At 37.1% G+C, this 72,089-nt stretch overlaps 6 protein-coding genes across 6 annotated transcripts in view; 5 read left to right on the top strand and 1 right to left on the bottom strand.

Moving 5' to 3' along the window:
- Window positions 1-196, bottom strand: part of TRUB2 (TruB pseudouridine synthase family member 2) — a 7,448-nt gene extending 7,252 nt beyond the window's left edge. Inside the window, exon 1 of the mRNA XM_072418498.1 lies at window positions 1-196. This exon is cut by the window's left edge and continues 35 nt beyond it. The gene's annotated coding sequence lies outside the window, so the exon portion shown is untranslated.
- Window positions 197-313: 117 nt separating this feature from the next.
- Window positions 314-4,683, top strand: LOC140335680 (SRSF protein kinase 1-like). The gene has a single exon (XM_072418497.1). The coding sequence runs from the start codon at window positions 365-367 to the stop codon at window positions 2,168-2,170; it is 1,806 nt and encodes a 601-aa protein (XP_072274598.1). The 5' UTR covers window positions 314-364; the 3' UTR covers window positions 2,171-4,683.
- Window positions 4,684-36,176: 31,493 nt separating this feature from the next.
- LOC140336054 (transient receptor potential cation channel subfamily M member 8-like) lies at window positions 36,177-39,820 on the top strand. Its single transcript, XM_072419108.1, has 5 exons — window positions 36,177-36,266; window positions 36,345-36,418; window positions 36,530-36,686; window positions 39,043-39,220; window positions 39,792-39,820. The coding sequence occupies exons 1-5, from the start codon at window positions 36,177-36,179 to the stop codon at window positions 39,818-39,820; spliced, it is 528 nt and encodes a 175-aa protein (XP_072275209.1).
- Window positions 39,821-40,463: 643 nt separating this feature from the next.
- LOC140336053 (transient receptor potential cation channel subfamily M member 8-like) lies at window positions 40,464-47,623 on the top strand. Its single transcript, XM_072419107.1, has 6 exons — window positions 40,464-40,606; window positions 40,853-41,027; window positions 42,483-42,550; window positions 43,210-43,410; window positions 46,978-47,080; window positions 47,619-47,623. Exons 1-6 carry the CDS (start codon window positions 40,472-40,474, stop codon window positions 47,621-47,623), a joined length of 687 nt encoding a protein of 228 aa, XP_072275208.1. The 5' UTR covers window positions 40,464-40,471.
- A 294-nt stretch (window positions 47,624-47,917) lies between these two features.
- On the top strand, window positions 47,918-70,222 carry LOC140335679 (transient receptor potential cation channel subfamily M member 8-like). The gene is made up of 16 exons (XM_072418496.1): window positions 47,918-48,007; window positions 48,453-48,734; window positions 50,019-50,114; window positions 50,825-50,954; window positions 55,901-56,046; window positions 57,144-57,256; window positions 58,049-58,265; window positions 59,845-59,936; window positions 60,923-61,064; window positions 61,435-61,606; window positions 62,544-62,721; window positions 63,533-63,723; window positions 64,824-64,920; window positions 66,907-66,940; window positions 67,033-67,109; window positions 69,394-70,222. The coding sequence occupies exons 2-15, from the start codon at window positions 48,474-48,476 to the stop codon at window positions 67,081-67,083; spliced, it is 1,920 nt and encodes a 639-aa protein (XP_072274597.1). The 5' UTR covers window positions 47,918-48,007; window positions 48,453-48,473; the 3' UTR covers window positions 67,084-67,109; window positions 69,394-70,222.
- A 1,808-nt stretch (window positions 70,223-72,030) lies between these two features.
- SPP2 (secreted phosphoprotein 2) overlaps window positions 72,031-72,089 on the top strand; it is a 5,276-nt gene continuing 5,217 nt past the window's right edge. Inside the window, exon 1 of the mRNA XM_072418495.1 lies at window positions 72,031-72,089. This exon is cut by the window's right edge and continues 86 nt beyond it. Coding sequence (XP_072274596.1) covers window positions 72,079-72,089 — 11 coding nt within the window. The 5' untranslated portion in view covers window positions 72,031-72,078.

Here is a 72,089-nt window from a genome sequence, read left to right as displayed (position 1 = left end):
CAGTTGGGTGACTTTGCTCCCTGTCTGCTTCCTCTGAGCCCACGTGCTTCCGGTTCTCTGGGAGTACAAAGATGGCGGCGGACAGACAGCGCCTCGTGTTATACTATAGATGTTCCGTGTATCGTATTACATAGGGGTAAGTACTGGGTATGACAAGCTGCCATATTGGTTGTGGAATGTGAGCTACATCTGTCATTTTACTCTCCCTCACACCACCTGACATGCTCTTCACCAATCACAGATTTTAGTAGCTACGTATCTTTAGGGGGCGTGGCTGCAGCGTAGGGCGGCCGTGGGGCGGAAGTTGGAAAGTTGTAGCAGCGCGCGGGTCACGGCGCATGTCTGTTTCTGCTACCGGTTAGCTATGGAGAGGAAAGTGCTGGCGCTCCAAGCTCGTAAGAAGCGGGTGAAGGGAAAGAAAGGCGCCAAGAAGCCAGAGCCGGCACCGCGCAGCTCTGTCCCCGAGCCACAGTCAGACGAGCCCCAGGAAGATGAGGAGGAAATGCTGGGCTCTGATGACGAGGAGCAGGAAGACCCCAATGATTACTGTAAGGGGGGATACCACCATGTGAAGATCGGGGATCTCTTCCATAACCGGTACCATGTTATCAGGAAGCTGGGCTGGGGACACTTCTCCACCGTGTGGCTGTGCTGGGACCTCCAGGCCAAACACTTTGTGGCCTTGAAAGTGGTTAAGAGTGCGGAGCATTACACGGAGACCGCCCAGGATGAGATCAAGCTGCTCCGAGCTGTCCGGGACACCGACCCCAATGACCCCGGCAACCAAAGGGTGGTCCAGCTCCTCGATGACTTCAAAATTGCCGGAGCCAATGGCACCCACATCTGCATGGTGTTCGAGGTGCTGGGCCATCACTTGCTGAAATGGATCATCAAATCCAACTACCAGGGACTGCCGCTGCCCTGTGTGAAAAGCATCATCCGACAGGTCCTCCAAGGCCTGGACTACCTGCACACCAAATGTAAGATGATCCACACCGACCTCAAGCCCGAGAATATATTGCTGTGCGTCAATGATGCCTACATACGCCGTCTGGCCTCCGACGCCACTCAGTGGCTGCGCTCAGGTGGACCTCCACCTTCTGGATCCGTGGTGAGTACAGCGCCCCAGCCCAAACCTGCCGTGAAGCTATCAAAAAATAAAAAAAAGAAACTTAAGAAGAAGCAAAAACGTCAGGCAGAACTGTTAGAGAAGCGGGTACAAGAGATTGTAGGAATGGATGTGGAAGAGGAAGAAGACGGCGGTCCGCAGCTCCAGGAGAATGAGGTGAAGTTAGAACCTTATGAAGGACCAGAAGTGACCAGTAACGGGTTACCTTATGAAACATCACCAGATGAGAGTGACTCGCAAAGTAATTCTAACACTTTGTCCTCAAGTTTAATCCTTCCCAGTGGAGATCATTCAGATTCTGCTGCTTCTTCATTAAAATGCAGCCCCGATGAAGGTCCTGAAACCATTTTAAGTGATGAGATAATAAATCAGCAATCTGAGGATCAGCCGCTCGATCAAAGTGATGCGGAGGAGCCAGCCCTACAGCAAAGTAGTGAGGTGACCCAAGAAGAGCGAGCATCTACCAAAACGGAAGACATGGACGAGAAAATGACCGCATCAGACTTTCTCGTAAATCCTCTTGATCCTCAGAATGCGGATAAAATAAAAGTTAAAGTTGCAGACCTGGGAAATGCTTGCTGGGTGCAAAAGCATTTTACAGAGGACATTCAGACAAGACAATATCGATCACTCGAAGTTCTTATCGGTTATGGATACAGTACACCGGCAGATATCTGGAGCACAGCATGCATGGCTTTCGAGTTGGCAACAGGAGATTATCTGTTTGAACCTCAGTCTGGTGAGGATTATTCTCGCGATGAAGATCACATCGCTCTGATCATTGAACTGTTGGGTCAGGTCCCACGCAAGCTTATTGCAGCTGGAAAATATTCTAAGGATTTCTTTACAAAGAAAGGAGACCTCAAGCATATTTCAAAGCTAAAGCCTTGGGGTCTTGCTGATGTACTCAGAGAAAAATATGAGTGGTCTGAAGAAGATGCCACTTCATTTACAGACTTCTTGATTCCCATGTTAGAACTTGTTCCTGAGAAACGGGCTACAGCTGCCCAGTGCCTCCGTCACCCATGGCTTCAGTCCTAAGGGAAGATGTGACCACATGTCAAAGCCATTCTGTATGTTTCATGTTTAGTTAAGACAAGGGCTACTCTTCAAACAATAGCCAGAATGGCTCATTAAAGTTATGGGCAGAAGTAAAGCTATTTTCCTGGGATCTTTGTTGGTCTGTTATAAATATTACCATGGTAAAGGGGACAGTAAAATGTAGGGTTTGATTTTTCCTTATTAGCTGAAAATTGATTACTTTCTCCTATGTATAATACAGATCCTGGGTTTAATTTATCAAAATGACTGAAGGATATGTTAAAACAATAGATTTCTTTCTTGTCCCAGAGATGTATTATTTAAGATTTGCTATTAATAACACTCCTCAGCATTTTGGTAGTTAATTCCAGTTATTAGAGCACCACAGACTTGGCTTTTAAGAGTTCTTCCCATTTTTATAACATGTTTTTCATATATTATTATATCCAGATATACATATTTCCAACAGAAGAAAATGTAAATATGTACCATGTGATCCTATTCCCAATAGAAGTGAATGTTTTAGAACAATATCTGTAGTATGTATGATGATACCACAGGGATTAAAATCAGCAGATGACAATATAATTCAGTTAATGTTTTCAGCTTTCTATGTCTTTTGTTTGGAGGTTTGTTTGTTTTGTTATTTCTATTCCATAACTGTGATTGGATTTCTAAAGCAAATATTTTTGTTCATCTAGGGATTTAGTGTAGCATCATTGTTACTTTTTTATTGTGCCCATCACACAGTATTTTTACTAATTTATGACTGTGGTAAAAATGTAAATGATTGGTAGAGAAGCAAAAGTACTATATATGCCATCACCATAGTGTACATTTATCATTAAAGGACTTTTATAAATTAGATCTAAAAAGAAATACATTTCCCTATGATGACTGTCTTGGAGAACCTGTGGGATGCTGCGGTGACTGGTTTTGTGATTCAGCCTTTAATTATACCTTCGTGCTGAAAGGGAGGATTCAAGTTTAGCTTTTTATATGAAAAGCCATAATTGAATCATGCAACAGTAGTTACTCCAAGGCAAGTATTTCTGTGACAGTAGGCACCAAGAATAAAGGTAAATTTCCCCAGCAGGGACTGCAAAAAAGCTTCAGGTTTTATTTCCCCATCACTCTCTCTGAAACTACAAAAATACAGTTTGGCTTTACTTTTTCTGGCTCGGTGCCTCTAGGTACTATACTCCGAGAGCCAGGAAATTAGAATTTTTAGAAAGTTGGCAATGGTTGCTTCCATTTTCCTTATAGCACTGCTTTCTTTATTTCAGTGGCCATAAAACATTCTTGGTTCATTATTTTATATATAATAATTTTGGAAGTTTAGATTGTCAGATATATCATAATATTTTTTAAGCATTGGTTAACATGATGTATTTCTGCATCATTTAATAATTTTTTGTTTTTCCTAGAATAAAAAGAATTGTAGTTTAAGGTTGCACATAAGGATGACTTGTATATTTTCATTTAAAATTACGATTGTAATCCCCAGTGAGTTATGCATTCCGTGCACTTGTCAAGTGTTGCCATCAGACAAGTGTTGCGTATGTACACCTTCTAATACATGTTTAACATTTTGACAGATGGTGAAGGACAAAATAAAAATCCACAGCATGTGACATCAGGCATAGGATCTATTATGTAAAGGGGGTTGTGCTCCCCACTCAACTCAGTTTAACTGTAACATTATCCGGCACTTGTCCTCAGCACAACATCAACCCTTTAAAAACCCTGGAGAGTTCCAGGTGCTTCTGTGGAGCTCTGTTTTGCTGGGTGAGACACTTCAGGTTGCAAGTATTGCTGACAGTTAAATATGATGAACCTGTCCAGGGTTTTTGTTTAGGGATCTCTAAGCCTAAACATACCGGAAGGGGCTCTCATTGCTCCATCTACACCTGAATGCCAGGGCGTTGTGAATAGGTAAAATGTATTATTGTTGTTGCAGTGAGTTGGGTACCTGTACCCTTGTACACTTTCCTATTGGTTCCTTTATGATGATAGACTGCCTTAGTGGCAAACAGGAATGTGTGAGGGTGCAGGCAAACTTTCAGTATCAGGAAGTGCCAGAGCTTTGCCCAAACTTGAATAGTCTGATATTTGGTGGGGGTTAATGCTGCTGCTGCCATGTTGGGCTATGTTTGCTTGTCCCCTATAACCTGCTTACTATGAAGGAGTAAGGTGCACAACACAGAATCTGAGGCTTTACACCCAGCAGAAGTCAAAGGTTGCAAATTATTTAGAATGTATCCGCCACGGATTATGTAAAACTTTTACCAGTCAATTGCAAAAATCTGAATGTTCATTTTAATGCTGTTAATGTATGGTTGCTTCAATATTGTGATCAAATCAATATCGATCCTTTTTTTCCCATTTTGCATCTTTGAAAATGACAGAAATTGTAAAGGTTACACAACTCCTATTGTATTTAGGAAAGCGATATATGGTGCAATTCTGAAAATTATGTTTACTTACTTTTCAATAAAGGTTTGACATCAGAATTTTGATTAATACAGGTGAATTTATTCTTTATGATGCACTGAAGAAAACTTTAAAGTCTATAAAAACACTAAGTGATTTTATCATCTTTGCTGGGCAGTTTACTTTTTATAGGTCTATATGTTCTGATGCTTATTGTCACAGTGCTGAAAAAATCCCCCCAACAGCCAACAAAAAATCCAAGTCAGTCAAAAAATACCTTATTAAAACTTTAGGGATTTAAAATGAGGAAAAATTAACCCAGAGCGACAACTTGGTGACAAATATTGCATTCCTATGAAAAATTAGTGAATAAAGGAAAACCATAAATATACTTGTGTACTACTAAAATTAATCTACAGTATTACTGCATTTGTTGTATATGTGTTCCCTAAAGTGTTTAGTGATACTGTTCTAATATTATTAATAATAAACAGGATTTATATAGCACCAATATATTACATAGTGCTGTACAATCAATATGGGTTTTAAATGACAGTGATACAATTTACAATCTACAGGCTTCTATATCCTATTCCTCAAGTGATTTGAAAAAAAATATACTACACCATAAACCTTACAACAGCGTGCAAAGAAAAATAATTACCGTATTTTTTGGACCATAAGACGCACTTTTTTTCCCCCTAAAGTGGGGGGAAAATAGTCCGGAGCGTCTAATGGTCCGAAAAATACGGTACTTCATCAAATCAACATGTAATAATGATTAACCAGTGTTGAACCCAGAAATTTTTTTAAGCTGGGTGGGCAGAAATAGTAGGCGGGTGGCAGTCCTTGTATTGTGTTTCAGCTATTCAGTAACCACCCAAAAACAGCCGGCTGGTTATTGAAATGTGCTGGGTGGTCCGCCCAGCTAAAAGGGGATGGGGAGAACACTGATTAACCATCAACTCCATCCTTTATAAATGAACTTGAAGGAGTTTTGGAGTTCAGACATTAGAGGATTGCTGCTGGAAACAATCTTGATGATTTCCAGGGACATAAAATGAATGAGTGCTGTACACATAGGGCTGTTCTGTTCTATGAAAAGGGGAGAGGAGATAACAGAGTGGCATCCACTGTGTTCTGTTTCCTAGAAATGAAGAGTGGTCGTTCTTCAGTCATTTTACTACTTCATCAGTCTACCTTGTGGAATGCTGTACACATTCGTTTTTCGCCCAAGGCAAGCACAACCATTTGTCTTCAGCATCTAATATCCCACGTGTGTTTTTTTTTTTTTTTTTTTTAAGTATACAGTGAGGTGAAGTATCTTGAGAAGCTCCAGGCTTCCCACTGTAGGCTCAAACACCTTCAAAGGTGCGATTTTTGAAACCTTTAAAATGCGCTCCTAAAGCTATCTATTCCAAACAACTGCTAAATCTTGATGGCAGTCTACAGAGAGGTGGGAAAAGCTAAGGCTGGGTACACGTGCAATATATGTTGTTGGAAAGGATCTTTCACAATCCTTTTCAACGACAAAAGACTGCACAATGAATAAACGAGTGCTGTACCATTCTGCTCTATGGAGAAGGGAGAACGATGGAGCTGCATCCCACTGCGCTCTCTCCTCTTCACTTTCATTACGATCATTCCTTGTCCGTGGATCTGCCAGGATGGTGATCGGAACAATGGGCGATGAAAGCTGTACAGACGTCAGATTCTCGTCTGATATCAGCCCAGAGCCGTTTAGAGGACGAGAATCATCTGACATGTGAACGTAGCCTAAGGAGTGGGTCTTTGCAAAGATAAAGTAAAAGTAATTTATGATGTATGATCTTATGTCAAACATGACTAGCTACAGGCCTTTACTTTGTCTCTGTGAAATCTTTTTCCGTAGATATTGCTACTCCTTCCAATAGAATGGCCTGAAGTCCACAAGCAGAAAGTGGCAATATGTCAGGAAAGGTATGTGGTCTTATCATGCTTCAGAGGAGAACAAGCATGGGTGTGGGTGTATTAATCAAAATTTGTAGGAGCAAGTCTCAAAATATATATTACTTTAAATTTTTTTAATTTTAATATTCCATTAAAATGTTAATATTTCAATATTGGCTCAAAATGTGTAAAACTGTGTGAAAACACTAGTTTTCTTAAGTAATGATCATATGTCTGAATAAAAATAGGTAGGGTGTGATTTTGTTTCTTAGGTGGGATTTCGCTAGCTGATCATTTGTTTTCTCTTAGGATAAGGTGGGTATCGGAAAGGGGGGGTGTATGCTTAGTACATACATATGTTCTTGGCTTTCATTTTTACATTCATGCCACGGCGATTTAGAATTGGAAATGACCTTGGTTTAGTCTCCATTTGTTTAATGTGTTTAATTAAATAGTTCCAATTAGTCTTGACTGGAAAGATTATTGAATTAGCCCAAGGGCTTTACATTAGTTAAACCCAGACTATGAGCTCTTTTAATTCACTGAATGGGCGATATACATGCTTATATCAATGATTACACCAGTTCCCATTTCCTAGCTGCATTAAGTGTTTGATGGCATACATTTAAATAGATGTGTGAGCAGCATATTAGTCCAGGACGATATAGTGTGCTATATTAAAAATACTGAACACGACTGCCTAGCATAGACCTATAGCAGTATAGGTATGGAAAAATAATGTTTGTTGCTTTATATGCATTTGGTCTCCATGTGCTCTGTGTATATGCTGTACATATTCTGCCTATTAACTCTGTGCATGGGCAGCCGATTTTAAAGCAAAAGGGGAAAAAAGGCTGCACAAGTGGAGGATATAGCATTTGAAAAGTGAGATAATGTGACCAATATAGAGGTGGTTCATCTTTTCTACAAATAAAGTAAAGCTTATTGTGTGCATGAACTCTAGAGGGCTGCTGAGAGTAAACAGAAAATACTCCTTATACTATACAAGATATCTGTTCCTTCAACAGCCATGTAATGCTTTTTATTTAATAAAAAAAAAAAAAAAATATGCTGAGAAAACACATGTATATGTGTGGAGGAGGTATATTATCATTTTCCATCCAGTGGCTGAAGAGGATCACTGGGAAGATAGACATGCGGAGGACCTCTTAGTGCAGGATGCATACACACAGGTAAATCTGTGTCATAATCTGCAGGTCTGCAAAAATTCTGATTGTGGAGTTTGCAACCCAGCAGTGTGTACAGTTCAGCTTTAAATTATATTGTTATGTGTAGGGAAATATCTGCAGCTCTTAGTATGAACAATCTGAATAATCAGATCATAAAGGTGTCTTTTACAAATGAGCACAAAACAAAAATGGTCTATATAGCCTCACAGGATGTGGTGGGGAGAAAAAGACTTTTTAAGAAACACATTTTATAAGAAATATGTAGGCTGCCACTGTTGACATTGGCAAACTGCTTCCTACTTAGCTCATGGTTTTAGTATTTTAAGCTATTGAAGAAACATGCAAAAAATAGATGACAACAATCTCAATTTGCATTTTGGTAAGTGATGCAAATTGTTGCATGGCTGTTAAAAGCACAAATATCCTGTATAGTATAAAGAGAAAAAAACACTTTGTGTTTACTCTGATAAGTACTGCAGGGTTCTTGCACACAATACAGTTTTAGGTAAGGTAAACCACCTGAGTGTTGCTCACATTCTCCCCTCTACCTACTGGCCTTTGCAATGATAGACGTGGTTCATATTCTCTATATTACACTAGAAACCATTTTTGTTCAGTCTTTCTAATTGATGACCACATGACAATACAGTTATTACAACATACACTTTTATACATAAGGCCTTTGTTTTCTGTGCTTTTAGCAATTTACAGGAAAAGACAACAGATAGGTGCAAGGGGGTGCATGCTCTTTATTTGTGGTCCTCCTGTGCAATGTTTCTGGCAGAAGTTAGGATTAAAGTAATAGGATTCTCTATAGCAGGGGTGCCCACACTTTTTTTGCTCGCGAGCTACTTTTAAAATGACAAAGTCAAAATGATGTACCAACAATAGGAATGCTAAACATATATTTATTTATATATATATACCGAGTACTACACAGAAGTGACTGGTGGTAATGAGACATTGAATGGCAGAACATTGCACTTCAAGACTATAGTGTCAGGAAAGCTACAGTTCCCCTGTCATAGGAGAATGACGTGCTGCACAAGAAAAAGAAGTCCTAATCTGTACAAAGGTATCTTGGTAATTGAACCCTAACTCTGAGCCTTAACTGACTTGGCTGCCCAGCACTGCTTACCCCAGACTGCCCCCTCTGCCTCCCTCCCTACTGTTACATGAGCCTTCTCATTCACTAAAAGACATCCCCAGCATCCCTATAGACACACAGCAAGGAGGGGTAAGGAAGGGCTCCGTGATCGACTAGCCTTTTGGGCACCTCTGCTCTAAAGGTACCCTAAAATTGCATAGTATTTTTTTTTCATTCTCCAAAGTCCCATTAAAGTATTTAGTTTCTCCTGTGGGTACTACTACTCAATGAGCAAGACCTATGGATGGAAGAGAGGAGAGTGCTAGTCCTTTCAGCAGTGGATGAGAGCAAGGTGGTTATCATTGGAAATAAATGACCTTTGATCTATCTCTTACCTTCCTTCTCCCTTCCCTACCAATAAAGGAAATGACAGAGCAATAATGTTTAACCTTTTAAATGATATCTTTCAACTCTCTAACAATATATAAATGGACGTTTGATTCTATTTACTCTGTATATATATACTCTGTATTTATGGTTCTCCATATTAAAGGCCTACCATGTATTTCCCCTTTACCATACTCGAGCCATCCTGTATCTCATATCATAGCTGCTGGTGATGTAATGACACTTATCCTCTGGGGTTTTCATATAAAGCTACCTGGGGTCCCTGAACACATTGTTTTAACAGTCATGTATGTAAGAATCTGTATGCCGTATGTAAGTTAGCCACAAGCAAAGCAGGGAGAATCCAAGGATTGCTGAAGTCCCAATAAACTTTCAAAAGTTCTCAAAATACATTCTAGTTGCTTTAAAACAAAAGGGGTGCTATGTTTTGCAGTAAGTTTTCTTTTTATGGTTTAAAATGTATTTATTTGTTTTAATCTAAAAAAACAGAATGTACAACGTAGTAACAGATATGACCTTTGCATATTTAGTGATGAATAGAAAAACAATGAGAGACAGAAAAGCACATTGCTGCTACCAGGGATTCCTGAATATAAATAAACATGATCTAAAGTAGTAGTCAGTACTGAAGTAGGTGGTAGATTTGAGATTAATACCACACCAGTACAGGGGGCACTGGTAAGCAAAGCAGGTAAATCAGTCTATAGAAAGGAGAAACTAGAAATAGAGCAGTAAACATAAAAAAAAGAGAAGGGGAAAGGGGGAATAGGAGCAGTTACCTATATTTACTTTAGAAAGAGTAGAAAAGCCTTTCCCCAGTATGCTGCAAGGATTCTTTACAAAATAACTGAAGCGCCAACCCTCAACCTACATCAACAGCAGACCCAGTTAGAAATAGAAATACATTTCCAATATAGTCAAAATCACACAGCTAGAGCTCTCAAATCAGGAGACAGGAAGCATGAGAAGAAAAGATTTTGGTAGAGGGGTTACTATAGAGCCATGGCAGAACAGCCATATTCCAATTAAAAAAGGGTATTGATGAAATGAATCATAAAAGATGCTCTGTGTTGGACTGTATTTATGTATTTCCAGTCAAACATTTGCAAAGTATATCACTTTTTGTGAAACCTACCCAGAATCCAAAAAGTGATCCTCCCAAATGCTTATGAAGCTTAGTTTCACCAAGTAGCTAGTTTTTTAAAAATGTGTTTGTTTTCCTAACGAAAAATACAGATATGCATTATTTGTAAAGTCTTTTTTTTTACTATACGAAAATGAAGATCTGAGCAATAATCCATATTTTATTTTTTTTAAATAATAATTTAAAGTGTATAGTGAGCTTTTCTCAATAGGAAAACATTAAAATAGTTATCCTGCTGCTGTAGAATTGGGTGCCCTCTGCTGGTTAATCTGTAAACAGCTGCAGATTCATGTTGACCAGGGGTGTCCAAACTTTTTGCAAAGAGGGCCAGATTTGGTTAGGTGAAAATGTGTAGGGGCCGACTGTTCAGCACCTACCCAGGGTTAGTGTGGGCCTGGTCTGAGCGGGTTCGGCACAGCACATGCCCACCAGAGGGATGTTAGGGATTCCCTGTGCACAGTGCAGAGTGGGCGTGGTCCGTGCAGGTCCCACTATAATGACGTAGGGGATTCCCTGTGCACACATGGGGACTCCTGTCCTGCCGATTATGCCCGCCAAGTTGCAGGCCGATAATTGCAAGGCGGTTGATCAACTCTAATGACAAATAAAATAGTTTTTTTGTACACATGTATTTTACACTGTTTTTTACACTGGCATTCTCGCTCATCCCTAGTCACTAGCTGTCCCTCACGGGGGCTCACAATCTAATGTCCCTACCATAGTCATATATCTTTAATACAGTCCTTTTGGGAGCAAGATAATTAATCTAACTGCATGTTTTTGGAAGGTGGAAGGAAACCCACGCAAACACAGGGAGAACCTGCAAACTCCATGCAGATAACGTCTGCCGAGATTTGAACCTGAAACCTAGCGCTGCAAAGGCCAGAGTGCTAACCACTGAGCAACCATGCTCATCACGGCAAAAATGTGTTTTCTCATTTTGAAATTTGTGTTAAGGGTTTGTTGAGTAGAGTTGTAAAACTGCATGTTTATCTTCTTCCTAGTGCCTATGATGTCAATGGAGGGGTCTTAAGCATTTTGTTTTTGCAGGCATTCAGGTGCAGTTGTGGAGCAGTTTTCTAGCATATCCTATGGTTTGTAGAAGGAATCAGCTGAAGCAGTAGAACGTCCTGTGATTGTGCATGTAACACCTCAAAAAATGGTCCACAACCACATTGCTGACAAACACCTGCAAAAACCGATTTCATCCACTCCCATTCGTTTTAATGACAAAAAGGGCTAAACCGTAGTATTACCATGCAAGTAATATACAAGATAGAAAATATACCTAAAGTATATTGTTTATTCGGACAGATATTTTCAGATGTTGTTCTGATAGGAGAATGTATATATAGAAAATACTTTTTATAGCTTTATATGTTTGTGTCCTTGTTTAGCTTACCAAACACCAGTCTGTCTGTACAATCTTCTTGTAGTTCTGCCAACAACTATGTGGTCTATCATATTGCCTGATGGGATACATATTGATTAGATAGATTGGTTAGGTCCTCTTTGGCTGGCTGGCTGCAGACACCCCGTCCTTACCACTTTGCACCAACGTCCCAAAAAAATTATAATAAATATTGGGAATTCCAGGGATATCTTTCTCTGGCTCCCGCTTCTCTTTAAAGGCTATTCTCTGATTAGGCATTTACTTTAAAATGTAACAATAAGAACTTTGGAACCGAAAAGCCTCACTATACCTCATAATATTCAGAAAGTATTAATTTTTTGCCTAAGTTATCCTTTCAGTGCAACTCCAATCATCTCAAACTTCACCAATGGAACATTAAATCACATATTTAGTTAAATAGGACCTACAATCACTCTAAAGAAACAAGGACGAAATCTAATCAGCTTTGAAAATTTTAAAAGATACCAAGACCAGAATTAAGCAATGTAAGTTTCAATTTCCCCCGAGGAAGCAAATTTGCGAAACACATCGGGTTTGAGACTCAGACTTACTATAACCTAACCAAGATAGAATGGTCTTACTTTATGATTTTATTTAGACATCAGCCTACCACCCTTCATGGACTTCCTACATGAGGCAATCAGAATCTTCTCTGTACTACATAGGGACCCGCTACCACATCTAATGGGTCTCCCAATTAAAGGGCTTACCTAAATTCAAACTAAAATGATAGCTCATTTACTAACCGTGGCTAGCTGCCTCATAACATTGCATTGGAAAACAACGTCCCCTCCTATGGGACTAGATTTATATAAGCACATGGAAGACATTAGGCTTATTGAAATACTGACGGCCAGGATAAAGGACCGCCTGGATAAGCACCAAGTGATTTGGTCCGAATAGAACCAGTATTGTTCTGCAAATACCTAATTGGAAATGTGATTAAAGTGATGCTCTGAAAATGTCAGGCAAGTGAAGAAATCAACCCTACCGTCTATTTGTTGTTGAATCTCTTTTCCCCCTATATATTTATTTTATGTTTTGTCCCCCCTTTCCTTTTTTTACCTTTTTTTCTCACTTTTTTTACTCTTCTGATTCTTACCAGAAATGTTCTCAGACTAGATAGGAAAGTTTCAGCTTGTTACCTAAGAATGTATAAATAGGAGTATGGTGTAACTGAACAAAAACCTACAAAAGCAGCTTTAGAAATGCTGTTACCTCTCCCAAGTAAAAGCCTTTGTACTGTTGTTATGTCTGTTATATAGAATGTTTTTATGCAAACATGTTATCATGTTGGTAATCTTGTACAGAATTGACCTCTGGATCCTTGGCTTTGTTTGTGCAAGTGTTTTCATTCCTTTTCATTATTTTTTTGTCTGTTTCTGTTTTTTGTACTTATGATAAAACCTTTCTATAAAGATGGCACCTAAAAATCATAAATATAGAAACATAACATAGACATAAAATATAAACACTGTGGTCTAAGGTAACATAACAACAGGTTTTAGTACAGACAGGTAAACTAGGCCTCTAGTAATACAGCATAATGGATATCAATATAATAAATTTTCACTTTCAGGACTTTCAGGACTTCTATGTAAAGATGTGCTGTGATCAGTTTTATTGACTTGCAATATCATAAATCACCATGTGGTGGCAGTGTTATCAGCAGATGTAATAGCTGAAAAGAGACTAGTGCTTTCTATACTCAGCACTAACACATTCTATAAGCCTCCCTGAATATATGACAACCTGCACACTTATTTATATACCATCAAAAACAGAAATCAATCGACTGACAGCAAATGTGTGTATTTGCAAGTCAAGAAGAATAATTATGATTATTCAGATTCATTGTGGTGCATGGAAAATTAACCCTGCAATCTTTTCCACTTATGTGGCATATCACAAGGCATCCACAAAGCATGTGTATTCTGGTGCTGATGCATTGCTGCCTAGTGCTGTCTTTAATGCCACCATATTTCACAAACAAAGCGCCATGCATTGCCACTAGCAAATAGTGTGTGAAGACAGGGTAAAATCAGAGACGTTACATTAATTTTATGTATATTCTTTCTATTACAGTGCTCTCTAATACTGTCCTCTGCTACCTATGGAGTGCATTATGGTGCTTGGCTCTATGGCCCCAAGTTACTACTGAAATATAAAAGGTTCAAATGTGCAATGTCATAATGACTGTTATTTCCAGTCCTTAAGCAACGTAGATGATTGTGGCCCAGTACAGAATCATCTTGGGGAAAAATTTTACATGTGTACAGCATTCCCCCGATGTCGTTAATCAATCCGCTGCAATGGCTGTGCATGTATAATATTGTAGATAAAATAAGGCTGATCTGATCTAGAACTAAAAAATAGTGAAGCAGCCTATTTAGCTGCCCCATGCCACTTCATCAAACTTCTGTAATAACATTGTGATTTCTGTTAAATATTATAAGTATTATAATTATAATTTAATACTAGGCCACACATATATAAGTGGCTGAAGTACTCATACACATCCACTTTATGCAAACTCTAAAATTTTGTAACTTTTTATGAGAATTTATTAAATAAATACAGCATTATGTAAGTTACAAGAAGTGATCTCTGTTCTTAAAGTAGGGATAGACAAGTGAGGGGTTTTTGTTAGTGTAAATACTTGGAAGTTGCCACTGAAACAGGAATAGAGGGATGTTTGCCTTTCCACGCTTGCTAGCCTTTCTATATCATTTGTAACCTCCTCCATGGTTGACATTTACGGCCATGTTATGGTCCTAAAGTTTGTTAAAATAACAACAATGGTGGATAATATTTAGAGAAGCAATGAGAATGAAACTTGTCAGTGCTGTCCATAGTAGTAACCTATACCTGTATTCATTTTTTGTGCCTTAGCATTAGTGTGATACCCATTTTTTAGATTGTAAGCTCTTTAGGGCAGGGTCCTCTGGGTCTGTATCTGTCATTTGCAACCCCTATTTAATGTACAGTGCTGCGTAATATGTTGGTGCTTTAAAAAATGGTTTATTAATAATATTAATATTCACTCTACAATATATATAACAGACATCCATAGTTTTACAGAGTTCTTGTTTGCATATTTAGCATCTACATTTTGTCAGATAATAAACCTGTTTATAGCTCATGTGTCTAAAACAGTGATGGAAACCTTGGTAAATACAGGGGGACTTAAGTGTGGCCCTGATATATTCAGAGGGCAGTATAAAAGCAACATATGTACTGAGGCACTATTACTTATAAAACAGCGAATCTGACATTACCTCAAACATTCCCTGGTGGTGATGAATTACTGCCATTGAAACACATGGACCTGGAAGATTAAGGGAATATCAGATTCCCTGTTTTATAAATAGAGTCACTTTCTGCAAATTCTTTGCATGGTTAAGTATTCATTTTCTGTTTTTAAAGATTATTTTTTTTTTACTAACAGTAGGTAAAGGTGGATCAGGTAAAACATATCCTTTTATCTCTTGATATGGTATCACAGGGACAAGAATGAAAGTCTCAACTTGCATAAATCCTCTGTCAAAAAATGTTTTTTTTTTTTTAAAAAAAGAAGATTCAGGAAACGTTATGTTTTACTCTTTTTGTGACACATTATCTCACTTTAGTCCTAGTGCTACACAATGAAAATGCTCTGACCCACAAAGTCCTAAACTAATAAAACAGTTTAGAGTACTGCTAATTTCCAATGAGTCCTGGCTAACTTTCCCTGCCAAAATCTCACTAGTAGCGATTCTTTATTCTATCCACATTGATTTTTTGAGTGGTGACATGCATGTAGTGTCCCCAAGAGGAGCCAGTCTGCATGATTTGTGCCACATGTCCCTTGCCACCCATAGCATGAGACTGCATCTGCATTACTATTGTCGATAATGCATTAGGTTATTAGAGAGATGGCTCTGTTCTCTGGCTTGTGTTCTCCTTGGCTTTTATCTGTACCCAGCGGAAAGCTTTGTGAGGTCTATTCCCCTGGTAGATCTGCCTGGTCTAAGCTCAAACCATGGAGATTCCTGTTTCCTGTGTCTGACTCAGTATTGTTTTATGTCTAGAACAGAAGACACAATGTACCTGCCAATCATACCAGCAAGAATACAAATACAAGGTCATGTAAAAATAGTTTAGTCATTAAACGTCTATCTTGTTCTGAATTATCAGCATGCTAGCTGCAGATTTCTATAGAGAGGATCTCCCACATCTCTTGTATGGTAGTTTATTCTTGTAGTTAATGTTTATATTTTACATCTTCTAAATTCCTAAAATGCAGAATCTTTCTGCTGGGTACAGACGTGTTTTGTTGTCATCCATGTAACCTATTCAGATTTTTTTTTTAAATAGCAGAATAAATAATTCATAGGATTATATAAAATGATAACATTACAGTTTAGCAGTAATTCACACTCCACAAAGTTGTAGGGATAACTTTGGGCCCTTACCTTTCTGGTTGTAGGTGATAAATATGAAATGCTCTTCTGCAATATTTCAAGTATTAAATATAACAAAGAATTTTCAAGATGTGTATCTTTTGGTCTTAAACATAATAAAATAATCAAAATGTCACACCTAACTAATTTTGCACTGTCTATCATTGCAGCCTTTTTTATAAATGATTTCACTGGCTAAATACAACCTAGAGGACAACTTTTAAACTTGTACAGAATGATATAATGCATTGTCACACATTAAATAGCAACACAGTAAAGCAATACTGTGCAATGCAATGCGCTGCCACACAGATGCACTCGATTGCATTGAGATGCTATTTAAAACAAATGGCACCACAACACAACAAACATTTTATGGTTTGGTATGCTTTCCCATATGACATAAGTCTGAATAGGTTCTAAAAAATGGATTTTAGAACTAGGCACCAAACTGTTTTGCTATGCACTCACATGGCAAGTTACTATTCAATCAATGGGACTTTGTTGTTCATTTAAACTTTTAAAAGTCCTAAAACCAGACTTTTGCTGTAAGTGTAACAGAGTGTCAAGGTACAGGTACAAGCAGTTCTAATCCAGTCTCCCACAATTTAGCACAAATGGGCTCCTGTCCTTAAGTACCTCTCTCATCGGTCCCTTCTCCTTGGACTTCTCCCAAGATTCTCAGTCTTACTGGGGATCAGATTCATCCCCCCACAGATCCATTATCCTAGCCGGGCCCCAGGGCTTCAATGCTCATACCTGTTTCCCCTTACTTTTTCCACACATAAATTGTGAGAGTTATCCCTGTAAGTTCCACATTCGTTTATACTGTTTCAGGTGCCCACATTATTATTAAGGGCACCAATTATCACTATGGATCCAACAGCTTATGACACCAATGTAATGATTGGTTCCTACCTTGATAAAGCTTCATTCCCTGCGACAGAAAGTAAACAACCATTGCTCTCCAGAGAAAACATAATCTAGAACAATCTAGCAAATTTAAAATGAACCAAATAAACCCTAAAAGGGACCTTTTGTAGTCCCTTTAGGGTGTATTGGGAGTGTAGAATTAAACCTGAGGTTGTGGATCCAGTGGCCCTGCAACTTTCTGAACTGTACAGATGAGTAATTTTCTTGTGGTACTAATGTTAGGATTACTGCAGACAGACAAAATGGGGCCAATTTATTAAGCTTATGGTGTGAAATAAGTCATAAGCTTTTATTCATGAAGCTAGCATGTGAATCCTAACACAGAATCCAAAAAGAGTGGGGTCTATTTAAAACCCAGGAGAAAGAAATGCCAATTTCAGCTCTGTTCATGAAAATGCACGCTGGCAGCAATAAAGAACATGGCTATGTGTTGCTGTCATAGTGCCAACCCTGGCTGCTGGTGTGTCACATTTGTGTCTTTTGAACAAGGGACATGTATTCTCTCTCTCACACTAATAGCAGCTGGAAATCAGATATTTGTACATCCCAGGACAATGAAAAAATGGACAAGGCAGAAAACAGTGAGAGCATCCATTAATAATGTATCCAAATTAATGAGCAATAAACGAGACATCTCCTCAGCTAGGAGTATTTACGGGAAGTATCATCAATATTTCATGTGCTGCCTTTCTCCGCCCACTATGCCGTTTTTATAGCTTAAATATTGCCAGCAGTTATAGGAACACCGCCAACCTGAATGCAGGCGGGCTCTGGTTGTACTGTCCGTTACTGAATAATCCATTCTTTTCTAAAGTATTCATTTAATTTCAATCATTCATTGCTGATGATAATGATAAGGTATTGTGTTTAGAAGACAAGTATTTGTATTAAACATTGTTGTATCATACTTTTATACAGAAAATATCTTGTCTATGTCTAAGAACAGGGGAGGCAATATTTTTTTTTCAGTGGCACCAAGCAGATGGTCATGTAATGTCCTCACATCTGGATTGACCCACCAATGAATCCTCTAGTGGGCCACCGATTCCAACAAGTACAGCAGCAATGCCTTAGGCTATAATTACAAGGTCACTAGGCTGTCAGTTACAAAGGATAGCCTGCCTTGTATGATCTTAGTCCACATTGATTATCAACTTGCATTTATATAAAACCAAACGATATGTAGCACTGCACATAGTCATGTCACTAACTGTCCCTTCTCACAATCCAAGTTCCTTAACTTAGTCCAAAGCCAATTTTTTCTTTGACAGGTTGGGGCACAAATTACTGTAGCATTCTGAGGAAACCCATGCAATCACAGGGTGAACATACAAACACCAATGTCTGGCCAATGTTCAAACCTGGGACCCTGGTGCTGCAAATTCAGAGTGCTGGCTTTTAAACTAATTGACAATCTGGTACTGGCCCTCCTTCCACTACCAGAGGAGAGCTGCCCTGCAAACATTGTTATGTACAGATGTCTGTCTACCTACCCTCTTTCTGCTTCTAGTACAAACATCAGGTATAAATATAAAATCCATTTGTTTCAGTTGGCGGTGCCATGAGGAGGAGGTGCAGGAATAAGGGCCGATCCAGGGTCCAGTGGTGACAGAATTGGGACTGTGACTAAGGTCTTGAGGTGCAGGAAATGGCACAAAGTATTGCATATCTGTATTCAACAACACAATTTGAAATGTATTTATTTGGTGCTTTCATTTAAACTGGTATCTGTCTCTTGAAATCACTTGTACAGCAGAGCTCTATTTGGAAGAGAGAGAAACAGTACAAGGAGCTAGTCAGTTTTGCTGCAGTGCTCCAGCACTAATAAGGTAAATGAAACAGAGAGATGAACTCATTTGTCAGCTGCTGCACTAATCACTGTCCAGACACTGGCTGAAGGAGGGACAAGATTCACCACAAAAGATACAGGTACCAGGGAGGACAGTGATGTGTGAAAGAGCTGTGTAGACCTTAGAGCTGGATGGACAGAAATAAATTCTGCATGGAGTTTGTATGTTCTCTATGTTGTCTTCATGGGTTTCTTATAGGTACTACTATGGTTTCCTCCCACATCCCAAAAACATGCAGTTGGGTTAATCTACTTTCCCTCAGAAATTGTCCTCGATTGTATTAAAGACATATGACTATGGTAGGGACATTAGATTGTGAGCCACTTTGAGGGAGAGTTGGGGATATGACTATGGACTTTGAAAAGTGTAGGTGCTATATAAATTCCACTGCTAATTAATATTAATATTATTAATATTAACATTATTAATATTATTATTATTAATATTAATATTATTTATTATTATTAATAATAAGAATAATATTATAAATACAAATACTTAGTACGTTTGTTCATACTGTATATATATGAATATCATACTATTGTGTTTAGCTATTTCCTTGGAGTCCATCATAAGGACCAAAAACACAAGTCAGATGGGTCACAGATTTTATATGATGTTATTTAGATCAGGCTGCCACCCTAAATAAAAACATAATTTGTGTTCATCATTATGCTCAGCTACTTTTGTTATGATGTTGTGGCTATTCTAATACAAATCAATGCTCTTTTGGGGACAGCATACTGCTCACTTAACATTCAGTGAAACCAATATTCTAGTATAAATCTGTTTATAGGTTGCGGTTTTCCTGACAAAGGGGAATTGCAGCCAGGACAGTGGATGAAGCACAACCTCAGGATCATCCATGTATCATTTAATTACACAACGAAAACTAATTAGGTCTGTAACCACAGTTTTACTTTCTGGTTAATATCATCATTAGCTTTAAACATCATAAAAGGGTAAAAATAGTTAGCATAGACAATATTTATATGTTTAGTGGCGGATTTGGGAGGTATTTATACCTTCAAGTATGAAACAACATGCGCAGTACATATCTATAATACCTGCACCAATTCACCAATGTTTTATTCCTTTGAAGACCTTAGCTGCAAGTAAAGAAACGTTTTGGTTACCCGAGAGGTTAGAGATTAGAGGGTTGCCAATCCTAAAATATCATATCAGGTTTTTGAGAGAATAGAGAGAAAGAGAAGGTTTTTTTAAGCAACACTTCAGTTCAAATGTGCTTTTACCTAATAAAAATATAGTGTAATTACTTGGTGCTATACAAAGTTCAACTGTGCTCAAAAACAGCGTGATAGTGTGTATTATTGTAATACCAACAGTACAATATGGTCTGATATCATTATATAAAGTGTCTCTTTACCCGACGCGTTTCACTACTTGGCTTCTTCAGGGGATTTGATTGGAGACTTGTATTGGTCCTTGGTACGTTGGTGGTAAGTGTGCAGTAAGGTGGCAGTGTGTACAATAGTGAGATAGTAGTCAAGTAGCGGTAGGTAAATTATATTAACCACATGCAATTAGGGTCAATCATGGACTATCTGTTTGGAGCTTTCTTCCATAATTATGGATTATGGATCTGGTTGTTACTTAGTCCAGAAAAAATATACGTTCAGGCTTAGTGAACATAAATGCTATAGATCAGGGGTCGGTAAACTTTTTGGACTACTAGGCTTTTCATGAGGTCAAGAAGGTACACTAGGCCAGAGGAAACAAGGTGTCCAAGGAAAGGTTTTTTCCCAACCGTGACTGCAAGCGACCAGCCTCAGTCTTCCTCTCATCCACAGTGTAGTCCCTGTACATGTGCACATGCTTGGCATCGAAATACCCCTTGAGATTCGACCACTTGAAAGTGCTGTCGGTGTCGTTGCACACTAAACACAGGGCTTTGTTGCAGCGCTGGACTAGGAATAAATCGTCAGATTGTGATTGTGATTGATTGTGAAGACACAACGCTTGAGGTTAACCTTCTGGAAACTGGTAGCTGAGGGTTGCTTCTGGTCTTTAGGCATAGTAATTGGGGTAACTGTGCGGGAACTCAATGATGTTGCGGGAACTCAATATCTATTGCTGGAATTGCAATAACATGACAATTCAATTAGGCCGGATCCAACAATAAATAACTAGGGGGGCGTTAGGCCAGACTGGAATACTGGCGAGGCTGTATCCGGCCTAAAGGCCAGAGCTTGCCTACCTCTGCTAAAGATGAATAAGGCTTGGTGTTCCATGGCATATAAATGTATAAATCAATGGTAAATGGTATAAATCAATTGTTAGACTCAATTCTTGAATACAAAAAGTGTGCTATTCTGTAACTGTCTTTGGTTACAGAATAGCACACTTTTTGTATTCATATTTTGGCCTGGAAAAGTGATAGAGTGCCTGGCCCACCAATTCCTTCCAGGACACTCTGGGCTTGTATCCCACATAAAAAGCGTCAAAGATACACCACAAGGTTTAGGTACAGTCTTATCCAGGCCCTTTTATCCCTATCCTAGGTGAAACTGAGGTGCATTATACCAAATATCTTCCAAATTTAGCATCACATATTTGATTCTACCACAATATAGATATATCTATATATACTGTAATAAATCGGATGTATGTATGTGTTTGTTCCACCATCACTCTAAAATGCATGGAGACATTTCAACCAAACTTGCCATACATATGACTGAGACTCATGTGAGTGCACCTGTCATCTTTGTACAGCGCTGTGCTATATGTCAGAGCTATATTTGGATGAAACGAATGGAGACATTTTAACCAAACTTGCTATGTTCCACCATCACTAAGAAACGCATCACCAAACTTGCTAGACATATGACTGAGACTCATATTAGTGCACCAGACATCTTTGTACAGCGCTGTGCTATGTCAGAGCTATATTTGGATGTATGTATGTATGTATGTTTGTGTGTATGTCTTCACTAGGAAACGCATGGAGACATTTCAACTAAACTTGCTATACGTATGACTGAGACTCATGTGAGTGCACCAGACATCTTTGTACAGCACTGTGCTATATGTCAGAGCTATATTTGGATGTATGTATGTATGTATGTTTGTGTGTGTGTATGTGATCACTAGGAAACGCATGGAGACATTTCAACCAAACTTGCTATACATATGACTGAGACTCATGTTAGTGCACCAGACATCTTTGTACAGCGCTGTGCTATATGTCAGAGCTATATTTGGATGGATGTATGTATGTATGTTTGTGTGTATGTCTTCACTAGGAAACGCATAGAGACATTTGAACTAAACTTGCTAGACATATGACTGAGACTCATGTGAGTGCACCGCTGATCTTTGTACAGCACTGTGCTATATGTCAGAGCTATATTTGGATGTATGTATGTATTATATATATAGATGTGTGTATGTGATCACTAGGAAACACATAGAGACATTTCAACCAAACTTGCTAGACAAATGACTGATGTGAGTGCACCATTGATCTTTGTACGGCGCTGTGGTATATGTCAGAGGTATATTTCCATCTATGTATGTACAGTATGTATGTGTGTATATATTGCTCAGCTGTGTGTGCCTTTTGCTTATATTTTTACACACTTTTTTTGAACTATAATAAAAGATTGCAATATATAAATACTTGGGCAATGCCGGATAATCAGATTTTATATATATATATATATATATATATATATATATATACAGTATTTTTCGGACGGGGATACATTGACACAGAGTGATTTTTTAGTATTTTGTTCAGAATCTTTTTTTTCTAGGTTTTTCTCCTTCAAAATTGGGTGCGTCTTATAGGCCGGAGCGTCTTATAGTCCGAAAAATACGGTATATATAAATAAGAGAGGAGATAGACTAGGAAAGGTAGTACAGAAGACTATTATACTGTAGACTGCTTAGGGTCTTCTTCTAAAGGCCAAGTCTCTGTTATTTCACTTTTGGGTAGGTGTCATGTTGAATCACACTCAAAAACTTCAGGTCTATGCTCTAGAGTTTCCTATGCCCTCTGTTTTTAGGACACAATCACACACTAAAACTTTAAAAAACAATTAAATGTTATTTCGGTTGAAATTTTAACTCATGTGCATTCACATAAAAGCAGTAGGATTGACAGGAGCCCTTAATATGATGGATAGCTAAACTTCCACATTTGCATGAACTACATCACTGATGGAAAATACATTTACATACAAAACAGTCACAAGTTTAAAAAGTGTATCAAAGTCTGTCAAATCTGTTTGGAAAGTTTTTTCGTTTTGTATTTTAATGAAGGCTAGCTCTGGATGGGCAATTTTCATCAACGAATCTTAGTCAATGTAGTATGAATAATCATGCCTGTAGGCACACAACGTTTGCACCCAAAGCCACCTCTTTGTTATGATTATTTATGTTATGCAGAATATAAATCTGTCTGTGTCAGTACTATATTTGAGATGAATGATGATTGCAAAAATTTTCTGTAGGATAAAACTTTAAAGGTCACAGCCTCCTCTTTGGTTCTCCAACACACAAACTTACTGTGCCTAATAGTAATTTCTGTTAAAATATGTATACATGACGCAGTAGCATCTGTATGTACACAGAATGATAAAGATATTGTTTTATCAAGTTTAGCTAATTTGGCATTCTCATCAATGAACCTTTCACATGATGCCATGGAGCTGGTATGGCAGAAATATGGACCTCAGATCTACTTTGCACGTGGGCCACAGACATTCATAATTGGTACTGAGTTCATAATGTGTTATAAGATAAAACCTGAGAGAAAGAACTGCATGTGTATTTGACAATTTAGTTTTAAGATGTGTTTATGTGATGTTTCATTTACGTTGCTTCCAGACTTTTCATTTTCTGTGCATCACAGGGTACTGTGTCTGAGGCAGTGCCAACACCGTGTATCTGCCAGCAGGAGAGATAGGGCCATAGGGAGTATGAAGAGCCAGGAAGGAAGAAAGGAAGGAAGAAGTGCACTGCAGAGCAATATAGGGAAGCTTTTCGGATCACATCAGAAAAGCTTTATTGAGAGACAGGTTCCCTGAGTTTACATCAAGGCTGAATTGATCAAGACTGAAGGAAAGTTCATTACGAATCGGTTACAGATACTGCTATGGGGTTTCACTGCTGCTGAATAAAGGGTGAGTGTCCTTCTATCTTTAATAGTTTAAAGACCACAGTTACATGATTTCCAACCTGTCTTCTATAGATTTTATGACAGACACCTACAATCTTTGCCTAAAAGCTTTAGTGTAATTTACTTTTTAAATACCAAGTACTTTCCACAGGCTCCACAGTATTTTAGAGGAGGGATGCCTTGAGCGGGTGACTTTTAGCAACATAGTAGTGTCTATTGCTAATATGTGGTTTGGTACCCACAGTACTGAGAAGTGGGGGCCTTTATTTAGGTGCAACCCACCCTCCATAGCGAGGGCAAACTGGATTCTATTCCCTTTCAGGTAAAAGACCCAAATTCCCAATTAGGCTGGCACATTTGGTGATGATTTGCATCAGTTTTAGTTTATTTTAAATATTGTGTTTGCACTTTCAAGATGTGTATTTTGTATGTAAGTGGTGCTAGTTGTCTATTTGGAGATCCAAGATAGGAAGGGTATACCTAAAACAATGTGCAGAGTATTTATGGACCAATAAACACATAACCATTTCGGCATTTTTCTGTATATAATTTATACATTTTACAATATAGAGAATTCCTGTCTTTCTGCTATCCTAAAAATGTATGCAAGCAGAAAATTTGTGTTTTTTGTGTTTAAATGTGCAATAGAGCTCCTAATAAACCATACTTCAGTGTCCAGACTTCAGTGGGGTCAGCCTGTGGTAGTAAAAATATGCATGATGCTCAGTGGTCAGTGAGAGCAAATGCTTTCCCTGGCTTTTTGGAAAGAAGGAGCAAAAAATTCCTCAGGGTTGGTGGTCAGTGGGAATAAAACATGACCTTGAGCCTATGGTCAGTGGCAGAAGATACAATAGCAACATTGGAATGAATAATTTCCTATATTTGGTATCAGTAGGAAGAAGTTTGGCAAATTGTTGGTGTCAATGATGGGGTAATGCCCCATTAATGTTGTTAGTGGAAGGACAAATTCTCTATTGTTGGGGTTGTTGGGTGGGTTAGTGGCCCACCCCCTAGGTCAATAGGAGGAATTTCTTCCCCATCATTGGTGCAGGAGTGGAGGGGATTTTGCTTTGAGATCCAATTAGGAGTAGCCCCTGGGCTGGATTAAACAGGCAGTTTACAAAACCGCTAAATCCAGCACTGCAAAATTTGTGATGCCAAATTTAACCAGCGCAGTCCACTGAAGTGCATCAAATACATTACATTGGGCAGTGTTTGGGCAGCCTATTAAATAGATTGGTCTGCCCAATGCACAACAATGAACAAAAAATCTTGCATGCAGCTTTTTAAGCAGCTCAGTGTGCTACAGTCCCAGTTTGCTAACAAGGAATGTTTGGGTGTCATTCTAAACGAATGGCACTGCACTATAGCGCATAACACAGGTTGTCTTGTGTTGCTGGTGTGAATGGTTTAGATTTATAACATATTTGTGTAATTATGGTTTGGGTTTGGTTTCCATAGGAAAGGAAAAGAAAATCAGCGTGGGTCATTTCTGTATTTGCTGCACCAAACATTTTACAAAGCACATTTAAATGCAACATTGCCCTGTAGATTTGACAGATCAAGCAACTTATACTAATATCTATTCTTCAGCTTCAGTTTGTGGCCCAGCAAATGTCCACATTTCCACATTTGCTGACAGCCTAAACTTCCCAATCGTTTAATTTTTGTGAAAACAGATGTTCTCTTTAGATACCTTTTCCTGTAGTACTGATCCTGCACTTTAAACAATGTTATGTATTTTTCTTTAGTGTAATTTACTTTTTAAATACCAAGTACTTTCCACAGGCTCCACAGTATTTTAGAGGAGGGATGCCTTGAGCGGGTGACTTTTAGCAACACAGTAGTGTCTATTGCTAATATGTGGTTTGGTACCCACAGTGACCCCTAGGTCAATAGGAGGAATTTCTTCCCCATCATTGGTGCGGGAGTGGAGGGGATTTTGCTTTGAGATCCAATTAGGAGTAGCCCCTGGGCTGGATTAAACAGGCAGTTTACAAAACCGCTAAATCCAGCACTGCATAAAACCAGTTTTGCAAGTAGAATTGGCATAGCCATGCTTTTATGTCAACCACATGACAATATCTATGTTAGTTCACTTAAGCATTAGGAAATGTATTGTGGGAAAAAGGAGGAGTGTGTGTGTGAAATATGATGTTGGATGTAAAGGTTCTTCAACAGAAAGATATTTTCAGCCTGTTGTTCAATTTTAGGGCGCTTTTTTTATTAAATTAAAAATAAAAATAAAAGGCCAACCATTCCATCCAGAACACTCCAGGCTGGATCCCAAAATTAGAAATATCTTTCAAATTATTCATGGCCTTTTCCAGGCCCTGCAGTTCATTTTTCAGGAGAAATTGTGCTGCATGATGCCAAGTACCCTCTAAATGTGCCATCCCACTATTCATTCTTCTACAATATATATTTTTTAAAGTGGTTCTGAAAGAAGGTTCGTGAAGGAAGGTTCATGTGGATGGAATTGGCTTGCACCACATCCCTTGGGAAAACATAGCAAAATTGTACAAAACAATGAGACTTAGCATGCAGAATAATTCCTTTCTGAATCTGCATATGCACAGATATCAGCAGATGTTGGCTTCCATGCCAGCAGGTCCATAAGAGCACAGTTTGTCCATATTGGATGTGTGTCCTAATGCCTTTATCCTTGGTGAGATTTTTCTTCATTGAAAAGTAGAAAATCGCAGAAATGTGCACAACTAAGTAACTACATTGGCTTACCATATATGAATAAATCACAATCATGAAGTTTAGTACATATGTATATGGAAGGATATGGAATTTCTGACGGAGCAGGGGAAATAACAAACATTACTTTTTTTGTTAGAATAAAGGAAAGAGAAAAAAAACATCGAAAATAAAAGTTAAAGTAGTTTAAATTGAGACTCGGTTCATCAGCACTTGAGAAATAAGTGTTCACATCCCTACTGCCCCTATGAAGTTGTTAAGGAAGAAATAAGCAACCCTTGCCCAGTCCCGGGGTAAATAAAGACAATGGGCCAGTATGCCCCCATCACCATTTTTAACTGTACCAGTATCATGGCCAGTTTTTAAAGAACATCTAAGTCTCCCAAGGTACCACTAAGCTTCTCCACATCATACAATGTTGTGTGCTGAAACATTTTAATAATCTCTGGTCAACTTCTCCATCAAAAATTTTGACTAGGTTGTGAAAAACTTTTTAGTTTATTACTTAATACTTTTTCTCTGTAAGCATTAAACCTATCAATGTGTATAAGTTTGTGCAGCATGAGCTTGACCTTGGGTAGGGTCAGGAGACAACCAGTGTGACATAAGGACCTTTTTCATAGCCAAGAATCACACAATTTCACTTCTAGTCAGTACATTTGAAGGGGTTGTGTCTCCAGAATTTTCTGTATGTAATAAGCAGATGATTGGCCAAACATCCCTATTTCTGCCTGGCATCACCCACACGTACTACAAAACCCCTCTCCAGTATTAATTCATGGCTGTACATGTCCATATTAAATGGAAGAGATTCGGGGGGGACTGTTGGCACAATGGGCATGATGTTATCTGATTTGGATGGGGTTGAAGATTGCCAGTTGCTTACACATAGTAGACATATCCCCCTGCTGTGCATAGGTTGCAGATTCCAGGGAATCCATTAGTTGTTCTGCTTTAGAAATGTGCTGGGAGTAAGATGTGAGCTCCTCATTGATCTGCCCTAGGTGCTGTGGCAGGGTCCCCCCTATGATCAAGGAGATATCAGCCTTGAGATTAGAGGCCACCTCCTTGGCGAATGTCGCATAGTCTGTACCAGCCAGGGTTTGTGATTTTGGCATATCTGAATCCTCCCTCTCTAGTTGCAGGGTTCTCCTCGCGTCTGCCATTTTGGGTTGCTTTCCCATCTTCTCCTTGAGTGGGGATTCAATGTGCTGGTCTTAGAGTGTTTAGGTATTGATCAGTTCAGATCTGACAGTGAAAGCTGTGAACGATGTAGAAGGGCTGACTGTGGTGGCAGATTTCATGTTCAAGTGACATCGCTCTGTCTCTTGAACAGACAGAGTAACAGCACATCAAATTACCACAAAACACGTTGACGTTTTTGTACAATTTTGATCAGAGATATCATGTAACTCATGATTACATTTTATTTGGCTTTTACCAACATTAAAGCTCATCTGCATCGAAGTCCACATTTTACTATACTGTTAGGGAATTCCTCCCTCTTATTAAAAAAGGGTGTAAAATACAATACATTTCTGACCCAATATTATTTTATTATTTGTTGAGACTAGAAAGAGGAAGAGTTTTGAATACATGGAAAAATTATTTCTATCTCTACTAAAAAATAGATAGCAGCTCTACTTGTTCTTAGTACTGTATTTATCAGTGTTTAGTAGATTTATTACTTTTGTGCAGCCACAAGGCAAAATAGAAAGAAATATGTCACCAGACCTCTGTTGGCTATGCAGAAATCGGGCATTGTGATTACAGTTGCTGCAACTGTCTAACTGCAATTTCTAACTATGAACCAGTTGTCCTCAACTGATTTTTTTTTCCCAGTATAATTTCTGTTTGCACTTTTCTTTGTTGGCTTTGAAAGACAGCCTGTAATGACCTTTTAAAGCTTATTCTTTAGTGGTCAACTTGATTATGCAGATTGATGCCACTTTGTCTAATGTGAGATCAGGATTAGCTTGCAGCTTTTTATTAAAGTGTGGTTGGTAAGGCTAAGAACATTTGCATGTCTACGCATGATATCTTCATTTTTCCACAGTCTTTATCATTAAAGTGGAACTAAACTCCAAACAAAAAAACACACTTACCTTTAATACCGTAGATCAGTCTATCTATCAGGAGGTTTCCTCGTTAGGGTCCTGTGTCGTCCTGGTATCTGTCTTCAGCACGCGCAGAGGAAGCGCCAGGAACCGACATCTTCTTTTCTCTTCTTCCCAGTTCTTTTTCCTGCGTCAGATAGCTACACTAGACCCAATTGATTTGAAAGACATTGGTGTGGCTCACTACTTCGTCTAACAATATTTTAGTTGGACATGTAATATTTGGTAAATTGCACCACTGTACCTAATCTGATCATAGAAGGAGAGGAAAGTAATCATAAAGCATAGAATATGTGTGGAAGAAAAGGAGGGAAGGTGTTAAGTACAGGTGGTCCTCGAGTTATGATGGAGATGCGTTACGCCGACCCCCATCATAACTTGAAAATATCATAAGTCGAGTATGTGTATGAAATATGTGTACAAATGAAGTATGTGAACTCACCAACATTCTGTCTGATGTCTGTATACTTGAACGATGTTACCTTGTACATTAGATGGCTACATTTAATTTTTGGATGATGAGGATGGTAATGATACAGCAAGTGATTTTATATGCAGAAGGATAGTCAATAAACTCCTTTTCAGCTTTAGAGGCTGATTTGAGGAAAGATTCACCTTGAAAAGTTGAGGGTTAAGGCTTCAATGTGCTGGAAGACTGTGGTGCTGCAGTTGATTTCTTAAGGAAGATGTTCATTAAGGATTGCACAGTGCGTTTTTTCCTTTCTTAGTAGACATAAACTGATCATAGCTGACATCCATCTCCTTGAAAAGTGACAATCCTTTTTCAATGAAGGAAAATGCTCTGACATTTTTTTGTGATAAATTTTTTCTCAGGCTGTACTTCCATTTCCTCCTCTTCCTCTTCTGCTAGCTTTATCTCGTCTGCAAGTTCAATCAGATCTTCTGGGGACAGCTCCTCTTTTTCCACATCTTTAAGCTTTTGAATATCTTCCTATTCGAACTCTAGCTCCAAATTTCTCCCGAGTACCACAATCTTCTGATTAATTTCAGCAACTCTATCCTCTTTATCAAAGCCTTTGAATATGTTAACATTTTTAACAATTTTTCCAGATCCCGCTCATGCACTTTTTTGTTACCTCCTTCCATGCGTTTGCCTATGTTTTGTATGGCATACAGAATGGTAAAGTCCTTCCAGAAGATTCAGAGCTCCTTATCTTCAGTCGCCTCAACAGCCAAGGCAAAACATTTTCTGTGGTAATACACCTTGAACATTGCCACTTTACCTTGATCCATGGGTTGTATGAGGGAAATTGTATTGGGGGGCAGGAACACTACCTTAGCATTTTCATCTGCTTCACCGATGTACTGGGGGTGGCCTGGAGCATTGTCCAGAATCAGCAGAATTTTGAATAGAAAATGTTGTTTTCCCTACAATATTCCTTCATGTCAGGAATGAAGTAGTTTATGAACCAATCTTCGAACAAGACTTTAGTCATCCACGCTTTCCTATTATGGCGGTAATGCACAGGAAGCATGTTCTTACTGATTCTTGCTAAGACTGAGTGGTAAATCATGAAAGGCTTGAGTTTGTACCCAGCTATGTTTTCTCTGAGAAGCAGAGTCACTCTATTCCTAAATGTCTTGAATCCTGGCATAGTTTCCGTCTCCTTATGAATCTAAGTGTGTTCAGGCATTCGCCAGGCATTCCAAGAGAGGCCTGTTTGTATCTGCGCAGAAGATTTGTTCAGACAGGTATTTCTCATTGACGACGTTCTGGTGCAGCTTATCCTTGAATTTATTGGCCGTTTCAGCATCAGCACTTGCTGCTTCACAACTAACCTTTATGTTATGGAATTTATGGCAGTTTTTAAACCTCTGAAACCAGCCATGAATTCTGGATTGTAGGTTCAGTCATTGTGACTTCTCTTCAGGTCATTCAATAGTGTACATACATGCCTTACCCTGGATTGTAAGAAGGCTGCGAGGGATACACTTCTTTTTCTGATCCTCCATCCACATTACCAGGAGCTGCTCCACTTCTTCCAAAGTTCCTGTCCTCCTCTTCTTGATAATCGTTGAATGAACAGAAGCAGATGCTTTTATTGCATCCATGATTTTCCTCTTGTCCTTCAGTATTGTAGAAATCATAGCTGGTGATCACGTGCAATCACTGGAACTCCTTTTCCAGCTTCATGCTCATTTATTCTCCTAATTTTCAGGTCCAAAGTAATTGCTTTCCTCTTATTTTTTTCGGTACTGAGAGCAGACATACTAGGGCATTTGGTAGAAAATATTATTCCACATGACTAGGGCTTTCAGGGATAAAAAAAAAACACACGCACAGTACAGTACAGGACTGTAACCTCATTTCATCGCTGGTGAGAGTAAGGCATCTCACAAGAGGAGAGATGGGTACATCTCGCCATCCATCAATCCAAACATATCTTGCCACACATACCGCGTGAGACTGTCATCGTCGTTGTAAGTTCAAAAATATTGTATTGCGAACCATCCTAAATCTGGGAGCATCTGTATAGACAGTTGTGAGTTAAAGCAGAATTTTTTTCTAAAAATTTTGATCTGGCAGGTTCTTTATTGTAGAAGAGACAGAAAATGTCCCTTCTGCAATAAATTAACCTTACCTGACTAATAACAATTGTTTTTTAAATGTAATTACCTGCCCCCGTTCTGTTACAAGCTTCTTTCCTTCATCTTGAGGGGCCATGTGCATGTGGGAGTACTTTCAGTCCCAAAAGCCACAAGGGAATCCTGCTTCCTATGATTTTGAGCAGTAGAGGAGAGTGATCAGGCATATGAGTATGTTTTATTACAGAAGGGACATTGCCTGTACTTTTCTGCAATAAAACCCTGCCTGACTGCAAATTTTGAAAGTGGAACTTTAGTTCCGCTTTACTTGTGAATCACAAAAGCAAAGTAGTGTAAGTTAGTCTATCATCAGGGCTTATCAATGTTTTATTTTAAAAGAAACTGCCATAGATATGCTAGAGTCAAATAAATATTGAGTTACAGCTCATCATGAGTGTATGGACCAAATAATTTCTCCTAGCTTTCTCCAACATACCTCTCACATATAACTGGTATCTTCAGGTTATTAAAAGACCACAGTCAGTTTTCTGTATTTACTTGTCATATCACATAACACTGAACCAAGCTCTTCAGAGGTTAGGTAATATGTGCATTTATTTTTGGTATCAGAGGGTCTTGAGAGCAATTTTTTACTATTCATATAAATATTACCTTGTATTTTTATACTGCCAACATGTTACACAGTGCTTTACAAAGTCCATAGTCATGTCACTAACTGTTCCTCAAAGAGGCTCACAATTTGATGTGCCCACCATAGTCATATGTTAATTATACAGTCTGAGGTCAATTTTGAGGGGAAGCCAATTAACCTAACTGCATGTTTTTTGAATGTGGGGGGGGGAATCAGGGTATCAGTGAAACCCACGCAAACAGGGAGAAAACCTGCAAACTCCCTGCAGATAGAGTCCTGGCCCAGATTTACCCTCCCTAGAGGTAATCCCAAATGTGACTCGGGGTAGAAAAAAAGTTGCTAAAAGTGGTAACCCTGAGTCACATTCGGGGTATGTAAACCTATGGGAAGGTTAGTAAATACAGCCTTACCTGATCCGCCGGCGTCCCGCGCCGTCCATCGCCGCGATTTCTGTCTTCTTTCTTCTTCCTCCGGCCGGCTTCTGCTACCCGATGAGTCACCGGGGAGTTCACGGTGACGTCGGTGCGTGTGTACGTTGCCGGCGGGGAGGGGCGGGAAATTCAAAATCCATTTGTATTGCATTCAATACAAAATAACTGTATTAAATGCAATACATTGGATTTTTATGTGTAAAAGCAGTACATTGTTTTCAAGAACATTTATTTTACAGTATATATATTAGTATGAGTATAATGTGTATTTTTTTTAAAATATATACATTTTTTAATTCATTCAATTTATTGTTTTTACATGATTTTGTGTTTCAAACTTTATTATACTCATACTAATATATTATACTGTAAAATAAATTTTCATGAAAAACAATGTACTGCTTTTAGACATATAAATCCAGAAAGAAATGAACCGCTAGGGAGGTTAAACACGTGAGCTAGTGGTGCAAATGTAAGTGTGCTAGCCACTGAGCCAACCTGTTGCCTACTAAAAACCTTTTTATCCCCCTTCAGTTTTATAAATGGATTTAGTTAAAGATGTCCCGAGGTGACTAGATTTGATGATGTCTCGTCTTTCTCTACTGCCCTAGGCAATGGCCAACAAGTGTCTTTTAATAAACTGTCCTTAAAGGAAATAGGAAATTGCTATTGTTGAACTATTAGATAAATGCTAAACCTTGGGCTGGTATGTTGACCTGTTGGCTTCAATTTTGTTATGTGCTTGTATCAGGTATGCAAATTGGGAAATGCAAAATGAAGTTCTTTTTCTTCAATCTTGTTCTGAGCCATTGATAAAGAAGGTATTTAATGTACAGTAGACAATCAGCATAACAGCCAAGCAGCTTTCATTTTCTGAAGGGAGTCAACAATAGCAGCTGCTGCTTTTCTATTATGACAAGGTTCCTTAAAAACTAATATGCTGTGTGTGGGGTAGGAAGCAAAAAGTAGCAGATTAACATGAAAGCTGGCACAATAAGAATGTACTTACCTTGCTGCTGAGTAAAAAAAACTTGGTACCTCTGAGTATAGGGGTAACACATGACACTTCCCCCATTGTTCTCATTGTGCAAACTTCCAAAAGTTAAATACAAGAGCTGTCTCAGTGAGAGTAAATGTTAGCATAAGGTCAAGTGAGTAGCTAATATCAAACTTGTCCTTTTAGTTTTTTGGCCTGCATCAGCAGATCCAGGAATAATTGATCATGCAAAAAGTAAGTACCAACTTTATGTGGAGCCTGAAATGAAAAGAAATTATCATATTACCTAATAGAGATAAAGTACAGGTCCACTTAAAGTCAAATATGACCCAAACCGAGCTGCAAGAATGTACAACCTTTTTTCCAATGCCTTTTATTCTAAGTGATCCCCTTGCAGTAATTCAAAGTGGTGCGGCAAGAGGATAATTAGAGGTTTCTGAAACTAATATCTTTTCTGTGGGTTTTACATGGTATTGTACAACCTTAGATCACTCTCTATTATACTGCACCAGCTAATAAGTGGAGGCTGGGCTAGAGGTGGAGACTTCATTCAAGTTATAAAATCCTACCTGAGCCCACAGTACAGAACTTGTACACTTACAGAAGAGATATCACTCTCTAATTTTCTCAGGTAATTGCTGCGGTAGTGTTTGTATCTGTTGTTGTTTGTATGCATATTACAATATTAATGTACAAAGTTATGCTTTATCTTACTGATTTTGTTATTTGCTATAACAGATACAGCATATGTAAAGATATGTGTTTTTTCTAATAATACTTATAATATTGACAGGCAAAAAAAAAAAAGCACTATACTATATTATATAAATTCCAATATTTTATTTGTTTGAACTTTTTTCGAAATTATTTATTTTATTAGCTTTAGTAACATTTTATTGGGATTCAGTTAACCAAACTGATTTTATTTTAAAAGCAGTAATATTTATATTACAAATATAGTATAGTGTGCATTTTTAATATTAGTGATATTAGTTGCTAATAAACATTTTGTAAACTGTATTAGCTGCTTGATACATTATTAAACTTGATACTGGCACTGATAATGTATTTTAAAAATGCATTCTTTTAAATATAAACAATTCCAAGTTTTCAAATTTTATAAGCTAAGGGATGTGTAAGGGATCAGTTTGCTTTACTCATTTGATTTATTGATTGTAAGAACTTAGTTGTTACTACATCTCTCTCATGCAATTAGTGATTTATATAATATGGTCTATGTTTATGACAGCAACACTGGACAAACATGATTTAACATTAAAATTCCTATATTTTCATAAATAATAACAGGTTTTTATTTATTAAAAATCAAGCTCCAACCAAAACATCTTTTGCTATTCTGGATTGCGTAGGGAAGACTTGGACCCTCTTTTGCTATTGTCTGTGATCTCCGTCAGATTTCCTCATTCTCACTGTCACTGTGATAGGATGTCAGCAAGTGGTGGGAAATAATTCTTCTACCTGGGCATTTTTTTTTATTACAAAAGTGGGGTTAGAACATCTATCAGATTTTTATTGCTGTGTTTGCCTTCCTGTCCTGATGTCCCCAGCCCCATTTGTTATTGATCCTGATGTCACCCAGTGGGGTACCACACTGTAGTAAAATCTTGATCAAAACCTTTGCTAGTATATTCAATAGATGAAAATGGTGTTAGGCTGTGGCTCTTTTTTTTACATTATTCTGGCTTATATTTTGTTCACATTCTAAGGTGAGAGAATGGGAAAAACCTTTAGTATATTATGGAGCAGGAATTCAGCAATTTATAAAAACACAGCAGTTAGTCAATATAACTTTTCTAACAAGTTCTAAGTCCTTTTTTTAATACTTTTTATATCACCCATAAAGATTTGAACCTATCTTTACCATAACAACATTTTGAACCACAAACATGTCTCTATTTTAATAATATATCCTATACAAAATGTAGACATATGTTAATGTATAGTTAATGTATAAATATATGAACTATATGTAAAGTTAATGTATAATTATATTAGATGAGGTCTGGTAGTCCCTAAAATAAAAAAAAGGTTTTTATTCTGATCTCTGGTTAGTGTCACAATTTATAAATAACTAGTAGAAAACACCAATGATAAAAAATATGAGAGCATTTAGGCAGAAGAACACTTGTCCTGGAACTTATTTTTTTGACTAACTGTAGATTAAAAAAAGCCTAACAGTTACCAGAAAATGAGTTACAGTTACCAGACGAGAGAGACAGCAAACCTATGAAGTCATAAACCTTCTCTCTGTCTGTCAGTATATTCCATTTCAGAACTGTGTAGCATAGTAGAGCCCGACTGGCCGAGAGTACTGGTCCTACCTTCCAGTCTATGTCTTTCTGTACATCGTTTACAGATGATTGATATTTGAATATTTATATATGCTGTATGAAGAAAAATTATGGATCTTTTTTAACATTAACTGATAATAACTCAATGAATGATATTTGAATGTCTGTCTGGGTTTTAACATTAGGAAATAATTGTACTGGTCATAGACTAAATTAAAAAAGATTTCCTCTCTTTAGATTACTGGAGAATTCCACAGATTTGTCCAGGATGAGGAGTCGCAGGAGTGGGATGATGGAGAGCTCCCGCACGTTGTACTCCAGCATGTCCCGCAGTATTGAATTATCACTGGACGATTTAGTAAGTCCAAACCTTGACACCTACCATTTGTCCTAAGAAATGGTTACTTTTCTTGATGCTGTGATTCTCACATTACAGGATGCAGTCAAATTTATTCAGGAGAACTTCAAAAAGAGGGAGTGCATAACATACACCAAAGATTCAAAATCACAGTAAGTATCAGGGAGAATATTATGCTGATATAGACTGCATCTATAAAATGCCTATATCTTGACAATTTCACTGCATGAATAACTATAGCAAACTTTATTTCCTAATTGTAGTGATGGCAATTGTAAATGTGGGTACTCCAAGATACAACACATTGAAGCCATTCAAACCAACCAGAATGATAAGTGGAACTATAAGAAGCACACAAAAGAGCTGCCTACAGATGCATATGGAGATATTCAGTTCGAGGCATATGGAAGAAGAGGAAAGGTATGCTCAATATCTGCCTCACGAATACAGTAAAATATTTAAAAGGCCTCCATTTTCACTGCTTTGCTCTGTGCTGTGGTTTACAGTTTTCTGTAATGCTACTAAAAAAATTCAAAACTTTGGTATTCAAAAAAAAAAACAAAACAAAACTTTGGTTACATAAACATATTAACATAGAACAATGTAATAATACACACATTTATAGTTAAAGTACCATATTATTACCCGATTATGAGTTTCCAAGTTATATAAATATTTAATAGACAAATGCATTCCCATGGCTTCCATTCTATTTACTGGCTTAAAAATGAAACAAAGACACTTCTCTACTGAAAATCTTCTATGAGGCCTCAAAACAGGGGTGCTCAACACGTTTCACAGATTTCACAGATTAAGTATAACACTAGTCTATATTAAATATTTATTCATCATTAAAAAAAGCTAACCGCTGAATAGGCAGTACTCTCAAAAGTCTTCGGTCATTGGGCCTGATTTATTAAAGCTCTCCAAGGCTGGAGAGGATACACTTTCATCAGTAAAGCTGGGTGAAACAGCAAACCTGAAATGAGTTTCTTCAAAGTCATTTGCTATTTGATAGCAAATGTTTTGAATCCTGGACCAGATCCATTCTAGGTTTGATGGATAACCCAGCTTCACTGATGAAAGTCTATTCTCTCCAGCCTTGGAGAGCTTTAATAAATCAGGTCTATTGTTTCAAGGCAAACTTCAATATCCCATAAAATCTTAAATACATTCCTTTGGGGAGAGTCTCCAAACCATTATAGTACGTGGAATAATTGCCAACAGCCCAAAATGCAGCAGAAATCCAGGCATGCAAGATATGAAAAGTTGTGTATAGAGATAAAAATGAGAGACCCATTTTGCTGTATAATCAATTGGAATACCTAGACTATTTGACCCTTGTGAATGAAGTCACACAGAATAGCTATCTTCTAATGGATTTAATGTGTTTTGTTAATAAGTAAGGCAATGGTGGCTCTGGCATTTGGCACTTTGCCAGACGCTGCACTGGTTTTTAAGGTACTGAACCACTCACTACTACCCACATTCATTCCCTATTGACAGCCATGGGTGAGACTCCATATGTAACATCTTTATCATTGGCAAAGTTCACAGATCTAGGAAAACATTAACCATATCATAATCTCATCATCCTCTGAACTAGACCAAAGGCTTCTTTAAAATGCTCACAATGTTTAGGTACACAACAAGCATGGAAACATTGCTGAGATGTATTTAGGAGAGCATGTACAAGTATGTGTTCTTCTTTAATCTAGGAAAATATTGGTGTATTGACTAGACCAGCCATTCCCAACCTTTTTAACACTGGGGAAGCTTTGAAAAAACTTTCAGCTCTTCAGGAAATTATCATATCCTAAACTCACAGTACATTAGTGTGGTTGTCAGTGGGAGGAATTCCTTTTTACACTGCCTGCCAGTGGGAAAAATGTCACCCTTACAGAATATTGATGTCAGGTAAACTAATCAGAGAGGTCTGAAGTTCTCATGGCTCAAGGACCCCATAGCAACCTCTAGAGGAACCGTGGTTGAGAAACACTGAAGTAGGCAGATAAAAGTAATTTTGTTTGCTAGAAAAAAAGATATAATATATCGTGAAATTTAGAAGAAAGACAACTGCAGAATCTTTTATTTGAGATTTCATTAAATGCTATGTATATATAAAATTTTCTTGATTGAATTCTGTGTGTAGTCTAAATTGAATTCAAGTGTAGTCTAAAAAATTGCTAGAATTATGTGCACCCAATAACCATTTTCACAAAAAAAATGAATTTATTGCCTGTGTCTTCCCAGTGTGGTTAAGCAAATAATACTACACATAGAGCTCCATGTATGAAACAATCTGACATTCCCTAAACATTCCCTGGTGGGAATCAATTACTGCCATCAAAACCCAAAGACACGGAAGATTCTGTTTTATATGCCCATATATTCTATATGGCTTCTGTAAGTTTACAGATTTTTACAACAGAAATATATTCATTAAATTGTTCTGTTAATCTCCAAAATGATAGACCAGTTGCTATTTTTCTAGATTTAATTTGTCAATCATGTTTTTCTAACATCTACCATCAAACCATCTATTGGTATTATTTACCCTCCACCATCAAATCATACAATAATTGTACTTTTTAGCATGTAATTTATACTACTTGGCTACTTGTAACTTACAAAATAGCCTTAATATTAGTGTAACAAGAGTTTTTATAAATCCTATTGATGGTTTATAAATATCAAATGTCAAATGTTTTTGCAGGTACTGTTCAGGTAAAGGTATTGAAGACATAGTTGTTCACTTTGAATCTTTTCATTTTAGTATATTCGCTTGTCCAGGGACACAACACCAGAGACATTGTATGAACTTATGACACAATACTGGCAGCTTAAAACACCAAACCTCATCATCTCTGTAACAGGAGGTGCCAAGAACTTCTCTCTGAAGCCAAGAATGCGCAAGATCTTCAGCCGTCTAATCTATATAGCACAGACTAAAGGTACTTTAGGAGACTCCAATAGCATTTATGTAATGCAGGTCTCTGTAAAGCAAAATTTGATTGCAGCATCCTTGTAGAATAAGAAAAAGAGCAATTTTGTTTTAAAAGATTGGGACCACTTCAAAACAACACATATTCGGCCTTTATTAGGGCTCTCCAAGACTGAAGCTAGACTATCCTAGGAGAACCTGGGTGATCCAGCAAACCTGACATTGATCAGGCCCAGGATTGAAAAAAGTTGCAAAGAATTATGATACTTAATATTTTGGATTTACTGGATCACCCAGGTTCTCCAATGATAGTCTAGCTTCTCCTGTCTTGGGGAACTTTAATAAATTAGGCTTGTTGCAACCAAATTGCCTGACCTGGCAGAACGTTGCATGCATTTCATTTAAACTTTCATGGCATTTTTAGAAAGAACTGTATGTGCTGTTCCTAACTATCAGCCGGATTCTACTTTCACCAAGTGGGGTATAAAAAAGTGAAAAGAGAAGTGTGGTTGGTTGGAAGACAAAATGTTGAGGTTGGATGTTCTGTGTTTAATAACTTTGGCTATTTTGTTCATTCTAAGGCTATGTACACACGTCAGCAGACGCCTGATAGAGTCATCTGGCATTGTTCATGGATCTGTCATGAACGACCGCAATAGAAGTAAAGGGAGGATAGCGGGGGTGCCACTCTCTTGTTTCCCCTTCTCCATAGAAAAGAATAGCACTGTTTGTTAATCTTTCAGTCGTTTGTCACTGGAAACAATTGTAAAAGATTGTTTCCAACTACAATAATTGAGCGTGAGTACACAGCCTAACTGAAGTCTGATCTATAGTAATGCTTGTTGCTAAGTTGATTACCCAGATATGGCAGACAACAGGTCAACTGATAAAAAGCGTATTGGAATGGAAGTTCTAACAATATTTCTAGGAGCCAAGACCACTTGTGTTTACCCTGTGCAGTATTTTAATAACAGAGAAAGGGTATCATACAAATGTGATCATGTAAAACTTCCAATCAATTATAATGTGTATATCTTATGAAAACATAAATGTGCTTGGGTTTTTACTGAGTTCTTTTCACTCAGTACATACAAATAAATGTGTATATATATATATAAGATATACAATGTAAAAAAAATTTAAATATGTGGAGATGTTCAAAACATTTTTCATTGAGTTCATAGATGGTTTATAATGAATTTCTATACTTTTTCCACACTCAGGGGCATGGATATTTACAGGGGGAACTCACTATGGCCTTATGAAGTACATAGGAGAAGTGGTTAGAGATAACACCATTAGCCGGAGTTCAGAGGAAAAGGTTGTAGCTATTGGTATTGCAGCCTGGGGCATGATCTCCAATCGCGATACACTGATACGGACTTCCACAACAGAGGTATGTGAATCTAAATGTGTTATATTCTAAAAAAATTTGTAGCTGGGATGGTAACATATCAACTTCTGATTTTCTGTAGAGATTAAGTAGCTTCTGTGCTTGAAATCATCATGAGGTTCCCGTGTTGAATTTATAAATGGGTTCCCCAATGTGGTGATGTGAAGCTTTAACATGAGTTCTGTTGAAAATGCTATATACATTCATATTTTTTATCTAAATAGGGGAACCTTGTATTCTTTTTGACAGGGAAATTATGTGGCTCACTACATTATGGAGGAGCAGAAGCGAGATCCTCTCTACTGTCTAGACAACAATCACACGCATCTGATTCTTGTGGATAATGGCACCAACGGACATGCAACTGTTGAGGCTGATCTTAGAGCTTCATTGGAGAAGTATATCTCGGAGTTAAATGTGCCTGGTACTGGATTCATCTTCTTAATTGTGTCAATGCACTAAAATAAAATGCATGTGGTATTTTATTATGTTTCATTTTCTACTTTTAAAGAATTGCTGAATTGTGCAATTAAGATTAAGGCTGGGTACACCAGTGCAATGGCTCAGGGCTGATATCGGACGAGAATCTTGCATGTGTACAGCACTTGTCGTTCATCGTCCGAACAACCGTCCGGGCAGATCCACAGACAATGGATGACGAATGATCGTAATGGAATTGAAGTGGGAGAGAGCACAGAGGGGTGCTGCTCTGTCGTTCTCCCCCTTCCCTCTCCATAGAGCAGAATGGCGCCGTAGGTACAGCACTCATTCATGCATCGTGCAGTCGTTAGTATTTAGAAAGGATCGTAAAAAATCCTTTCCAACAACAATTATTGCATGTGTGTACATAGCCTAACAGTTTAAAACTCTTCTTTATTGCATAATTCAGCTGACTTTACTGCATACATTGTATTTATCAATGTTTGTTTCAATTCAAGTGTAACAGTCTATTCGCATCACAATTCCATAGATTATAATGCCATAGGTATGATGTAAGTAGCAATTAAAATGTATAACTATCTTGTTTCTAGAAGGTGCATGTGGATTGTATTGTATTGTGGAGTATGGTGGTGTGTGATACCAGCAAAGATAGGAACTTCCAGTAACCATTATTTTCAGCGGCAATCTTCTCATCTAGTTGTTCTGTCAGTATTTAATATTTCTGAGTTAAAACTTTGTTAGATAAAATATCCACTGTTGGAGACAGTGATCCCTACAATATAAATGATTAGCATTATATTATACAATTTATGAAATGTGATTCATATGACAGTGATTCATCCCTGATTTGAAAATCATGGATAAATCACTGGACAAATATGATTATTGCCTCACTAGATTTGTGACAACGTTTTTATATAGATGTGGTTGGTCACCTTGGCCCCTTCAGAACAATTTCCATGTACAAGATGAATGAGATAGAATAAATTAGTTTTACATACATAGATTTGTATGTAAAATGACCACCAGTGCTCATGTAGGCAATAGGATACAGCTTCAGTTCAGTCACATAAAGCACGTAGTTTCTTGGCAAATAGTCAGCTACAAGTGGCCTTCAGACTGGACTCATTCTCTTTCAGACTTGATTATCTTGTACAACTGTTAAAAGTAAATGGAATGCAAGGTAAATGAAAAAAAAGTGGAAGCCCAATTTCGGAAATTGTGTCCATTCAATGTACATCTAGTAGGGGCTACTTCCTGTGTCAGTGTCTGTTGGGTATTACATGATTCAGGCCAATACAAGGGCTTTAATGGACCAAAAGCACCGTACCCAGCGCTTTTTCATTTGCTTTTTAACACATTCATCTATAGTACTGTGTTCTAGATTTGTTGAATGTTTGTTGTACTTTGAACTATTTTTATGCTTGCTTCTCTGCAGATTCCAACTATGGTGGAAAAATCCCTATTGTATGTATTGCTCAGGGGGGTGGAAAGGACACACTGAGGGTGAGCTGAATTTGTATATAAATGTGTTTTTTGCACCAAAACAAGGTTCAGGGGTTTATGACAACTATTAAATGTGTGTGGTTAGTTGCTATTTCATTTGTCGAAAAATATGATTTCATGCATATATTTAAAGAACTTGTGCCCCAGCTCTCTATATTTGTAAGGGACAATTAAAAATTTGGATCCTCAAAAAGGAGAGCTTTGTTGTACACTTGGAGCACTAATTGGATGGCTTAGTTTGGCAAAGTGATGTAAACTTCACTATAACAATATATAGCTATAGCAAATCATTCAACTCCTAAAGGGCTCAGCAGAACCAATACTGTCTGGGGGCATAATAGCTGTCATGTTGGTTTTCTTGAGTCTATTTTGAGGATCTGTCCTGAAAACAAGTTTCAAAGTCTGAGTATCAGCATGGCACCCTGGCAACTAGAATGTTCAGAAAATTAATTGTTAAATGTTCCCATGGCTCTCTTATCACAGATTTATTTTCATTTTCTCTTTTAACTAAAGTCCATGTACTTTGTTATTTTTTTAATGCTGCACCACAAGCACAGGCTATGGGATTCATATATTTTCCATCCTCAAAGGATTTTAACACATTTGGCAAAGAATTGTTTGCTCGTCTGTACACCTAATTCCTTCTTGTTTTCAAACAGGCACTAAATACAGCAATCAAAAGTAAAATCCCATGTGTAGTGGTGGAGGGATCCGGGCAGACTGCTGATGTCATTGCCAGCTTAGTGGAATCTGAGTGCACTTCACTAGCATCATCTGTCATTAAAGAGAGGCTGGTCCGTTTCCTGCCTCGAACTGTATCTCGACTGGCAGAAGATGAGATAGAGACATGGATACGATGGGTACTGTGTTGTACAACTTATAGTTACAATATATAATACATAGATTGAACTTATATCTGGTTGGGCTCCTTGTGAGCCATTTATGCTTTGTGGTCCAGTGAGAATCACTTTATACTGGATCTTGGTCTGGAAAGCAGTTTTTTTTACTACGCTATAAATATTCCTTCACATTGTTTCATGATTTAATATAGTTTTAAAGCTGCAAAGAGGGATTAGGCTTCTTTTTTAATTCCAAAATGTGCCCCATATATTGTTTCTAATACAAGAGAAAATGTAATTTATTATAATGTTATATTACCTGGAACTGCAGACCAGTATCTACAATACAAATTATACATCTGAGAATTGACTGTTTAGTTTTATGAATCATTTTGTTTAGTATAGAACATATATTAGGAATATATCTAATGCATAACCATAGGTCAATGGATACCACCTTGAGTTTGTTTTCGTTTATACAGTTTTAAAATGTGCAGATATTATGTCACTGAATGATACGTGAATAAATATAAGAGTTATATCTATGAACAGCAAGTGCACCTAACATTTATTGCTGGTTAGGTATCTACCCTTCTATATAAAGTAAGAATTGTGGTGATAAGTCCTCTTTAGGATCAGATAACCTCAATGGCCCTGCTTGTAAATAACCTGTGTCCAGCCTGTGATCACAAACTTAACACCCACCAAAGGTGAGGTTTGGAGGGGCAAAAATGGATGACATAATGGCAGAAGAAGAAGTTGTGTCAGTTACATAGAAAAGGTACTTTTCTTAAAGCAAACAGGATATATTACTATAATGACAAGTTCAGACTACTAGTATTTTACTGCAGAATTTACTGCTTTCAGATGCCTACTATCAAACACTAGGCATTCAACAGTGGCTTCAGGCTATCACTGCTAGGCCTTTTTATGCATTTGCATATGGCTGTGCCATTTTTAGTGAATTGAGACCACTTTTTTGTGAAAACCACTCGTACAAGCATTTTAAGCACTTGCAAGCCACACTGATTCAAATCTATGAAGACAGCATGGTTGGCAAACCGCCCGTTGATGCTGCATGTAGCATAAAATATGTGTCTATTCTACTGCCTCCTACCTGCATGCAAGCAGTCCTAAGTGGTAAAAACTTGCAAAAACTGCTAGTCTGATTTTAGCCTAACTAACTTGTCACAGAACAGAAAAACCTGTTTTCAGGGTTGCTATGTCTGAGTAAGAACAAATACAGCTGAAGCTTTAGGAGAAAACTCCACTCTCCGTAGCTTTAACTGATGATCCGGAGATTCACCTCCAGCACTGTCAGAAACAGCAAACACAGAGTTGCGTTGGGGTACCCTTTAAATTAAATTGCACCACGTCACACTAATGTTACACAATGCAACAGTGTGAATCCGGCAAAAAAAATCTCTGTTTTATAATTTTTCTATTTTTATTTATCCTTTAATTTTTCACTTTGTGATATTTGGATTGATGAAATTGCAACCAACATGTAATATTCTATGGTCAGCATTAGCTTATTCCTAAATGTGCAATATTTCTCCAAAAGCACAATTATACCATATTATTTGTTTTAAGCAGAAACCAATTGAAAATCTAAAGTTCTGGACTAGCAATTATAATTTCCATTAATGTCTGAGCAGAGTTTGACCTGTTAAATATATCTGTCCTTTCATGCTGCACTTGGAAAACATTACATGATGGAAAAAGTAATTTTATAGAAATATGTGGTAGGACAGATGTAGATCAGCTTTTATCTCCCCATATCCTCAGATGTCTCTCTTTCTCCTGAACTGGCCAAAAGCTGTACAGCGGCTCCCAATAACAACTGTGTACATGGAGTGCTTCTAATATTCATTTGTATAAATGGATGAATTTGTAATGAAGGTTTTGGCGTCCAGACAAAAGCTGCTCATGTTCTTGGTACAGTACGCATATTTCCTCTATTAAGATGGGGCATGATGCTTCAAAAGGACAGACAAGCCACTCTGTGTGCCTAATAATAGTCCATATTTCCATTTTACTATGTGAAGCACTCCTGAACTATACCACATATTTGTAATGGCCAAATATTTAATCATGCCTGTCCTGTTAGTGCAGACAAAATAGCAGTTACAAGGAAAATATTTATTAGCATGCATTTAGTTGTTAGCACCTTTTATTATCAAGTGTATTATTGGTGCACTTAGAACTGGAACTGAGCACCGCTAATAAATGTACAATTGTTAGAATCTTCTGATCAGTATGCTTCATATTGGATCATTGATCATTAGGTATAGTACAGCCCAACAATCAATATCATTGAATAATTCCTCTTTAAAGTTAAAGTTTACTTTAAAACCATATAAACTTTAAACAGTCTCTCTAGATGGTACTGCACCCCGATAATTTTCATACATTTCCCCCCTAATTCTCCCAAATGTTTTGGAGGGGCTGTGGGGACACAATATTGTTTGCACATATATGGTGGTATTGCTATGTCATCTGAAGGTTTTTGCTTCAGGAGCCTAAATTTAAAACTCAAATAGTATTTTCCTTGCATTTTCTTGTTTCTCTGTCTGATTACCCAGCAGGCCAATATACAAACATCGTCATTGCTCTTTTTGCTGAATGCCACTAAGATGCTTATGCCTCATTGTTGAAAGTCACCTGATTATGATCGGACACTTCAATGAGCATACTGCGTCAAAATGCCACATCCCAAAAAAATACCATAAAAAATCAGACTTAAAAGACCTTCACTGAACCCAAGTCCACCAATCACATGTGGGACTTTGAATTTGGCAAACACTATAATTATAAAAACATACATTTTTTTGATGCACAAATTTATAAAAATTAACATTCACATAAAAATGCAAAACACATTACAAAATATGAGTCAGATTGATATTATTCCCAAAATTGGTTGAGTGATATAGTTTAAGATAGGTAGGTTTAGATATAGGTAGAGAGAACATAAACGATTCTATCGTAATACAAAGCTGGTCCACTGCAAACAAGCAAACAGTCACTAGTTAGGAATTATAATCTTGTATTTAGGAACATGCATTTTTTACACCAAGTATTCAGTAATTTGTTTTCTTTATAGAACAACTGTTTCATTAGGATGTTTTACTGCTGAAATAATGCTTACTTCACTTTTTCCATCCCCTTTTCCCTTATCTTTCCTCAATGTGTTCATGTCTGATTCTTCCTCTACTATATTCTTTTATTACATGTTACCTATAATGAAGGTTTTTTTTTGTTAAGAAATGTTTAGATATGCTAACAAGTAAATAGGATAATGAAAATAAGTATATCTAGTTTGTCCTGGCCCCCAAATAGATAAACACTATCACATTTTAAGAGAAGGTTATGCCTAATAATACCTATTAATTTGCAAATGCAATAAAAACAACAACATCACCCAATATCCCACAACTGCCCTGAACTGTACTGTATTTAGTCTGATTGCTACATTGAACTGGAGAAGATTGCTTATAAATTCATAATGCAATATATTTTTTACATGGAAAAATTGAGATCTAATAGATATAGGAATGTGGTAATAACTAATGCTGTACTTTTCAGACTAAAGAAATAATGGAACACATGCATCTTCTCACTGTAATTAAGATGGAGCAGGCTGGCGATGAAATTGTAAGCAACGCCATCTCTTTCGCTCTGTACAAAGGTAAGTGGTCATTAATGTGACAATAGTATGCTATTGGTATTTCTGGACACTGAGTTCAATTTATTCACTTTGCAAAAAATACCCAACTACAGGCAAGCAAATGATTTTTGGTTGCACATGAATGCATGGTTGAAGTCAACAGAACCTTACCTCATTAATAAACTAAGTGAATTACCCCTTGTTGAGTGATTATTCACTTTGCTAAGTGAACATCCCAAACTTAAGTAAATCAACCCAATTGAGCCAACAATACTATATAGCAATACTGCAAGTCATAAAGATTAACCAATTTCCAATAAATTGGTAATTCACGTCAGCAAAAATCTGTTCTCTCTGCTTTTTGTATCTCTAAACACACAAAAAAGCATGCTTGTTAGACAAGAGCATGCATGTGAAAGATTTGCCAAGGAAGGAAAATACCTTTGCCCCACCAAAACCCAGCTATCCTTGTGAGTGCTTCATTTATATAACAGGCATATAACTGTTTTTCATATTAAATTAAATTTAATCTGCTTTTTACCTTTTTGTTACTATACAGATTAGAACATATTTTAAAATATATACAGTAATTTGCATGCAAGCTTCACATTCACAAGGCTGTATACAGAATTATGGTTAACAGTGGTCAAGAGAGTTTCTTATAATGAACTGCAATGATAATTAGCAATTTTAACACATGTAGCAGTTTAAAAGATGGCTACTAGGTCGCCATTTACATCTAACAGAATCCTGATGAAACTTTTTTTTAGAGTCAGGCTGTTTACCCTTTGTTTAATGTACTTACCAAGGTTAGTTGTTGTGATTACAGCTTTCAGTACAAATGAACAAGATAAGGACAACTGGAATGCACAGCTGAAATTGCTGCTAGAATGGAACCAGTTGGACCTTGCTAGTGAAGAAATCTTTACAAATGATCGACGATGGGAGGTATGGCACATTATGCTGTATTTGTAAGCAACATATTTTAAAGATTCTATTGTTTAAAATTATGTATTTGGCTTAAACCTACCATTTAGATATAATTCGTTGGTCAGTAGTTATGTGAAACAACAGGCCTAGACTGCTTGTAGGCTTGAATGCCATAAAACCAGAAGTGGGATGATTGGAATTGTGTACTCAATAAGCCCTGAAACCTAAGCCTCTTTGAAGATTAATCTTTGCTCTATATAATAAATACAATTGTCACCTGAAGTACTTAATCAAAGAAATTGCTGACATGATGGATCACACAGTGGGCTAAGAGTGGTCAACGATTTGGTTTAAGCCTTATTATTGGAGTACTATTTTTTTGTTTGAGTATACTCTCAAATGTCAACTGATTAGGTATGATGTATAATTTTACTCAGAGATACTGTTCTCTTACTTTTATTAGTCAGCTGACCTAGAAGATGCCATGTTTGCTGCACTAGTGAAGGATCGCCCGAAGTTTGTTCGTCTTTTGCTGGAGAATGGTCTAAATCTACGAAAGTTTTTGTCCAATGAAATCCTTAGTGAACTTTTTTCTCAGCATTTTAGTACCCTAGTATTTCGTAATTTGCAGATTGCCAAAAACTCTTACAATGATTCCTTACTTACCTTTGTCTGGAAAATGGTATTGAGCTATCAGAGAAACCGCAGGGAGGAGAGGAATAGCTGTGATGACTCCGAGATTCAGGTAAGATCAAATCTGAAAGACACCTATTTGCACACACACTGGTGGATGTACCCAACAGAGCGCCTCTATGCAGGACTGACTTGGGTCCCCCATGGTAAACTAACTTGGGGCTCAAGTAGGGGCCTCAGTTTGCTGAGGAGGGTCCCATGTAGCACCTTCCTCTGTCTGCCCCTGTGCACACACTTGCTCCTAAAGAATCTACAAAGAAAAATGGTTGATGTGTCGTTAGTGTTAAGGTAAACTTTATAATGTAGTACTTGATATATAATTATGTGGACTCCCCAGCTGAAATCCAGCATTTTGCTCCCTTATTGAGAGGATTTGGAGGCTCAGGAGGGGCAGTTGAAACCTCAGCTTTTACAAAAAAAGACAATATTTGCATATATTTGATAAATAAAGGGTGATTTATTAAAACTAAAATGTAAGTGAAAAGTAACCATATCCTGCCATCTCCAGGAGTTGGACTCTAGGTGCACAAAAAAGAAACCTAAAGGGCCACTTGGAAGACATTTCCCTTTTTACCTAGTGTCTATAGAAGTAAGAGACTGACACTCCAAACACAGTCCAAGAACGGATTAATACAATTTCTTCTTTCAAGTAGCCAACTCAGATACAAGCTGATTGATCACAGCAGATCTCTACAAATTTTGCCACATTGATATATAGGTCAACATTCACTTTGACAGCCCTGCTTTAAATTGCAGTGGCATTTCTTGCGAATGTACTTACACTGGATTCACTAATGACTGAGTATAATTCCCTAGTCGCCATATCTCCCTGTAAAGAACTCAAGCCTCGATTTATTTTTTGTCACTGTTGATCACTATGGTTTACTGTTAACCGTTATACTAATTGCAGCATTTTGGTTAAAGAATTAAAAAAATACAAATATAAAAATGTATTAGATAAAATATAAAGATGAAAATATAAAAATGTTGTTACCTTGATTTTAGTTGATGCTTTACATTGATCTACATATGAAATTCTGGTAAGAGAAAACTGTGTATTTGCACGTTTCATTGGAGTGATAATTTAAGTGGCTGCTTTTTACATCTGCTTACTGTTTACAAAGTTCCACCTTGGTCATTGTAAGCAGATACGACTAGTTAATGTTTTCATCTTACTTGTTTCCATATTCATATTATTGTGAACATTAACACATACATGTTAGTGCATGGCATTACAAACTGAATTGATGTTTCACATTTAGAAAGCTTGAATAGAACTGTGTATGTCAGTGTTGTAACAAATCCATCATTTTTAATTATTTTTTGCTTCATTCAGGATCTCACACCAATAATAAAACATCCAATCCAGGTTTTGTTTATATGGACTGTACTGCAGAACAAGAGAGAGCTATCTAAAGTAATATGGGAGCAGGTAACATAACATTGCTTTATATGGTTTATGACCAGTCAACGTAAAATTGGTATTTTTGTAACTGGCACACTTAGGAAGGTGTATCACCCCATATCATTTCTGACTTTCATTGGTGAACTCTCCCTGCTGGAGTTTTCAGATTTCTTCTTCCTTACCAGGGAGTCTCATTCAATCCTCACAAATAAATACAACTTTTTACTATTATCACTTTAGAAATGACTTTGTTGGACGGACATGTGCTTGGACATACTTGTAGCCAGCTCCAAAACCTTTTAAACACATCTGAGTTATGAGCCATTTGGACAGATAAAACTTTCACACATCCTAATAGACAACAAAGACGTAGAAAGTGCCTGCCAAGTGGAACTGGCGCTTTTTTAGATTGTAATTTTTGATAAATGCAAATGGAGAGCGCTTTGATTCTGCATTTTTTTGTTACAGAAGAAACAATCTTGGTAACATGTAAATGTACTAGTGAGAGAAATATTAGTTAAATATGTGTAGTTCTGTTGCATCTTGAGAATGGCAAGTCATACTTGACGCATGGCCATTTACTCACTTCATAATGGGTTTTCACACCATTTGCACCTAATGTAGTTATTACATTTTGCTATGCATTGTTGCATTAAAAAAGGAGGTTAGTACACCATAAGAAAATGTGTTATCATGCTCTATCTACAGCTTACCATTGTTTATCTTTTTAAACTTAGACAAGGGGATGTACCTTGGCTGCTCTTGGTGCCAGCAAATTGCTGAAAAGCCTGGCTAAAGTTAAGAATGACATCAATGCTGCAGGGGAATCAGAGGAGATTGCATATGAATATGAAACCAAAGCAGTAGGTAAGACACAATTTTCTCTGATGTTTCTGATACATATTAGTAGGCACTATTTTGCTGACACTTACCAGCGGTGCTTGTAATAATTAGACTGTATAAAGGTTAACAAGAATGTATCACCAAGTGTACAAGTAGCTTTTTATGTGTTGTATATTCTGTGCTAAGTAGACTAAAAACTTTGAAAAAAGTAAATATTTATCATAATACCTCCACTTTATTAAAGAGCATTGGTAGAAGGTGGAGGATTGTTTAACTGGTAGTAACTGGCATGGTCTTTAACCTCTAAGCCATTGGCTACATGTCGCAATAATTCTAGTTGTCCCTCATGTGTGAGCCCAGAGGGCCACAGAAGCTGGAAAGGGATTTGTGCCAGAACTGGAACCACCGTCATAAGGGAATTAAGACCATGTAGCTAAATGCTAGTTACCCACTCTATCAGGGTCATACATAAATTAAAAAGACTCATCGAATTTTCATGGCCATTATTGCTCTGAGCAGCTGGTTTACACTTCAGTCTATTCCCCATTTTTTCCCTGGAGGTCGAAAACACCATTGCAATCTTAGTGGTGACATCCATACTGTGTGACAAACCCAATCTTTGGAATGCTACACATGCACACCCTAAACTCTACATGTAAAGATAAAAAATAAAAATATGAAATTTGTGACCATGAAGGAGCTTCTTCATGGCATTAAACAGGGAACAGTCACTTGATGCAAGGGAAAGTCTGCTAATCTGCTAATACAGTGGACTCTTGTGACTTCAGTTTTGCTAAATGTTTTCAATCCTGGGCCAGGTTTCCTGGATCACTCAGGTTCACTGATGAAAGTGTATCTTCTCCAGCCTTGGAGAGCTTTAATAAATCAGGCCCATTATCTGCATAAAACATATTCTACCAGTGATTGTCTGGGGTTTGTGATTTTCTTTGCATTGTCTGAAAAGCTGAATGAATAAAGATGAATACTTTTTGTTTTACACACATAAAAGCCCTAGAATCTATGACTGCTTTAGGCTGTGGTCTCTGGTCTTTCCATTAGTAAAAGTTTATCCATAGTAAATAAGAAATGTGTAATTGTGTAAATAAAAGTTGGTTTGTAAGTATAACCACATAGCAGCTTGCATTTAATCATGACTAATATACCTGAGGCCCCAAGGATCACTTAAGCTCTGTCTATACGGAGTTCATATAATTGCTCCCTGGCCAGATAAGTATTTATGTGTAATGGATTCAGATTAATATTTTATGCCAATTGTTCTGCATAAGGTGAAAAAAAGCTTTATAGATTAGACACTGGGTGTCCTCACAACTATGAGCTGCTTATATTTTATTAATATTATTTATTATATTTAGCTTAGCTTTCCATTTGTAATACACTGAAAATATGAACTTGCAAAATTATAATCAAAAATAAATTCAGGCTTCTGTTAAAGTGGGCTTCACATGAGGGTGTAAGATATCAGCATTAGGAAATCAAATTTGCTATTTTGACTAAGTATCTCTTTCTTTCTGTGAGCTAGCAAATTTGTGCTCATGCCTTGAGCTAGTAATTTGGTATTATAATGTTAATGTTATTAGAAAAGTGTGGTCTGGACAAATTGGGGTGGTAAGAGGCACAGCAATGCAGGAAGTTATGATTTCTACACATGTAGGAAATGTTAACAAACATGTAGCCTTTCAAGAACAGTGTAATTGTAGTGAACCTCAAAACCACTATGTACTTAAAAAAATATTCAGAAACATCAGCAAAAGAAAAAGCTGAATACATACATTTCTCACTGCCCACTCAACCAGAATGCTTTTCCATTCAAGAGAAATGCTCTGCAGAAGTCTGTAGGCAAAATCAGGGAGTGTCAATCTTCTTTGTGCCTTGCAGTGCTGACTAGTTCCTTTTTCTGTCCTCCATATCACTATTGTGTTCTTTAATAGCATGGAAGGTGGCAGGAGGGTGCTGTGGTGTACTAAGGAGACTGCCACATCAGAAATTTTTATTAAACAGTATTTATATAGCGCCAACATATTACGCAGCGCTGAACAATAAATGGGGCATTGTTGGTTTTCCAGCATACCTCAGCAAATCATTACTGGAATTTGACCTTCTGGCCGCTGTGATGTCTGTTTATTTTATTCATCAATTTTTTTTTTAAAAACAAGGTTGGTTTATCAATTATTCCTATTTTTATATAGATTAATTGAATAGATCACAGAGATAATAAGAAAAAGAAGACTTATTAAAGAGACAGGTCTGCAGCCAGAATGTATAGTAGAATTATTCAAACGGCAGCAAAGCCAGTTTTATAGATAAAATATAGATAACTATTTAGCAAAAGCAAATCTACCATATTTTTGTCATTCACAAACCCCTTTCACCACCATCATATATACATTATATATATCACTATATATAGTCTGTATATTCCACCGCTCAAACATGTATATGTCCACTCATGTAAAGTGGGAGCTTATATAATAAAGTGAATAGTGTATATGGCAAGTATTGGTTAAATAAAAAAAATTTAAATGACTAATTAAATAAAATGTTTCATTTGATATTTATACCTAGGCACTGGAAAGCACCACAGTACTATGATATGTGCAGTAGTAACTCATATGGCCTGATTTAATAAAGCTAGTAAGAGATCGACCATCATGGGAGAGCATGGGTAATCCTGCAAACTTAGAATAGATCTGATCCAGGAGTGCAAACATTTTACAACTAATTGCAAATGATTTTTAAGAAATCGATTTCAGGTTTGCTGGATCACCTAGGTTGTCCATTTATAATCTTTTTTTATTAAATCTGAGCCCTTTCCTACCAGCCTTACCGTCCCTGGCCCACCTCTTTTCTTTATATAGATTTATTCTTTCAATCCTCCATGCTCAGCATCATATGTTTTCAGGAAACTATATTCAACACCTTGTCAGCCCTCCCACAACCCATGATCTGTCTGCATTGTAGTGAGGTAAAGTCAAGCGCTAAGCCCATGTGATGATTTCTCTAGATCTAAAATAGGGTATGTAAAAAAAACAGGTTTTGTCTAAAATATTAGCAGATTCAAGCTTCAGCCCCACTATTTACTTTTGGCTGGGATTTTAAAGGTGAAATCACTTTCAGTACAACTTACTGATTATTTACTGATATTTCTCCCTAATATCCTGTGCTGACCTGTGGATTTTGTTTGTACAGCATAGGCAATGATTAGCAAATTTAACCAAAAACACATCATGTGATCAACAAACAAATGTGTGATTAATAGGGATGAGCAAGCAGGATTTGTAAGTTCAATCTTGCGGCAAATCGGGCCGTTCTCGCTTACCGAACATTTAAGCGCCATGAGGTCGTGTTCAAGGGAAACGAGGGAAAATGCAGGGGGCGGGAATGGTGCGGCTGGAAGTGATACATTTGCTCCCTGGATGCACAGCAAGGCCCAACAGCCCAATCAGGAGAGATCATATATACAGAGAGAGAGGCATATATACAGGGAAGGAGGGATGCAGGGAGAGACCTGCATTGTGACAGGGACAGGTTAGGAGCCTTCTGTATATCTTGAAATATACAGATTGTGCAGTTTTTTCTTGCTACCTCTTGCTATCTAGCAAAAAAGGCAGAAACATTTCTGTGCTACTCTCCAAAAAAAAAGATATTTCATTCTGATAGCACTTGCTATCTATCAAAAAAGCCAGAAAAAAGTCTGTATCTCTGTCAAAAAAATACAGATATTTTTATTCTGATTCCACTTGCTATCTATCAAAAATGGCCCACTGCCTTCTCCTCCTGCTGTTGCTGCTGCTTGTCAGTACTCAATTCACTAAAATTGAATTACACACTTCTGGGTGGCATTGACGATGCACTACACCCAGCTGTGGATGTCAGTTACCAATGCGGTCCACGCTCCGTCTCCGCCCACCGCTTCATCCTCCCGCTGCAGCTGCTGCTGCCTGTCCAGTACTCCATTCACAAAAATTGTATTACACACTTCTGGGTGGCATTGACAATGCACTACACCCAGCTCTAGATGCCAGTTACCAATGCAGTCCCAACTCTGTATCAGGACCCATCGCTTCCTCCTCCTGCTGTTGCCTGTCAGTACTCCATTTACTAAAATTGTACACTTCCGGGTGGCATTGACGATGCACTACACCCAGCTCTCCATGAATCCTACTAATGCGGTCTCTCTGGCGACAGCTGAACAGAGGCCACACATTGCTACTGGTCTCGCTGACCCACGCTCCATCTCTGGTCCTCCATCTTTGCCTAATGCCACTGCGCTACTTCTCCACAACTTTATGGGTGTCATTCCTAACACGTCATCCAGGTCATGATGCCAGCTAGCAATTATAATATTAATAAACAGGATTTATATAGCGTTAAGATTTTATGCAGCTATATAAATTCAATAGGGGTGCGCACAATTAATAGCAACGCGTTGTCGTGCTAGTGGGGTGAGTTCACCCTTTTTTAATGCCATAATGTTTATGCTGCCTTCTGGACGCTGTCAATCACGCAAAAATCCTATTTGCCTGCTGCCATTTTCTGGAAAACCACATGGTCTTTTGGAATTTTTGTACTTTTTCCTTGTTGCCACTGTTCTCCTTCACTTACCTAGCAAATTTGGTGGTTCTAACGTGTATAGGGGCTTAGCTGTTATTGTTCAAAGTCGGCCCATTGACTTTAATAGAATTAGCGAAATCGATTCCCTGAAATTTGGCAAGCCCACCAAAAGTTCTAGGCAATTTTTGCCAAACTGTCGGAGGCCTTCTCGCTCATCCCTAGTGATTAATTTATAGCAGCTAACGAGAAATGAAAGTCTGGCCTTTTAGATTAGCTGCACTCATTTTTTATTCTTGCTTTGTGTTGATTGCATATCTTGTTACTGTGCTTTTTTATTTGATAAAACTATTTGTGTGATGCATTTTATATATATGCCCATAATTCTGTTATTGGTCTAGAGCTATTCTCAGAGTGCTACAGCAATGATGAGGATTTGGCAGAGTTGCTGCTTGTGTATTCCTGCGAGGCTTGGGGAAATAGTAATTGCCTTGAAATGGCTGTAGAAGCAAAAGACCAAAGATTTATAGCACAGCCAGGAGTGCAGGTAAGAATCAAGCATATCTTATATATAAAAAGGTAAATCAAATGTAAAATGTTTTATTGAAAGTCACAGGACTCAGCAGATTGACCCCATAGCTGTCATTTTACTCCTGACATTCATCTTGCGTAAAAACCTAGCTCACTTCTTATGGCTGCCATGGTCCTAATTTTCTAAATAGCCCTGCAAAGGGAAAATATTGATTTGACTATAAGCAACATTTTGTTTGGTTTTATTCACGAATCTGCTTGAAAATGTTCTTGAAATAACACTTGCCCATGAACACAGGGGGTGTTTTTAGGGGATTGTATATTTAGAGTTTCTTTTGTTTTATTATATTCTATATTGGTAAAAGATTATTGGTAAATGTATTATAGTGTTTGTTTTTGAGTTTATTCACCTTTTTTATTTGATAGTTATATTGTACATAGCCTTTTTAATTTTTCACTGATTTTTCCCCTAAAATAATTTGGCTATTTAGGTGCCCCAAAGGAAAAGGGCCAGAAAATGTCAGAATACATTTGACCAATACTTCAATAAAATTATTTGTGTTGAAATGTTGGAGTTCTGATGTTGGGGAAACTTACATTTTAACTTATCTCTAGTCCTAAATGTGAGTCTTTTAATAGCGGATGGATTTCTTCACAAAAAAATCATACACAAGGCCACAGTCCTGCACAGAAACACAATGAAAATTCTGATGTCTTCTCATTCTTCTTGCAATTGAATATATAAAACAGAAATAATGATTTAAGTTAAAAAGTACTTCATTACATTGTGGAAATCATTATCATATACACTGATATCAATAGATATGCAAATGTCCTTCCTATGGATTTTTTGATGAAGCATATACAGATAGATGTTACCCCTTCCATGGTGTTGCAGTTATGAATGGTAATATAGGCCCAAGTAATATGTTGTATATGTTGTCTTCTTCTTTAATTTGTAAGTAATTTTCTCACAGCTTTACCTTTGTTGTGAACTGCTGCTTATGTAGAGACTTTTCCAACAATTTCCCTTTTCCAAACTACATCTGCCCCCCCCCCCCCCCCCCCACCCACTTCCCTTGCAGTTAATTTTCTCTCTTTTTTCTACCACAGAATTTCCTTTCCAAGCAATGGTATGGGGATATTTCCAGAGATACCAAAAACTGGAAGATTCTTTTGTCCCTGTTATTCATTCCTCTCATCGCTTGTGGATTCATATCATTCAGGTATTTTCATTATCACATTATTAGTCAAATCTTTTACAGTATCTAGCTTTAAGTTAAGTAGGGAGAACATTGGAACCACTGCCATTTTTTAATCTTTCATGGGTTGAAGTAACTTTCCTTTTTGTTCTATTCTCCTTGTGACCCCTGAGACAGGAAGGGAAATCTTGGGGACACAGACGACAGTGTCATTATTTTTAGTTGTCTGTTTTCCTATTGTGATTTTTTTTCTATCAAATTGACAGGGGGGGCATTTATTTTTATTAATATTTATTAATAATAATAATAATAATAATAATAATATTACTAGTAAACAGTATTTATGTAGTGCCAGCATATTACCCAGCACTGTACATTAAATAGGTGTTGAAAATGACAAACAGCAAGCAATTACAAACAATGAAACGGGGAGAGAGGACCCTACTAAGAAGAACTTACAATATTCTTCACTGTATTCAAAGCTAAAAAATAAATTGGGCAGATTTTTGGGTTTAGGTCAACCTGCTTTAGAATACTTCTTAGTAGAACAGAGATAAAAAAGGGTTTATCTTAGGGTTAGTATATATGTAAATTTGACTTTGGAATTTGTGTTGTGTTCACCATGTATTGCATTTCCCCTACATTTACATGTGTTTGCCATGTATTTGCCATATACTCACTTTGTGGTGGATTAAACCATGTAATCCTGGCCTCAACCCACCTGAAATCCCACATACACCAGCATGAATAGTCTTTAGTGAAAAAACAATAGGGTGTATTTATCTATTTATTTTGTTTTCTGTTTGATTCTTGCAGGAAAAAAGCAACAGATCCAAAAAGACCAATCCTTTTGAATTACTTTGCTTTTTTCACCTCACCTTTTGTTGTCTTCTCCTGGACGGTCATTTTCTACATTGGATTTCTACTTCTTTTTGCATATGTCCTTCTTATGGATTTTCAGATATACCCCACAGGACTCGAGATTGCAGTCTATGTACTCGTTTTTATCTTGCTGTGTGATGAAATCAGGCAGGTATGATGCCAATAGGTATGACACCAAAACCGATGGTACATAATACATTTATTTACACAATGGTCCTCATTTAATGGGAGTGGAAACTCTGATTTGTTAAGGGGTAGTAACAGGGATCTCTACTGTCCCCAGCCTCTTCTACAGCAGGCCGCTAGTTTTCACTTACATATATAGTATGTTATAGTATGTTTTTACTCTCTTACTGTCCTTTCATTATATACGCCTAATATTTTGTACATACCATCGGTAAAATAATTGAAAGCCCCCTATCCCTCGTTAGTTAAATTATCAACCAACTTTATTATTACCAACTTTATTTTTAGAGTTTTAGAGTAAGGGATCTATGGAACTCCATTCACTTATTTTGCTGTCTGTGTTCATTCAGGGAGTGTTCATTCTTTATTTACCCCCATAGCTACCCCCAGAGGAAGTATACTCAAAACTCAAAAAAAACACACTTACCTTCAATCCCGCAGGGCAGTCCGATCACTCCGGGGGTGTTCGGCATCGGGTCCTGCATCATCTCGGCATCCGTCCCGGGGTCGGCGCCCAGAGCCATCTTTATCTTCTCTTCTGGGTTCTTCATCCTATGTCACCCGACCCAGGTGCGAGATCGGGTGATGTAAGATGAAAAATAAATTTGCCGATGTGCATGCGTGAGATCAGCAAATTTTTCTCATTGAGCAAAAAAAGCTCATTCTTCGCATGCACAAGATGCTCGGGCATGCGCAGAAGGAGCACCCAATAGCTTCCCGGGATGCCTGACGTAGGCGGATGTAGGCGGCCGAGAATTAGGGGGCGGTGCTGCACCCTTTTTTTTTTTTTAAAAAAAAAGGGTGTTGCACCTAAAAAAAAAACGAATGTTTACCTTATGTACCCTTTTATGTAAAGTGAAAATTCTGAGTTTAGGTGCGCTTTAAGTGTTGAGTGCTATTTAGATTCTTAGGCCAGCTTTGAAATCATCAATACCAAAATAGACAGTTAGTAAAAAAAAGGGTTGCTATCATATCTATATATCTATGTCTACTTAGCAATTGTAGCGTCCAGTTACCACTTCATTCAGCATCAGCAATAGTTTAAAATAGAGTGATATCTTTTATTGAGAGGTGCTTTGCGGTGTGTTGACATGCATTGCCCTATGTCTTTGGAAAACCTAATTTAAGTTAGGTTGAGGGTTATTCTTCAGTTCAATGCACTCAAAATGTTGTCTTTTTCAGCATGCTTTAAAATGCATTGGTGGAAACAGACTGTATTAAAGACAGGGGGTTTTCAGACATTACTGCAACAAACCTACTGGTGGAATGATCCCTTATTAGTTGAGCTCTTTCTGGTATAAAATATGCATAATTTATATCATCAGAATGTTAACTACTTACATCAATATAATTTATTGATTCATTCTAATTTAAAAAATGAACAAAAAATGCCTCTGTTATTTAATTCTTCAGATTTTTATGGATAAACGTCATACAATTGGTTGCTAGTAGATGCGTCACTTTGCCTTTCTTTATACATCAGGTGTATATATTTTTGTGTGATATACACACACATGTATAATAATGCATGTCTACCTTCATAGATGTACATGAGTGGGATCAAGTATTTTACTGACCTGTGGAACATTATGGATATCTTGGCCATCTTATATTTCATAGCAGGAATTATGTTCAGGTAAGTCTCTTTTCAAGCTTATGGATGATGATTTAATTATTATAAACCTAACTGGTGTTTTAACATTTATGGGTGATAATCCAGCATTAAAAAAAACTTTTGGTGACACTTTTAGTGTGGAAAACAAGAGTTGTAAGAGCTCAACAGGGAAAAGTTGTAAGAACTGATACATGTAAACAAACCTTAACGGAAAAACTGCTCAAAGTGTAAACTCATAAACAATTTAATGTAGCAAAGAGTTAAGATGGTATTGTTGAAAAATGGGAAGAATGAGTAAATTCAGAGGATCATTTGTCACCCCTCTGCCTTGGCAATCTTAGATGAGTCTTTTGTTTGGTGATGTGGTGATGAATGACCCTAGTATGCTTTGTTAATGGATTCATAATGTTTGCGTGCTTACCTATGTATCTACACCCTATTTTTGATCACCCTAAGTTGTCTCAAAAAATCCAAATTATCATTGCTATATATTTTTATGTGTTCTGTTTGGAACTAGATATTCTTTTTTGTTTGTAGTTTGATAAATATATTTCTTGGCTTTGGACATATGTTTTGGCTATTAACCCAGTGATAATTGATGAAATTTAGAAAGGTCACAATAACAAACTAGCCAAGCTAGGCTGGATATTTATTTTACAAGTGGAACATGGTGGGCAGAGACCACCACTGACAATTGTTGGCAGGCTTTGCTCCCGCCCACCTTGCAATTTTAGGTAATTCCATCAACTTTCTGTATAGAACCATAAAAAAGTGAATTGAAGAATGCAACTTCTTAGTAAAGGGAAAAGTATGTATGTAGGCCTGCTAATTCCCCCTCAATAATAACACATCCTTTGTCCCTGAGATACATGAGAAATGATGGAGTGATATAACTCAAGCACACCTACCAGAAATTTAAATAGCAGTTTGGAAAGACTGAACGCATATTTATTATTTATTATTTATTATAAAAGTCACCCAGTAGAAACCTCTTCTTTCCTGCTTAGACTTCACAGGGAAAACTCCAGTTCACTGTACACTGGACGGGTTATTTTCTGCCTGGACTATATCATATTCACTGTACGCCTCATCCACATCTTCACCGTTAGTCGTAACCTAGGACCAAAGATCATTATGCTGCAAAGGATGGTGAGAAAAAATATTTTGTGGTGCTATTGGCTAGGTTTGTCAGATTGTGTAGGTCTCAATTTGTAACACTTTGTTTCCCTATACCCACTTTATAGAGTCTCTGACTGTAGTGTCACTAATATGACTTACTGTAATTTCTGATACTGCAACATAATGATTTCAGAGTAACCAGAATTATCTGAATTTGGATGTAAATGTTTAAAGCAGACATCAGAAAGTAGATTAATTAAGGTTAAAAAAAATATATATGTAAAAAGTCTAATCCGCAGAAAGAATTATAATTCTGTTTATCTTATTTTGTTATCTTTTATTAAGGACCAAAATATGGAAAAATGTAACTCTCATTATAATCTTTCTGTTCTTTCTTCAGCTCATTGATGTCTTCTTTTTCCTCTTCCTGTTTGCTGTTTGGGTGATTGCATTTGGAGTGGCTCGTCAGGGAATCCTGAGATGGAATGAGCATCGCTGGGAATGGATTTTCCGCTCTGTTATATATGAACCATATCTTGCCGTGTTTGGGCAATACTTCACTGACGTGGACGGTAATCCTCTTCCATCACTTCATGTACAAATGGTATAAGTAAAGAAGCAGAGTGCCTTCAATGGAATGTCTTGTACAGTCATTACATATTTGCAGCCTCCATAGAAAGATGTTGTTCTGCTTTCTCTGTTTCTTATGCTGTAAAGAGCCAATAGATAAAATGTAAAGAGGTGGATAAATGGGTGCACTATATCAGCTATATATTCACGATATATATGCAATTATATCATCATTATATTTTTTACTATTTTTAATTGATGGCAGAGATAGCTTGCTAAAAGGCTGCTATATACAAATACTAATCAAACACATGCCAGTTGGTATTCTCCAATGCATGGTAAAGCACTCAAAAGAAAATGCACACAAAAAACAAGACAATTTATAGGATGGACTTGGAGTAGAAAACTTTTTTTCTGTTCATTTTCTTTGGTAATTTGTAGATAGTTACAGTGTGGGTGCTGTAGATAGCCACTATACCTTTCAATTTAGCTACAAGTTATTGGTGTGACATGGTTATCCACAGCTGCATTAATAACATTAATAGCTACATGACTGTGTCTTGTTTGATTGACATTTAAAGCAAACCTGTAATATAGTGAAATCTTCCAGACTCATCTGCTACTGTACAGTTGGTAGCCTTCAATATCTCTAGTCAGTGTCCATCAATCAATGAGTGTCACTGGTATCCTTCTGAAAATACCAGTCCTTTCAGATATGAACACATCAACCAAAACACAGCTACTAAATACTAGGTTTGCATACCACCATGTGGGCATGGAGTTCTCATACCAGAGTGAAATGACTGAGTGACATTTTAGCACAGTTCTTTGCAAGGGAACAGCAGATAGAGATGGCAAGTATGAGCACAAGAATAATAGCTGGGATGGAGTAAAGATTTTACATGTTATCATTTATTAATACATTTTTTTTACTCCTAGGGACAACTATTGATTATAGTCACTGCACTATCAATGGAAATGAATCAAAACAGCTGTGTGTGGAAATGGACGATGACAGAAATCCCAGATTCCCAGAGTGGATCACAATCCCACTTGTCTGTATCTATATGCTTTCTACCAACATCCTGCTTGTAAACTTACTCATTGCTATGTTTGGGTGAGTTAAGACATTGAATAGTCCTCTATGGAGGTGTTGTCCATAAAATACAATCCAGTACAAGATTATTTTCCCACAATTTGCTTGTCCATGGGAAAACTGTCTTTCCTGTCTCCAAAGCTACAATATACGTTTTATTGTGATTGAGGTAAAGGTTTAAAAAAAGCCAGTAAGAATCCCTTGACTTTTTCAATATTTGAAAAATATTGCATCCATTTAAGCCTAAATTCTAGGGAAGTATATTTTTGAAACCATTATGAGTTGGCAAAATCACTGTGGGAGCATAAGAAGCAAATCATTATTATTAATATTATTATTATTATTAATAATAATAATAATAATAATAATATTAATAATAATAAACAGGATTTATATAGCGCCAACATATTATGCAGTGCCATACATTAAATAGGGGTTGCAAATGACAGACAGATATAGACAGTGAAACAGGAGGAGGAGAGGAACCTGCCCTGCAGAGCTTACAATCTAAGAGGTGGGGGAAGTAACACAAAATCAAATCATAGTTAGTTGGTTGGCCAATGTGAACTCTCAATTCACTAGTTATGCACTGGTATTTAGGTGTTGTTTGGAAAGCATTAATACCAGATTCTAAGCATCTCATTTTGCTTACCGTGTGAATCCAATCTAACAGATGGGACATTTGCACCGACCTGACTGCTATGTATTATGTGTTAGAAGATGTGAGATCCCTAATTTGTATAGTGTTATCTTTTATTGCATTTCCAATATCACTGTTATACTTAATAGCCAGTCTTGTACCATTATCATTATATAATTACTGTTTTATTAGATACACAGTGGGCACAGTACAGGAAAACAATGATCAAGTGTGGAAGTTTCAGCGCTACTTTCTGGTCCAGGAATATTGCAGTAGATTGACCATTCCATTCCCATTTGTCATCTTTGCTTACATTTATATGGTAATGCGGAAGATGGTTAGTTGCTGCTGCAAAAAACAGGAGCAACCACCTACACCTTGCTGTAAGTGAATATGTTAAGCTACTTTTGCTAGTAATGGAGAACCTTTTAAACTTTTAGTGATATTACAATAAATTGTAGGTATACTAATAATGCAACTAAAACATACAGAACAGAGTACAGGAATATTCCTTTTTGCCTATGGGAATTAATCAGAACCTTTGTTTCTGGCTCATCTCTGTATCTGTGGCAAAATTAAAAAAAGGATTTTAGGGGAATAATTTGGGGATACATCTACGGTTAACACCGGGTAAAAACTTATTACTTACTTATACCACATAACTATTTTTTATTAGATGCCAGAAATGCCTAGGCACATTCAAGTTATAATATTTGATAGATTAGGTTCTTCTACCACAGGGGTGTCAAACTCTGGCCCGCAACATACTTTTTTTTGGCTCCCCAAAGGAATCAAATATGAAATGCAGCTGGCCCACCGCTGCATTGAAATAGCGCCGCTACTACAATTCCCAGCATCACTCGCATCTATAGACCAGTGGGCCCCCTGCCTATGAGTGGCCCCCATTTGACTGTTTTATAGACGCAGGGAATTGTAGTAACGGTGCTATTTCAGTGAAGAAGGATATCCAGCCACTATAACATTAAGCCCTGCATTTACCTGTATTCTTGAAGCAGGGAATTGTATTAGCGGTGATATTTCAGTTTCAAGTTTGGCCTGCCACTTTGTCTAAGTTTTTGGCCCACTGTGTTTTTTAGTTTGACACCCCTGCTCTACCACACCCCTAACATTCTGAAATAAAAAAAAAAAAAAGTTTGGAGGCATGGCCTGACATGGCCCCAGTTACTCACACCACATCTCATTAATATTCATATATTTAATTGATTAAACCAAATGTCTTTTGCACACCACTTATTTTACTATATACTGGCTCTTCAGTATTACAACTGCAATCATTTAGAGGCTGCATTAAAATGTTAGCGCAGGGAAACACTTTTGGTATTTTTATGATTGAAAATGCAGATAACAGATTATGAATCCCTAAACACTGTATGTTGTACAATTGCAATTAATACATTTCCTTTAAATTACTTCAGTAAAGAAAATGATTTTTGTTAACTATAATCATGCTTTGTTTCTGCAGGTCACACAAAGGAAGACATTGAGACCTTGTCCTGGGAAGCTGTGATGAAAGAGAATTATCTGGTGAAACTGAACAGCTGTTCACCCAATAATACAGAGTGAGTGCTATCTGGTGATCAGAGATATGAAAGAATTTTGAAAAGGATATTGAGGGAATATTTGTTTTAATATAGGTAACCAAAGTAAAACTGGCCATTAAAAATGTCTAAATATAAATCTACAAATCATTCTGATTAGCAGCATCTAATCGTTTCCTGAATTACAGCTATTCAATTTTCTCATTTTGTTCATTAAGATTTCTACTATTAGTGGAAAATTACACATGCAGCCAATGATCTGCCTAGTGGATGGAGGAAACATGCACCAGAGAACTGTGATTAGTGCAATTTGCCTGATTCTTCCTATTGGTCATTTGCCTTATGGAGTGGCATTACTTAACTGAATACTAAAATTGTGTTGTCCATCTGATTTGGCAATAATTGTAAATAGTCACTTCTAAAAGTCATAAATAATCTCATATACTGGCAAATACATTTATTGTTTGATCATCTTTTTTATTCCATTTAATTTAGAGACTCAGACTGTGTTGAGGTTGTGGTGTGGTTACATTTTGGGCATGTGGGTCATGCTTCTAATTCTATTCTACATGTATGAATCAGGGTGGCAGTGAGCACTGACATTCTCTCTATAATGCACAAGAACTACGGCAGCATCAAAGACAGCTGAGTGGCAGTTAAGGTTCCAACCGCCAGGAGCCACATGGAACTACCTGATCCCTCTACATGTGTGAACACCACATGTCATATTAACATAACAAGAAAGCCATGTGTTTTCCAAGAAGTTCATAGTACAGAGTTTTAGAAAATACAATACAAATAATAAAATGTAGATAACATGTATTTTGTGTATTAAAACTTTTAAATACATTTCACCTGAATTTCTATAAAAAATAAATCATTTAGGATATAATATATACACCGTCATAAAAAATAACACAAACATTTCTTTGACTGTGTTATATTTTATGTATATGGTGTGGGTAACATCTACACTGCATGTGGTGTTTGACCATGCTTAACTAATAAAATATACTGACTAAAGAGATTTAAATGAAATGAGAGTCGTCTAAATATTTCTCCTAGTCATCAATGCCCTTGGGGAATGACAGTGATGGTAAATACAAAATTCTCAGTTTCCACCAGAATGGAAATGGAAGGGGCATCCCTCACACTGAAAACATAAACCTGTTGTGTATACTGAGTCTACAGATCAGGAAGTGAAGTGAAATACCCATAATGGCATAGCAAAAAAATCACAGTCTTCTCTGTGATCTTCTATAATTTATCAAAAACAAGAAAAAATATAACTGAGCAAATACTCCTTGTAACATTTAACTTAATAAATATGATAATTTAAAAAAGTATCAATTTAAACAAAAGCTTGTTAGAACCATACATAGACCTAAATAGATTGAACAAATTCATTTAAAGGAGTGTTGGGGTGTTGTGACAATGCTGATAAAAAATCTCGCATTCCTTTAACTAAAATTAGCCATTGTTCTGCATAAAGCATCAATTATTGTGTTATAAAATATTTTTGCTACTTTAACTATACTTTGGTCACTGATCCCTTGTGAAGTCCTGACCATGATTTATTGACTTATTTGTCCTAATCTGCTGCCTGTCCTTGATCTAGATATATTTCATGTAAGATTAATGACACATATTGTCAAATTTGACACTACCAGCTGCTACAGTGAGTATTTGCCCCAGATTTTTTTTTTTTGCTATGGGACCTATGATTTGTATTTTTGCTCCTATGTATAATAATGGAATTATTTTAGCAAAGAAGAAGGACTTTCATCTCCAGTGATGTCTTAATCCTTGGTGGCTAAACATTGTGAATCTGCTGTTGACAACTGTATGAACATTTCATGCTGTGAAGAAATTATATTAAATATATTCTTACCATAACACCATGAATCAGATATTTTCTAAATTAGGCAAATCCACTGAAATAAAGAGGAACATGAATGCAATACAGTCAAATGTGGAAGGTCTTAAACTGCTTTTCTTTCATTCTAGGGCAGAACAAAGATTTAGGCAAATGGAGACAAAGGTAAACTTAGCATTGCCCCTTGTCGAATTATTTTAAAGTTTCATATTTGTACTTGTTTTTTTTTTATCTAATTGTAATGCATTTCTTTACAGCTCAATGACCTGAAAGCATTAATCAAAGATATTAGTAACAAGATAAAGTGATGTCCTGTACACTGGGGAACATAATGGTAATGTACTATACAACGTCATTTAAAGTTCACTTATATATTTTGCATTTTTTTTTCTTTGTAAAGGAAACACCATATTTTCTATTAGTAAGGGAGAGTTAGGCTAAGTACACATCAGGTGATCGTCATCTGATTCACTTCAGGGCTAGTATCAGGCGAGAATCTGAAATGTTTACAGCGGCTTTCCAAAGTTGTTCATGGATCCATGAACAACAAAAGATAAACGAGCGCAATGCAAATGAAGGAAAGAGAGCACAGCGGGGTTTTGCTCACTCGTTCTCCCCCTCCTCTTTCCATAGGGCTGTATGTACAGTGCTCTTTCATTCATCTTTCAGTCTTTTGTTGTTAGAATGCATCGTGAAAGACCCTTTCCAATAACAAAAATCTAACATGTGTACATAGCCTTTGACTCTGCAAAGTTTTTATTTCTGTCTGGCTTTTCATTAAGGATCTCCCTCAATTTTTCAGGTGACCACTGTCACCAAAATCAAGAGTAAGTGAAAATCCAAACAGTTATCTGTCTGTTTATAAAGCAGTGAATCTTTCATTAAGCTTACATACTCTATTGGAGAACCTTCTAGATCCTAATGTGTTTTCAATGGCAGTGATTGATTCTCTACCCAAGAATGTTTTAATCCATAACGACTGTTCATCCATCAATCAGCCCAATCCAGTGCTCGGACAGATCAATGTAAATCATAATTGGATGGCTCTTCCTGGTATAGTAAACAGTTGGGAACACTCCCAGTAGCTGCTTTTTGTTCCGAGGCATTCCCTACTATTACAGGGAGAGCTGTGTAATAAATGCTGGGAAGCATTTCCACTGACTTCTGGCTGTTAGGCAATGTTCCCTGCTCATTTACATCTGCTTGTTGGAGCATTCCAAATCTGTGATAATTGATAAATTGATCAGGAATGCATTGGTTTCCAATAGATGTTTTTTTTATTGAATCTAATATCAAATTCTGGATATATCAAAATTGTGATCATAGCTCACATTGGTTTTTAGGCATTCCACAAAATATTACCAACCTGATAATAGAATGCAAATTCCTTTATATCAGAAATTGGGAGCAAAATAACATGTAATTACAGTATCCCACTTGGATGTGCAATAGTAGTGGAGGTGCAGAAGTGGTGAACCAAAAAGAGGAACATGCCTTTTCCAAAGAATCTAGTAGTTCACAGCACAGCACTCAAGTTGGAAACAATCTCAATGCGTTTCGCTAATAGTCAAACTTCTACAGGAGTAAGTACGTGTTATAAATTTGAAGCATTATTATTATTATTATTATTAAACAGGATTTATATAGCGCCAACATATTACGCAGCACTGTACATTAAATAGGCATTGACAACTTTAAAATAAAAGGAGGTCAGTGAAGGAAATGACAACTACACACCCAGTCACATTGTAAAGGTAATCCACCAAAAGTAGCTCAGTGAGCACCAGCAATCTAGGTATTGATTGGCGATGGGATCAGAAAAAGCCAAAGTCTTATAGAGAGTATCAACCAAAACGTACAGTGGAAAGCATAAAATGAGTTCAGGGGGTCGCTGGCTTCGCAACTATTGGCTATTTAAACCTAATTGTTAGTATTATTTTGTGAGATGCCTAAAAAGTGCCAATGTAAGCTATGATCACAATTTCAATATATTTGCTGTCTGACTGGAACTGGCATCTTTGTTGGTAAACCTTAGTTTAAATTACATATCAAATCCTAAAGCTTTTTTAAGGAACCCTTTTGACAAAAAACACACAGTTAGGCACTCCGGCACACATAGCAATTCGCTACTATGCCTCCAAGAGCAGCAAATTGCACTACAGGTAACATGTTTGAATGCATTGTCTTTGCATTTCTGGTGGTAGTGCAGTTCTTTCTCGAGAGGAGGAAAAGCAATCACATGACCAGAACTAACATGTCGCTGCCAGAGACCATGATGCAACCACACTGCAACCACAATGCTAATAAACAATATGCAAACACTTGCACAACTACTCCCATATAGCTGAATAGGAGTAGTTGGGAGCACCGTTAATCACAAGGTACGTTGCAGTTTGCCATTGTCTAAAAGGGGTCTTATTCTCCTACTAGGGGCCCTTTTGGTATGCCTTATGCCTAAATTAGCGTTTACATATATATATATATATATATATATATATATATATATATATATATATACATTCAGCACTTGTCCAAAGTATCTACTCATTGTTTTAACCAGTTTTATGTTATCCCTTTGTCCCTTACTCCCACATTTTTTCCCTGATCTCTTTATCCAGATACCCCAAATGGTTCACTTCTCCAGGTTTCATGCTCTACAGAAGAGATCAGCAGAGAAAGTCACGTCATCATTGGATGCTCTCACAGTCTTGTCCTCAGTTGGCTGAAATTTCACATGGAATTACATCCTATAGCTCTCTTTTGTTAAATAGATTGCTTTTAAATGCACTACTAATGCTATTGGGTAGTTGACTAATAAATAGGTAGAAGCATCCTAAATGCACATTTAACTTATTACATTTTGAACCATGAAAATGACCAGCTGCAAAATAATAGCAGGACTGTTATAGCAGCTTTACCTCCAAAGATTTGTGGAATATTATGACAAGTGTGTTCCAGTATATACTATAGATGATTACAATGACTTTTTAAGTGGCTTAATTGCAGAATCGAGACCTAGAGAAAGGAAAAATGTTAAGACCCTTACTACTTTATTTGTAATGTTTGTTAGAGTAGAATAGCACTGTTTGAACCTTTTCAAAACATGAAATGCAATTTTTTCATATTGCATTTATTTGCTGAATATCATTAAACATTAAAAACAGTCTCATCCATTGTGGTCTATGGAATTTTTAAAGAAGACAATAGCTAACTTTTAATCTTTACCTAGTCATCAGTTGGACAGTGGTGGTCAGAACATACCAGAGTCTTGTTCTGGCTCAACGGTCTCTGGGACTTTAGAGGATACTTAGTTTTATATCACAAGGAAGAGTTCATAGTCCCATCAAACATCAATTTACAGTGCTTTTGCTCTTTTTGACATGAGCCAGTATATGTTTGTGATGTTGGTACTTGTATCTGTATTAAAAATAAACTTGATGAAAACATGCTTCTTTGCTTCTTTTCATGTTTTTGTATCTATGTAGTTAGAGTTTTATTACAAACTGTGATTGTTAAAAGAAGCAATAATAAAGCATTTCTGATCTCACTTCTTACACAACTGATACTGAGACATAATGTATCTTACACAACTGATATACATCCTTTTGTATTGTTGACAATGACATTTGTGTGAACTTGTAATGTGTCCTATCAGTGGTCAGTTACCAAATGTCTGTTCAACTTCTGGGTCAGTGAACTACATTATGAAACAAATGTATGCTTTATGACCTGGACTTTAACAAAACAGACAGGCCGGTATATGAAAACAGTTGAAAACAGCAATAGAAAAATGAGGCCACTCCAGCAGTCTCAGACCCTACTCTTTAGTGAGCACAAGAGCTGCTTCCCTGGTAATCATACCAGTGCCGGACTCCCATCTCTGCCATGTAATTATGTAAACTGAAAGTCACGCTGCATTTTACCAAATGTGTCAGGGTAAAATGATTAGAAAAATAGGACCAAATGAGTTGATTTAATATGATATAGCATCATCCCTTTTACACTATCATTGTTAAATGTATCTAACCCTAACATTCTACGTTTCTGGGCTCAACTTTAACCTTTACGATGAGTGTCCTTTTCCTTGAAACATAGTTTTCTAAAAACATAATTTTTAGGAAATCTGGGCTGCAAAACACAGCATCAATTTCTCCCCCTACCTTGAGCCATGTTGTCCAACGCACACAGGCCTATAGGCCTATAGACTTCACAGTTGGGAATGCAGCACTGAAAGGGGGATTAAAGCAATCTCCTTCCAATGCTGTGTTCCCTACCCCCAATGAATGGTTCTAAATATTTTATTTTTTTATATCTGACTTCCTGTTATTTTCTCTATCAAAGTACAAGCTGAAAAAACTGGAAAAAACACAATTTCATCCAAAAAACAAAGTGTATGCCTTGATTAAAAAGAATACATATGCAGTATATATGTGCAGTAGATGCATACTTCTCCACGTTTTGTCTCTTTAAAATGCTGCAAGTACAAAACATTGCTAGGAAACCAAAGAAACTCCAGATTCCTGTGGTGAGTTGACATTGCCACTTCTTTACTGAACTCTAAACTGGTGTTGTAAGCCCTGTTCAGTTCTCTTCTTCGCTGGATTAGAATTGCAGTGTGGCAGAGATGAATTATGGTTAATCATGAAGTCCTGTGATTGCCATCTAGTTGGAATTTTTAATGGGGTAGTGACCCTTGCAACTGCTGTCTACATCAACATGCTTGTCATTTGCCATGTGAACCGAATACTTTTCATTTCTGTTGTAACAGAAATCTTTGCAACTTATATGATTGTAAGAAATCTTACAAAACAGAAGAGTTTATGAACTTGAAGTTTAGATTACTATAGAAAGTTATAACTTGCTCAATCTAATGAACACTATAACTTGTGTTCATTTTTAAAAACATTCTTATGTTGGATCACCATCCCATACCAGCCTGGTCTTGCACCATGTAATATATTTTTATAGTGCCACTGAACAATGTGAGTCGTTCAATCTGGAAATGCAGTTGGTCTGTAACTTCAGTTGTATTTCAGTATATAAATATTTGTATATATATTTGTGGATTATTTATGTTCTTTTTCACATAGAACATTATGCGACAATGTTTTTCACCCCATAGACAAAAGCCTGGAAACACGTTCCACTATTGGCAGACAGTTTCAAGGACAGTTGGGTTAAAAGACACAGACAAACATGCAACTTTTGAAACATCTGATTCTGAGAATTCTCATTGCTAAAGAAGACAAATAGATCAGCTTAATAATTTACCTATAATTACACTAGACAGTTGAGGAACATATATGTGCTCTGT

Source organism: Pyxicephalus adspersus, chromosome 7, assembly GCF_032062135.1.
Source record: "Pyxicephalus adspersus chromosome 7, UCB_Pads_2.0, whole genome shotgun sequence".
Taxonomy (NCBI): Eukaryota; Metazoa; Chordata; class Amphibia; order Anura; family Pyxicephalidae; genus Pyxicephalus; species Pyxicephalus adspersus.
Note: the sequence above shows the minus strand (reverse complement) of the source record. Positions and strands in the feature narration are given on the sequence as shown.

Excerpts from the sequence above, each read along its gene's own strand:
- LOC140335680 (XM_072418497.1), top strand. The coding sequence starts at position 365 with ATGGAGAGGAAAGTGCTGGCGCTCCAAGCTCGTAAGAAGCGGGTGAAG.
- LOC140336054 (XM_072419108.1), top strand. The coding sequence starts at position 36,177 with ATGAGGAGTCGCAGGAGTGGGATGATGGAGAGCTCCCGCACGTTGTAC. Across the intron at positions 36,267-36,344 it reads AATTATCACTGGACGATTTA|GATGCAGTCAAATTTATTCA; the intron begins GTAAGTCCAAAC and ends CTCACATTACAG. Across the intron at positions 39,221-39,791 it reads CTATATAGCACAGACTAAAG|GCTATGTACACACGTCAGCA; the intron begins GTACTTTAGGAG and ends GTTCATTCTAAG.
- LOC140336053 (XM_072419107.1), top strand. The coding sequence starts at position 40,472 with ATGAAGTACATAGGAGAAGTGGTTAGAGATAACACCATTAGCCGGAGT. Across the intron at positions 41,028-42,482 it reads CTCGGAGTTAAATGTGCCTG|ATTCCAACTATGGTGGAAAA; the intron begins GTACTGGATTCA and ends GCTTCTCTGCAG. Across the intron at positions 42,551-43,209 it reads GTGGAAAGGACACACTGAGG|GCACTAAATACAGCAATCAA; the intron begins GTGAGCTGAATT and ends GTTTTCAAACAG.
- LOC140335679 (XM_072418496.1), top strand. The coding sequence starts at position 48,474 with ATGTTTGCTGCACTAGTGAAGGATCGCCCGAAGTTTGTTCGTCTTTTG. Across the intron at positions 59,937-60,922 it reads ATAGCAGGAATTATGTTCAG|ACTTCACAGGGAAAACTCCA; the intron begins GTAAGTCTCTTT and ends TTTCCTGCTTAG. Across the intron at positions 62,722-63,532 it reads TTACTCATTGCTATGTTTGG|ATACACAGTGGGCACAGTAC; the intron begins GTGAGTTAAGAC and ends CTGTTTTATTAG.